Raw genomic sequence first — 72,089 nt, forward strand, 5'->3', positions numbered from 1 at the left:
GAAAGATTGAGCAGGGATTAGCCCGGTGTAAAGGGGTGGGGTGGAGTCCAGGCAGAGGAAATCTCAGTTGCAAAAGGCCAGAGTCATAAAGTTGAGGTCTTCTGAGGAACTGAAAAAGATTCATTATAGTTGAGTAATAGAATATGAATAAAGAAAGATAGAGAATAGGTATGGGCCAGTTCATAAAGGGTCTTAACTACCTTTTAAAGACTTTGTATTAAGAACAATTAAGAATTCACTGAGGGCTTTGGGAAAGAAACAGCATGACCACATTTTCATGTTCTAAAGATTGATTAACTGTACACCCAGAGGAAAACTATTGACTGTGCCCTCAGGAGTTCACATATAAACAGATAGAAACAATGTAATAAGATAAGGCCTACTGAGTTAAAAATGCTATTTACATTAGCCTAGATCACTGACCTAGAGCCAGACATCCTGGAATATGAAGTCAATGGACCTTAGAAAGCATCACTACGAACAAAGCTAGTGGAGGTGATGGAATTCCAGTTGAGCTATTCCAAATCCTGAAAGATGATGCTGTGAAAGTGCTGCACTCAATATGCCAGCAAATTTGGAAAACTCAGCAGTGGCCACAGGACTGGAAAAGGTCAGTTTTCATTCCAATCCCAAAGACAGGCAATGCCAAAGAATGCTCAAACTACCGCACAATTGCACTCATCTCACATGCTAGTAAAGTAATGCTCAAAATTCTCCAAGCCAGGCTTCAGCAGTATGTGAACTGTGAACTTCCAGATGTTCAAGCTGGTTTTAGAAAAGGCAGAGGAACCAGAGATCAAATTGCCTACATCCGCTGGATCATGGAAAAAGCAAGAGAGTTCCAGAAAAGCATCTGTTTCTGCTTTATTGACTATGCCAAAGCCTTTGACTGTGTGGATCACAATAAACTGTGGAAAATTCTGAAAGAGATGGGAATACCAGACCACCTGATCTGCCTCTTAAGAAATTTGTATGCAGGTCAGGAAGCAACAGTTAGAACTAAACATGGAACAACAGACTGGTTCCAAAAAGGAGTACATCAAAGCTGTATATTGTCACCCTGTTTATTTAACTTATATGCAGAGTATATCATGAGAAACACTGGACTGGAAGAAACACAAGCTGGAATCAAGATTGCCAGGAGAAATATCAATAACCTCATATATGCAGATGACACCACCCTTATGGCAGAAAGTGAAGAGAAACTCAAAGCCTCTTGATGAAAGTGAAAGTGGAGAGTGAAAAAGTTGGCTTAAAGCTCAACATTCAGAAAACGAAGATCATGGCATCTGGTCCCATCACTTCATGGGAAATAGATGGGGAAACAGTGGAAACAGTGTCAGACTTTATTTTTCTGGGCTCCAAAATCACTGCAGATGGTGACTGCAGCCATGAAATTAAAAGACGCTTACTCCTTGGAAGGAAAGTTATAACCAATCTAGATAGCATATTCAAAAGCAGAGACGTTACTTTGCCAACAAAGGTTCGTCTAGTAAAGGTTATGGTTTTTCCTGTGGTCATGTGTGGATGTGAGAGTTGGACTGTGAAGAAGGCTGAGCACCGAAGAATTAATGCTTTTGAACTGTGGTGTTGGAGAAGACTCTTGAGAGTCCCTTGGACTGCAAGGAGATCCAACCAGTCCATTCTGAAGGAGATCAGCCCTGGGATTTCTTTGGAAGAAATGATGCTAAAGCTGAAACTCCAGTACTGTGGCCACCTCATGCGAAGAGTTGACTCATTGGAAACGACTCTGATGCTGGGAGGGATTGGGGGCAAGAGGAGAAGGGAACGACAGAGGATGAGATGGCTGGATGGCATCACTGACTCGATGGACGTGAGTCTCAGTGAACTCTGGGAGTTGGTGATGGACAGGGAGGCCTGGCGTGCTGCGATTCATGGGGGTGCAAAGAGTCGGACACGACTGAGTGACTGATCTGATCTGATATTCATTAGACAAGTATAAAATTCTATAGGAACACAGCTAAGAGGGCAATTTATATTATCTATAGAAAAGCAAAAGACAAAGTCACTCAGTCATGTCTGACTCTTTGCGACTCCGCAGACTGTAGCCTGCCAGGCTTCTGTTCATGGAATTCTCCAGGCCAGAATACTGTAGTGGATAATCATTCCCTTCTCCAGGGGCTCTTCCCAACCCAGGGATCGAACACAGGTCTCCCACATTGCAGATGGATTCTTTACTGTCTGAGCCCTTAACTATAGCAAGGGAAGTGTTAAAAAAGACTTAAGAAAAGGCTATTTTGAACTGGGCCTGGAAAGTTAAATAGTTGAAATAAATAAATACCCAAGTACATTTTCATTTATAACTTTTAAGATCTCTCATTTGTGTCTAAATACTTTTTCTGTCACCAGTTTTCTGTCATAGTGTTCGTTTTTTAATTTGTATTTCATGTTGTAAGTTTGAAATGTAAAGGTATTTGAATATGTCTGAGAGAAGCTACCTATCCAATTACCAGCTTATTCAAGTCACAACTATTTACCAAGTAGTGAAAAAAAGTATTTCAATATGTTAACAATTGGTCCACCTTTTTCAAGAAGTATCTATTTCCTATTGTTAGTGCCAGAGGTAAACTCAGTTCTCTGTCTTGTCTTGTACCTAGGGATTTGGCTCACTCCTCTGCCCTTCCCAGATCCCTTGCAATTAGGCTATGTTACTTGAGTTCAGTAGATTACCTCAATGGAATATCCTTTACTTCCAGACTTGACCTGGTAAAGGTCCCACAAGAATGGTAACATTTTTCTATCTTCACTTATTGGTTTAGTAAATGCAGATGGTCCAACAGAGGACTCCATAGAGGTCCCAGGATATGATGGGGCTGTAAAATAGGAGGAACTTGGGTGATTGAGTCACAGCTTGGATGACAGTTGTCTGTTTGTGAGCATCACTCAGCCATCATTAGTCTATGAATTTAGAGAGAAATTATTGTATTAGATTCAAGCCCCTTAAAATTGGGCATGGTTTGGGAGTTGAAAATTGGTTTCAAGTCACTGAAATGGGAGTTAACACAAATAGTGTTAATTTCCTTGACTAATATAGTCCTAGATCACTTCTTTAGTGCTTGTAAGACTTGGAGTGCTGCTCCAGGCGTTAAGTCTCTGATATGAGACTTTACTACTAGAACTCCTTGAGATTTTCTCCCCTTATCTCCGAGGATATAATATCTATTCTTTACACAGTCAGTGAGTATAGTACCAGTGCTGATTCTTAGGAACTTTGGCTAAACCTTTGTAATGCCATTTATTAACTAGTCTCTGTGTGTGCTCAGTCCCTCAGTCATGTCCAGCTCTTTGTGACCCTGTGGACTGTACTCTGCCAGGCTCCTCTGTCCATGGAATTTTCCAGGCAAGCATACTGGAGTGTGTTGCTATTCCTTACTCCTGGGAATCTTCCCGATCCAGGATTGAACCCATGCCTCTTGCTTTTCCTCCTTTGGCAGGCAGGCGTTTTACCACTGGGAAGCCCCTAGTTGGCACCTGCTGCTAAGTCGCTTCAGTCGTGTCCGACTCTGTGCGACCCCATAGACGTCTGGCAGCCCACCAGGCTCCCCCGTCCCTGGGATTCTCCAGGCAAGAACACTGGAGTGGGTTGCCATTTCCTTCTCCAGTGCATGAAAGGGAAAAGTGAAAGTGAAGTTGCTCAGTCGTGTCCGACTCTCAGCGACCCCATGGACTGCAGCCTACCAGGCTCCTCCATCCATGGGATTTTCCAGGCAAGAGTACTGGAGTGGGGTGCCATCACCTAGTCCTCATGATTTAAAGATTCATTTTAGCTCCAAGTCCAATAACTTGACAGCTATTCTTGTTCTTGAATTTACTTCAGTTATAAAGTCCTTTACATTTTCCAAAGGAAACTACATTACTGTATTTAAGGCCTTGCACATTTTTAACTCTTCCAAATATATTCTTAGATTTTAAGTTACTTCAGTTCTTTAGGTAGCTTGTTGCTGAGATTTTTAACTGACTTCCCTTCTAGCTTCTGATTTTTCTTCTAAGTCGGTCCTAGTCTATAATAGTTTAAAAATCCCATCTTCTCATATCTAAGTTCTGCACCACCAGAGTTAAGTTGATGTGCTTTTACAATAAATTATTATTAGCTATGAATTAATTTCCTTAGTTTTGTTCCTATAGCATATCAAATTGTTTGAAATTTTCTATCTCTGTTTTGGAGGTCTGTCTTGTACACTTGCATCCAATACTTTGTTTTTCATTTTCTATCTGAAATACTCAACCATGTTGTCAGCTTTGTTTCTCTCATAATTTTGTCTACTTTTTCTTCTGCCTCCTACCTCCTAGGCTTAGATTTTCTGTCTTCTAAAACATGTATTTTTATCTTCTAGTTTTTGTATCTTCTCTAGTCTTTTCTTCACTTTCTTTTACTTCTGTCTTCACAGTTTTCTTCTTCAGATTTCTAATCTTCTTTCTCCAAATCCTGATCCTACTATTCCTAATTAATTAATTCCATCAACTTTAGCAAATAAGTCTTAAGATCCGGTAGTCTTCAAATGATGCAATTTTTACTGTGCTATGAATTTGAAGACATATTTCTTAAATTAATTAGTCTAGTTAATATTTATTGAGCAGACATTAAATCAAATGATGCATATTTTCTGCCTTGGTGTGCCAGACATTAGGTTGTGTGGTAGATAAATCACAAAAGGATTATCTCTTATAACAAGAATAGGCTTACATTGACATAAAACACAGCAAATGTTAGCTTTTTGTAGTTACAAACATTATCTGGTGAACAATGCTTATTAAAGAGATAGGTTCAGTATGACTTGGTTACACATAGATGTGGGATCAGAATTAGTATTAGCTTTCATAGATCTTTCTCAAATAACCAGGCACATTGTTAAGAAAACTAAAACTTGAAGTGTACAATAAAAATAAAAATTTTTTCTAGCCAAAAATTTTCAGCAAATATCACACTTTGCATTTAGATGGGATCAGATCAGATCAGTCTCTCAGTCGTGTCCGACTCTTTGCGACCCCATGAATCGCAGCACGCCAGGCCTCCCTGTCCATCACCAACTCCAGGAGTTCACTCAGACTCACGTCCATCGAGTCAGTGATGCCATCCAGCCATCTCATCCTCTGTCGTTCCCTTCTCCTCTTGCCCCCAATCCCTCCCAGCATCAGAGTCTTTTCCAATGAGTCAACACTTCGCATGAGGTGGCCAAAGTACTGGACCTTCAGCTTCAGCATCATTCCCTCCAAAGAAATCCCAGGGCTGATCTCCTTCAGAATGGACTGGTTGGATCTCCTTGCAGTCCAAGGGACCCTCAAGAGTCTTCTCCAACACCACAGTTCAAAAGCATCAATTCTTCGGCACTCAGCCTTCTTCACAGTCCAACTCTCACATCCATACATGACCACAGGAAAAACCATAGCCTTGACTAGACGGACCTTTGTTGGCAAAGTAATGTCTCTGCTTTTGAATATGCTATCTAGGTTGGTCATAACTTTCCTCCAAGGAGTAAGTGTCTTTTAATTTCATGGCTACAGTCACAATCTGTAGTGATTTTGGAGCCCAGAAAAATAAATCTGACACTGTTTCTACTGTTTCCCCATCTATTTCCCATGAAGTGATGGGACCGGATGCCATGATCTTTGTTTTCTGAATGTTGAGCTTTAAGCCAACTTTTTCACTCTCCACTTTCACTTTCATCAAGAGGCTTTTTAGTTCCTCTTCACTTTCTGCCATAAGGGTGGTGTCATCTGCATATCTGAGGTTATTGATATTTCTCCCAGAAGTCTTGATTCCAGCTTGTGTTTCTTCCAGTCCAGCGTTTCTCATGATGTACTCTGCATATAAGTTAAATAAACAGGGTGACAATATACAGCCTTGACGTACTCCTTTTCCTATTTGGAACCAGTATGTTGTTCCATGTCCAGTTCTAATTGTTGCTTCCTGGATAGGAAGACCTAAAAGCCTACCCAGGGTCTTCTTCATTCTCCCATTCAGTGTCGTGAATGGTTAACTCATGCAGGCCTGAATTGGAAACCCTGTTTGATGCCTACTGACTCTTTGACAGACACTGCACAATTTACATCACCTCTCTTAACCTCAAGAAATAATAGTACCTTATGCATCCGCCCTTACTCCCCTGCAGTTCTTTTTTCAATACAGCAGCCAAACTGATCCTATTAAGACACGTAAGTCAAATCAGTTTATGACTTTGCTCAAAACTCACTAATGGCCTTTCATCTCACTCAGAACAAATGTTCGTCTTTATAAGGATCTGCAAGGCTGTATGTGATTGGATAAATGCTTGACCCTCATTTTCTACCCCTCTCCGTGTTCACTCTGTTCCAGTTCACCAGCCTACTTGCTAATTTTAAAAACTGCCCAGTGGAAAACAGGGTATAAAAACATGCTTAGTTTCTGTCTCCTCAGCACCATTATTATTTCTGATAATATTCTGAGAGCTTCCATAATCTTCAGAATAAACTTTCCCCAGGTGGCACTAGTGGTAAAGAATCTGCCTGTTAATGCAGGAGATGCACAGGTGTGGGTTCAGTCCCTGGGTTGGGAAAATCCCCTGCAGAAGGAAATGTCAATGCTTTCCAGTATTCATGCCTGAAAAATTCTGTGGGCAGAGAAGCCTGGCAGGCTGCAGTCCTTGGGTCGCAGAGTCGAACATGACTGAGCACACAAAAACACAAATGCTTTTCATGTACCAACATGATGTCATTCAATCTTCATGACACCCTAAGGGGTGGTAATAATACCCAGTGGTTTTGAAGTGCAAAAATCACTGGAATCACACTGAATGATTCATACTTTCCTTCCACCAGTTATTAACTGTGACTTTGGGCAAGGTACTTAATCTGTCTTATCTCAGTTTCCTAATCTGTAAAATGAGATTAAAATAGCAGTTTCTATTAAATTGAGAGACAGTTATTAATTAATATTTGTAAAGTACCTAGAAGAAAGTTGAGCATATAGCATAAGTTTTTGCTAAACATTGAAATAAAAATGAATTCTTATTTTTTTCTTATTTTTTGTGCCTTAGTTTTATTACCTGTATAATAGGGATAGCAATATGGAATTTACTTCACAGGATTTTTGTGAGAATTAAATGAGATAGCCTGATTATAAAGCAGTGTCTGGTACATGGTAAACTTTCAATAAATGTTAGCTATTAATATTTTTATCATCATAAAAACATGGAGTTTTAGACAGATTAACTGCAGTATGCAAGGTTACATGACATGTAAACTGATGAATTGTGTCTTTTTCCAAGACTACTTCAGTGAGAGTGGCATTTTAGCCACAACCTTAAAGGCTTATAAGCATATTTTTTGGGTAAATATCCATTATTCAGTGAAGATTAAAAGCTTTCAATTTCTTTACACATGATGATGGATGTTTTTTGTTTTGTAGTAAGTTTTAAAAATTCATCTATGTTGTTCTTGTTTCCGCTTCTCAATTTGCTGATATAGCCTGATTTTCATTCTTGATTGTCACTATGTAGAAAAAGGAGAGGCAAGAACTCCCTGGAAGTTGGTGCAGGTTGGAGAGTACAAAACTGAATTTCTCCTTGCATGGAATGTTTTCCTCTCCTTACCATGACTTCATTCTCAGTTGCCAAACTGTATCACACAGTATGAGTTCTTGCTGAAATGGAGAAGGGTGGGGGTCATGAGACAGTCTTACAGACACCTGTGAATTCTGATCCAAGTGGATGTAGCTCAAGTAGTCACACTGATTTCAAAACTACAGAGACCTCCCACGCCCTCCTTTTTGTGTATTTATTTCTTTTGAATTTGGGATGCTCATTTGTGATAGACATGTAATATCAGTAAGCTAGGGTATTTCCAGATCATAAATTCTGTGCTTCTCATCCTTCATCTGCTCAACCACAAAACTCAATAATAAGCTACATCCCAAAAGAAATAGTTATTGCCAAACAACTCTAGGTAAGCAAAGACAGACAAGTGTATGTTTTAGAATGTTTTCATAGGGAAGCATCTGTAAAATGTTTGTGCACTGGGAATAACACAAGAGTTTACATAATTGTGCTGCTTATTTTCTTTTTTGGCAGCGAGGAAACACCCATGCAGCATATTTAAAAATATTTGTGTATTTCAGCTACATTTTCATTGGCAGTAGACACACAATCACAGTAACCAGGGTCAATCAAAATTCTATTTTCCAGCTGTTGCGTAAAAATGTGTAATCAAGCCACAGAAGTGTATCTGGATCCATGTATATGCATTCTTAACTTTCCCCTTTGTCTCATGAAGCATTCTACTGGAAAAACTGGACACATTTTAGATATCCAAATTAGGAATAATTTAAATGAAATGGCATCTCTATTTTATAAAATAAGTCTCATAAAAAGGAAAAGCACTATTTAATTCAGAAAAAGGAGGCTGTCCTAAGGAATACATACTTAAAGAAAGCATATGATTGATATGCTTTTTATTTATACAGTAGTACAATGTAGTAAAGAATAATGTATAATTCTGGAAGTTTTTAAATTTACAAAGTCCTTGTTAGAGAAAGAAAATGAATCAGTCTTTAGTTCAACTCTAAATTGAGTCTAATTTAAGATTCTTAACAAAGTAGGAACTGTGTGCACATGATGGTTAATCATGAGAAAAGAAGATGGAAACTTTGCTGATTCACATTATGTTTTAAAATATATAAAAATAAGGATACATGTATAGGGGGACATGGCGTTTAAAGGTAAATGATAAGCAGGCACGACTACTGAGAAGCTCATCTAACCACATATTCACAGGTAAAGTCTCTGTGGTCACATGAATGCTGTGATGAGTGAGATTTGGGGGATAGTCCAGCAGAAAACACTGTTCAGGGTTCCAGTCTCAAATATTAGTGGAGCAAATTGATGTGTTCACCATTTAATTCAGATTTTTTATATCTCATTTATTGTATGGATATCAAAATATAACTTGATCCTTCTGCCACCAAGCAGACAGGACCTGTGAGTAGAAATATGAAGACCCTGTTCATCAGCCTCTGCTTATCTCTATGGTGATAAATGCATGCTTGTTGCCTGGCAGACAATGCCCAGGCTACCAAACCAGACATTAGGCAGCTAGCACTCACCTAACAGTCACCATCGCACAGTGGAATATTGAAGCCCAAAGAGGAATAGTCGAGTGGTATTCACCAACAAAGACTGATTACTTAAATGAACTACTTTGTTATTTAATTAATTAACTGAATCTTTATCCCCAAAAGTTTTAGGCAATCTCAGAAAAATAAAAGAAAATCAAACAGAAGATATGAGTTACTGAAAAGTAGAAATCATTTTGCAAATATAAAACTAGGGAAAATGCAGACTTAAACACATTTTGAATGAGATTTTGTTATTAGATAAATGAATGTTCCCTCTATTCTTAGTGATTTAGTGCAATTGATGTTCCCTACCAATTCCAAATCAGTTAAATTTTGTTATATTCTTTGTATGTAATGAATTGTTTTCAACAGGATAATATTATTAATATAAATTAAATTCCCCACTCCCCTGTTTTTTATATTTACCCTTCTTCAGTAATTTGTTGAATAGATTTAAAGAGATTGCAACCCTGAGTGCCTATGGGGACCAGTCAGGTGATATAAGGAGTTAACCAGGCTTGACAGAGGCTTTGTTCTTCTGGACACCACATATGTAGTCAGAGTGGGCTGAGCTGATTTAGCCTAATCACCTGTTGCTTTGCAGATATTTGGGCACCTAATAAAACTTCTGAGTTTATTTTTATTAAAAGCTAGAAATTTGGATTTTTTTATTTGAACATGCATTTTAAATGTTATCAACTTATAAAAACACTTTATAAACTACTATATAGGTAGAATAGTACATGTTTTCTGGCTGATTTAGCAACTTGTGACGGTATATTTTGATTGTGATCAACTCATAAGGTCTGTATTAATCCTATGAAACCACACACACACACACACACAAACCTAATCTAATCCGGTGGTTGTTGGTAGGTATATCAGTTATGATAAGCAGAGTTATAGGCTGTGGTAGCCAAGAGCCACGAACTTAGCAGGCTTGCAAAAACAGAGGTTTATTTCTCCGTTGTGCAGTATGTTCATAATAGGTGAATAAGGAGGTTTTGTTTGTCATAGAGACCGAGACTGATGAAACAGTCCCTGTCTGAAACATTGTGCTGTGCTTAGTCTCTCAGTCATGTCAACTCTTTGCAACCCCATGGACTGTAGCCTGCCAGGCTCCTCTGACCCTGGGTTTTCTCCAGATAAGAATACCAGAGTTGGTTGCCATGCCCTCCTCCAGGGATCTGTAACATTGGGTAGAGAGAAAAAAGACAAGGAAAACCCCACAGTGACTTTTCAAATGACACGCCTCTTTTCAGCATGTATGTCATTGGCCAGAGCTAGTCACATAGAATTTGGTGAAGAGTTTGGCCTTGCTCAAAGAGAGTTTTGGCCTTCCCTTCAGCTTCTGACAGGAAAGTCTTTGTTTAGGATGAGCCCTGGCTATTTCTGACCATTTTAGCTGGGGGATGGCCATGTCAGAAATATCAACCATGTGATTTGTGTGAACATTGGGCCATGCAGTTATTAGTTGTCCTGGGGACTGAATTCAACCATTTGGCCATTCAATCTCTCATGCCTGTGTAATGAAGTTCTAATAAAAACTCTTGTGTGTTGGCACACACTGATACTGCAAGGATCATGGATACAAGGGCAATGGAAGCCTTGCATTGGAACCCTCTCAGCCTTTGCTCTATGACTTTCTTCTTTCAATTTATTTCCATCTCTATCCTTTCTCTGTAATAACTCCTAATGTGAGTACAGTAATATTCAGTGAATTCTGTCAAACTTGTAGGGAATTATCAGATCTCACAGTGGTTTTGGAAATTCAGGGAATTTGGTTTTGGTATCAGAAGTAAGGGAGTCTGCGCCCTAAAATGTCACAGTTCAATTAAATCTGGATTTCTGATCTCAACTCAGTTCTGTGGCTGGAATTTTATAAAGTCTCCTCAAGGAAGAGCAGCACAGGTAGGAAAACTGGGATATTTGTGAACTTTAATACAATATACAACAATGGACTTAAGGAGGGAAAAGTTACTTGTATTCAGCCATAAAGGATATATATGCGTCAGCCTAGTATAGAAAGTTGAGAAGTTTATGCTAGACATAGGGGCAGAGTACACATAACCATGGAGTGCTGGCACAGCATGACATGAGCAGAGAACTTACATGTAGTCTTTAGTTCCATAACCATTGGGGAGTGACAGGCCTGGGACAGGTAATAAGGGATTTTACATTGTTAGCAAGATAAAGGTGCTTAAGAATAGTCAGGACTGATTGGGAAGAGAAATCTTGGACTAGGTCAGCACTGTGAGGTCAACAGTGAAACTGGGCATTATGGGAGCCTCATCGAAGTAGGTCAGTGTGCAAAAGAACACTCAGAGCAGAGTCTTGCACAGAGAACCTCTAGGGAGGTTCTCTCTGTCCTGTGTGCTCACTGTTATTCAGTCAGATGGAACCTTATAGACTTAAGAATTTGAAAGTGCTGAGCAGAGCTAGTCATTCTTTTCTCACCAAGATCTTTAAAATGTTGACAGGTTTGGTCCCATTCCTCTGGGTAATTTAGACCTGTTTGGAGACGCCTGGTTCTCTGGGTATATGGGTTTTGAAGATGTGCCCTGAAGTCCAAGTGGTAATAACCTTTTTCTTTATGACCTAATAGCCCTGGGAAATAGAACCAGAAATGAACTGACATACTACTGTTTGAAATGAATAAAGTGAATTCTTCATAAAGCTATACTTTTGTAAAGTGTATTCCAATAACAGAATGACCCTTGTCTTAGTCCATCTGGGCCGCTGTAACAAAAATTATACAGCAGATATTTATTTATCACAGTCCTAACAACTGAGAGACAGATTCTATGTCTGGTGAGAGCTCATTTCTGGTTTATACTTGGCTGTCTTCTCATTATGTCTTCACATGATGGAAGGTGCAAAGTTGTTCTCTGGGGTCTCTTTTAAAGGGTACTAATCCCAGTCATAACTGTCTTCATGTCCTCATCACTTTCCAAAGGCCCCACCTTCAAATACCATTACATTGCAGGCAGACACTTTACTATCTGAGCCACCAGGGAAGCCCACATTGGGGATTAGATTTCACCATATGATTTGGGAGAGACACAAACATGCAGATTATGGCTGTGCTGTTCTTAAGACGGGCGCTTGAATATGAATTTGAGATAGTAGCCAGTTAATTTTTTCTTCTTCAATTACTATCTCCATTTGAGCTTCCCAGGGGGATTTACTAGGGAAAAGGAAGAAAAAAGATAAAAATGACAAATTCTTAGTTTCAAAGTTCAAAAAACACTTTCTAGCTATGAGAGAAATAGTTAATAGGTAACAAGTGGAAAATTCCATGGAAGGAGGAGCCTGGCAGGCTATAGTTTATGGGGTCACAGAGAGTCGGAGGTGACTGAACATAGCACATAGAACACATGTAATCTGGCAGAGTTTTTTTTTTTTTTTTTTAATCCAGACCATAAACCGCAAAAGGTCATAGAAACTCAAAGCTTTATCAGGAGAGTAGATTTGACAGTGTGAGTTTGGGGGATAGTAGATGAAGTGCTTAATTTTTCAGCCCCATCCTTTGTGGCTAGAAATTTATAGTAACAAGAAGGAACCCTTCCTTACATTGAAGAGCACAGAGTAGACGAGACTAGTGCTTGGCACTTACTACCAAGATCTCTGGCTCAAGTTTTTTCTACCAGAGTTGGTTAAGGCCAATAGTGATCTTACTGCTGCTGCTGCTAAGTCACTACAGTTGTGTCTGACTCTGTGCAACACCATAGACGGCAGCCCACCAGGCTCCCCCGTCCCTGGGATTCTCCAGGCAAGAACACTGGAGTGGGTTGCCATTTCCTTCTCCAATGCTTGAAAGTGAAAAGTGAAAGTGAAGTCACTCCATCATATCCGACTCTTAGTGACCCCATGGACTGCAGCCCACCAGGCTCCTCTGTCCATGGGATTTTTCAGGCAAGGGTACTGGAGTGGGGTGCCATTGCCTTCTCCAAATAGTGATCTTAAGTCAGAGTGATTCCCTGCTCCTGGCTCTCAGTCTTCCTCAGGCCTATATAGGCTTGAAAGATCAGCCAAATCTTCTAGGAGAGCCCACAAGAGCCCAGTTAGGGTGAGTGTATCCAGAGGGATCCTGATTTGCTTATGTTAATGATCTTTTTGTAGCAGTAAATTCACAGTGGACAGGTTCTGGTAGCAAAGTCTCTGTTGAGAAATTTGTTAACTCCAGTATGTTCTGGAATGGAAATGAGTTTCACTTAAAAGATCAGTTTTCATACTTCATGGTATGACAGATCAATGCCCCCAAATAGAGCTCTGTCTCACAGGTACTAATGCCTTGTGGAATTTAGCTTCTCTTCAATGGACAGATGGATAAGCAGAGCTTGTGAAAGATTTAAAATACTAGCTATACACTGATTACTTCCTCATTCTTGAATCCATCTTTGACTTTCTCCTGATCTCCAGACTTGTGTATCCAGCTGCCTGCTCAACATCTTTAAGTAGGTGCCTAATTGGAACCTCAAACTTGACATTTCCAAAACAGAAATATTTTTCATCTCTAGAACTGGCTACATAATTTGCAGGGCCCAGTGCAAAATGAAAATACAAAGCGTCTTGTGCAAAAAGTAGGAAAAAGTGCCATTAAAATATTAAAACAGAAAACTTTTTCCTTTTTTCCTATGCCCTCTCTCAACTTGTCATAGTGTTTTTTCATTTGTTGTTAATGTCATAGTTCCTCAAACATGAGGAATAATCGTCCATGAGTACAGACTATCACAGGGCCAGGAGAGATGACAGCAACAGGAACTAGAGGCAGTGCACGAGTCAGGACAGGATGGTCAAGCCAGGCATCTCTTATTCTTGTGGGTCACTACCTTTTCAAAGGGCACTGAAGCCTCCACACAGGGTGATGCTAGGTATCCAGAAGCGGGATGGCCTGGGGAAGTATGGGATGAACATACATCCTGGAGTAGAAGGTCTCAGAGGTCATGGACAAAGAAGGCAAGACTGAGCAGGACTTGGGGTATCTGCTAAGATCCCATCCTAGGGAAGAAAGGTGTCAGCAGAGGTCATAATCACATGTGATTTGCAGCCCCACTGTTCCATTGGACTTCATTTACAAAACACAAAATCAAAGATCCCTAAAATGTTCTCCACACTTTTCTTCTCAAATGTTACCTCCTTGAAGAGAGGTTCTGACTATCCTATTTGAGGTGCTTTTTTCTCTGACAAAAACTGGTGTGTCTTTTCTCACACCAATAAGCAATTCTCCAGTTCTCTGAAACCAGCTGGTATGAGTCCAACAATTCCTTTTAATTATGACACAAACTATCCAGAGTCAGCACAGAACCCACAGGTAGAAAGCTTGATTCCACAAGACTGCCTTTCACTCCAGATCCTGGTTGCAGTCCCAGGCCACCTGCAAGTCTGACTGATCAGCTATAAATTGGGGATTCTCATGACACAAAGCTAGTGGAGGTGATAGAATTCCAGTTGAGCTATTTCAAATCTTGGAAGATGATGCTGTGAAAGTGCTGCACTCAATATGCCAGCAAATTTGGAAAACTCTGCAGTGGCCACAGGACTAGAAAAGGTCAGTTTTCATTCCATTCCAAAGAAAGGCAATGCCCAAAATTGTTCAAACTAATGCACAATTGCACTCATCTCACATGCTAGCAAAGCAATGCTCAAAATTCTCCAAGCCAGGCTTCAGCAGTACATGAACCATGAACTTCCAGATGTTCAAGCTGGATTTAGACAAGGCAGAGGAACCAGAGATCAAATTGCCAACATCTGTTGGATCATCAAAATAGCAAGAGAGTTCCAGAAAAATATCTATTTCTGCTTTATTGACTATACCAAAGCCTTTGACTGTGTGGATCACAACAAACTGTGGAAAATTCTTAAAGAGATGGGAATACTAGAACTGCCTCCTGAGAAATCTGTATGCAGATCAAGATACAACAGTTAGAACTGGACATGGTACAACAGACTGGTTCCAAATTGGGAAAGTAGTACATTGATGCTGTATACTGTCACCCTGTTTATTTTTCTTATGTGCAGAGTACATCTTGCGAAATGCTGTGCTGGATGAAGTACAGGCTAGAATCAAGATTGCTGGGAGAAATATCAATAACTCCAGATATGCAGATGATACCACCCTTATGGCAGAAAGTGAAGAAGAACTAGAGCCTTTTGAAAGTGAAAGAGAAGAGTGAAAAAGTTTACTTAAAACTCAACATTCAGAAAACTAATATGGTATCAGGTTCCATCAACAATGGAAACAGTGAGAGAGTTTATTTTTTTTTAAGCTCCAACATCACTGCAGATGGTGACTGCAGCCATGAAATTAAAAGATGTTTGCTCCTTGAAAGAAAAGCTATGACCAACCTAGAGAACATATTAAAAAGCAGAGCCATTACTTTGCTGACAAAGGTCCATCTAGTCAAAGCTATGGTTTTTCCAGTGGTCATGTTAGGTTGTGAGAGTTGGACTATAAAGAAAGCTGAGCGCCAAAGAATTGATGCTTTTGAACTGTGGTGTTGGAGAAGACTCTTGAGAGGACTGCAAGGAGATCAAACAAGTCAATCCTAAAGGAAATCAGTCCTGAATATTCATTGGAAGGACTGATGCTGAAGCTGAAGCTCCAATACTTTGGCCACGTGATGCAAAGAACTAACTCATTGGAAAAGACCCTGTTGCTGGGAAAGATTGAAGACAGAAGGAGAAGGGAATAACCAAGGACATGGTTAGGTGGCATCACTGACTCGATGGACATGAGTTTGAGCAAGCTCTGGGAATTGGTGAAGGACAGGGAAGCCTGGCATGCTGCAGTCCATGGGGTCGTAAAGAGTTGGACACGACTGAACAACTGAACTGAACTGATGACTCTCCTTCTTCGATTCATAACTGCTAGAAGAGTTCACAGAGCTCAGGAAGACACTTATGTTTAGTACTTTGTTATAAAGCTGCAAATGAATAGCTAGTTGAAGATGTAAATAGAACAAGGTCCAGAAGAATCCCAAGCACAGGAGCTTCTTTTCCCATGGAGTTGGGATGTGTTATCCTCCTGGTATGTGGATTTGTTCCCCAGCCTGGAAGCTTTCTGAACCTCTTTATTCAAGAATTTTTATAGAGCCCAGTCTCCAGTTCCCCTTCCCCTTTCTGAAGCTAGGGAGTGGGTGGTTTCCAGTCACTTGGTCTTCCCAGTGACCAACGCAACCTGAGGCTACCTAAGGGTCCCATCCTCAGTTTTCTTATTGATATGAGCTCAAGTGTGTCTGAAAGTTGCTCATGGTATATAATAAAAGATACTCCTATCACTTAGGAAATTCCAAGGGTTTTATGAGCTCTGTGCCAGAAACAAAGACTAAAGCTACTTTTAATTATACAGGGAAACACATTATTCTCTTACCCATTCTCAGCTTTATTTTTCTTCCTCATATTTAGCACAACTTTTAAATTGATAATTTATCTGTTTATCAACCAGTTTCTTTTTTGTGTGTTATGACATTATTTGTAGTTAATTCATACCCAGTTACATGGAAAGAATATGTATTGCTGAACAGATATTTTATTAAAACAATTTTGCCTTTATTTACTCACTAAGAATATTTAATAGATAACTGTTTGTTGAACAAGTCCATAGCTATGTGAGGGATTATGGGGGAATATGAAGGTAAATCAGACAGAGTCCCCATCTTCACAGTACCCGTCATTAAAGGGTCACACGTTAAAATTTTAACAGAAATTATTGAACTTCATTGGGGAAAAAAAAGTTGCTTCTTTTGAGGAGATTGAGTCAATGACAAAGTATACCTAAGTTGAGCTTCAAAGAATGGATACTAAATATTCCAGTCCTTTTTTTCTTACGATTTTTTTTTTCTATATATAACTTGTAAGTTGTCTTAAGGTGCTAGGCTTATATGGACCAAGCTACATAATTGTGTCTAGATAACTTAGAATGAACACAATTTTTAAAGGGTGTACTAACAACGAAATAGGAATAACTGATCAGAAAAATTAATCTTAACCCATATTTTTCTTATGAAGCTTTAGGAATGCCTAGATGGATGGAAAATATAGTGTATTGTCTTAGTATTTGAACCAAAAGTAAAGGAATAAGTGCTGGTGTAATGAGAAATGTTAAGTGTGATGGACAAACCAGCTGAACAAACAGGCTGGGAATTTGTTTTATGAAACTCACCTTACAGAATTTCACCCAATAAAATACATGGGCATGGAGTATTAATTTTTTCTGTGTCTATGTATCATCACAAAAGGACCTTTTTAAATCATATTCTGGGTGCACACTTGGTCCCATTTGAACACAGTTTATGAACACTTACTTCCTTATTTGAATTCTACCTTTTGACAAACGGGCAAGAGTCCAAGCATGGTTAACTGTTAGTCTAATACAAGTAGACCTGAATCTTAATGCAAAACAACTCAAATTCACCAGAACTCCACATACTATGAAATTGTAACCTTGTATTTTATTTGGTTGTCCTCAGTTTAAGTCCATAAACTTTTCAAACTTAAAAATAGATACCTTTGAATACAACTGAATGGAAATACAAGTTATATGACAGCAACTACAATAAAAATCTCACTTCATTTTAATAAAAAAACAAAACAATAAAACAGAAGTTAGAAAAGCCATGTTTCTTGTAACCCATTGATTCCTCATTATGCAAGATTATCCCCAGAAGCCTGCACTCTAGCACTTTTCCCAGTTCTGACACAGATTTGGCCAGAAATGAAGGAATTCAGAGCAAAATGAATTAACTCTTTGCTGCTTTGCCAAATAAATATTTAAACTTTTTTTTTTTTTTTTACTCCTTCCTTCCTATACCTTCCAAGACATCTGTGAATGGAGTTAGACACAAATACTTTGTAGTCAAAGTCTGTAAATTTTGTCTATTGAGAGCAACACAACTAAGTTAAAATGCCCTTTGAGCAATTTAGTGTGTATCACTACTATTAGTTTTTCCAATATTTTAGAGGGGTAGTTTCCCTCTAAAATATTTTTGGATATCCTGCATCAAATCCCGAGTAGACAGTGTTTGCTCTATTTCCTACTTCCAGTTTAGTTTGCATTTTGTTACAGTTACTCCTGAACTTTCTATCCTTTAAATGTTTTGCTCTGGTAATCTTGTTAGAACTGTCTGTATTTTTAAGCTGTTAAGAATTCAAATAAAAACATCCTTATCTTACCTTTAATAATAAGTCGTACATTTGAAGCAAATGAATACTCATGTGTTACTTGTTCCTGCATTTACTGTTTTCAAAAAATAACGATAGCTGTTTGATTGGTGTTCATCAGCCCTCATCTGCTTCGTTAAAGCTGACGAGAGCTATCTGCAGATCACAGTCCTTGAGTAGATCCTGCAGAGGCAGGATTTAGCCAATTTACCAAACGGGAGTTTGCAGATTCTGCTGTTGCTTGCTAGTGTGGACAATCTCTTTGAAGTTGGAATCCCTAGGGACAAGTTTGAGAGGGTGCTGAGTTGCTTCAAATGGTATCATATTTAACACCGGAAAAAATCCATTGTGAAGGAACTGGCAGCACTGTACTGCTGTGCTGAGATGCTTTTTCTGAGAGAGTAGAATTTCGATAAAAGGACAGAATAACAATGTACTGTATTGATTTAACGTGGAAGACAACAGTGATTCTTGCTTATTTTTTTTTTTCTTTTTTTTTTTGGTATTGTTTTCTTGTCGATCCTTTTCACTTGAGCACTGTTTCCACATTTTTCCACTGTGAGCCCAGACTTGGATTAAATCACATGGGAAGCAAAGTTCCTGTATTAATTTCAGCTTGCTTTTGAAAGCATCAGCTCACAGGATAGAAGCTCATCATACTTCAGCTTGTAAATGCTCTGGCAGGCTTGGCTAGTCAACTTGCAACATTTCAGGGCTGCAAACCTCATTGCTTGTTGGTAGATACAGGAGACACAGTTCATGGGTATCAGGTTTCAATGGGGGAAAAAAAAAGTAGTAAGAAATGTTCTAACGCAGCAACACAAACACACAGATTTTTGTAAAGTGCAAGTAGATCATAAGTTGAGGCCTCAGAGAACTCAGTAATCAATTTAATATAAAATGACATGCAATTTATTTCTATCAATTTGCCTTGTTTGCTTTTTTAAAAAAATTTTTCCATCTTTTGTTTTAAAGAGCTTTTCGAAGAGGTGCTTGTTAAAGGAGTCTTTTGGCAGGTTGTTCCCCCAAACTATGGGAAGAAGTGGGAAGTAAAATGGAGATGGCAGAAGCTGAATGATGCCTTTAAATTGACTGACAACATCATTCCCTATTATTACTACCTTGTAGACTGCCAAAGAACTAATGTACTTCAGACATCTAATGTAATTAATTCAGGACCACAAGTCTGAATCACAAATCTACATGTGGATTCAGTAGGAAAAAGAAAAATATGGTCCGGAGGAGAAAAAATATCTTTTTGCACAGCTACCTCTAATTTTAAACAGGGTATAAATTAAACATTCTTTGATAATAATATGCAATGACAGCATAATCATATGCTAACATTTAATCACCTTTTATATACAATATTACCCTGATTCTTCTTTAAAATTTTATGTTGTATATTGCTGTACATTTTTCTTGCTGATTGATTCTCTTTATTACTACTGATTTTATTTATGCTGCTAATTTTTTTTTCCTAAGCATATATTTTAATGAGTAGTTTTGTTCCGCTAACGTCTACAGAATAAGAGAATTCAGCACACCTGCCTAAATAAGATGCTTGAGATCACTGAGGAAAGAAATTGACATTTTACTTTACCCTCAGCATGGAGCCGGGGGCAAAGTTTGATCTGAAAACTTGCAAATTAACCAAAACTGTCACTCAGGAGTTATGGGCCTGAATGCTGCAAAATATGTTCTTTGAAGTCCTCATTTCAGCAAAATTATTAAAAACTTTATATCTAATTAAAATTGTAACTGCATTCCCATTTTTCAAAATCTCTATATCCTCAGGGCCAATTGGGATGAGTGAATCTGCACCCTCCTCTCTGAGCAGGCTGAACTGCTCCTACAGCAATATCAGATCATTACCATCTCCCCAGCTGAGAGGGAGCAGCCATTATCATGCAGCATTATTAATCTTCTTGTCTTATCAACTTGCAAATCACAAGCCATTGAGCCTTATGGCATGGTTCTGGGTCCATAGTTATTCATTTTGTAGGTCTACCTAGCCTTTGAGTCTCCTTAATCACCTGAAGATTGTCAGTCTCTTACCTTGGCCTGCCCCTGTGGCCCTTCTCAGCTCCTGTGAAACGTCCATGATGTTCTTTCTCTCTCTCTCTTTCTCAAGAGAAAAAAAAGAAAAGACTTTTATTTAAAAGAGGGAGAGAGAGAGTGCACAAGAGAGAAAGAGAGACAGTAAGGAGGATAAATTTCATTAATGGATGTGAATTAACATCCTACTGCCAAGAGCTGACCCTTTCTCCTGACATGTACGTCTAAGTCATTCTTGTCACTCTCTCCCCCATTAATATTCTGAAAAAGACAGTACATTGAAGAGAATAGAATGAGATAGTTCCCTTAAACAGGCACTGTTGACCTTAGGTTGGGGATTTTTCTTTAATTTGCTTTTCTTAAAAATAAAATATTAATCATATTGGAAAAGGCGAGCAGAGTTCCTCTACATTTTTTCAATATATTCCGTTTTAATATTGCACTCATTAAATTAAGTCATTGAACATTTTGAACATTTTTAAGTGCCAAAAGAAGATAGAAATGTAATTTCCAAGAGAAAGTAGATGAGACAGGCTGAGGTACCCTTGTGACAACTCTTATTTCTGCCAACCTCAATGTACATGCCATAAACACTGGTCTTTGGGGATCTTAAATGCCTCCTGATCATTTTAATATTGTAAGTTTTTAATTTCATGAAAGTACAATATTCCAACATGATTTTCAGCTCTTAGCAAAATTTCAATCACAGGGTTTCTAGAGCCAGTCAGATGTTATGACTGCTATTATTAAAGATTTTAGTTTATAATATTGGTTGATGACTGAATTTGGGTGAGACACAAAATAAAGGAAAATGAATATTTGACCTAGATTTTTAGAATAATGCAGATATATTTAAGTTCACGTTATATGTAGATATTCTATTAACTATCACTATCATATGTAATAACTTTATGACTTTGTAATTAAAATCATTTTGCCCTGCAAAAATAATATTATATGCCTATAATCACCTGGAAAGAACCTTTGCCCTTTTATCATTTCGAAAAGAAGGTCATTTAGATGAGAAACTGTAATATGAATTTGGAAAGGACTGGTACAGTGGATTAATGCACTGGCTTTTTCATCTCTGGAGGCCCGTGTTAAAAATGTGACTTAGGACACTTGTGAAATGAATTTGATGGTAGTCATGAAACCCTTAAGTGTGCCTGAGTATACATAATTATCTTAAAACTTAAAGATGTAACTAATTAACAAACTGGCCGCAAAACAGCAAAAGGCTCTACTTTAGAATTAAGATATATTTATAGCTCTTTCTGAGGATTCTGATATTTTCAGGAAGCATACAGCCCTTACACATTATTTATGATTTGAGCTAAATTTGAAATGGCTAAATTAGAGAGAAGGTAAATTTAGGTCCTTAAATAAGAGTTCTTTGGTTTCTTATTTTAATTGTCTTAGATTGGACAGGAACTATTAATATTAGCTTAGCTTTCAGTTAGATAAGTATAAAGTAGAGTAATTTGCCAATACAGCCAATCAGGCAGATTCTTCTCTAATTCTATAATTTTTCTATGGATTAGGTAGTTTTATATAAGTTGGAAAATAAACACTCATATTTCATTTTATCAGGTTAAACACAATCGGGGAAAGTAGGGTAATCAGAATTTAGTGAAATATTTAACCGTATGGTTATTGGGTTGGAGCTAACTACTTTCAGTCTATTATTTGTAAATTCTAGGACAAGTATCTCCTCATAACTGTAACTGATTTTTTCATTCATACAACACTTAACATAAGCTTCTGGTATAATGAATGATATAACTTGCATTCTCAGTTGCTACTGCTGCTGCTGCTGCTGCTAAGTCATGTCAGTCGTGTCCGACTCTGTACGACCCCAGAGACTGCAGCCCACCAGGCTCCACCGTCCCTGGGATTCTCCAGGCAAGAACACTGGAGTGGGTTGCCATTTCCTTCTCCAGTGCATGAAAGTGAAAAGTGAAAGTGAAGTCGCTCAGTCATGTCCGACCCTCAGCGACACCATGGACTGCAGCCTTCCAGGCTCCTCCATCCATGGGATTTTCCAGGCAAGAGTACTGAAGTGGGGTGCCATTGCCTTCTCCACAGTTGCTACTATTTGAGCTTAATTTCTCATGTAGAGGGCTTCCCTGGTAGCTCAGCTGGTAAAGAATCCACCTGCAATGCAGGAGACCCCAGTTCAAACTCTGGGTTGGGAAGATCCCCTGGAGGAGAATATGTTCAAATCCTCAATGATACAGATTAATGTTGTGATGCTGTCTTCTGAAGGAATTATGTTAGCTTTTTTTTTCCCCTTGAGGATCAGGGATTATTTATTCAACAAACATGTATTCAATGCATACCATGTGCCAGACACTCTCCCCAGTACATAAGATACATCAAGAGAACAAAACAAAGACGTCCACCCTCATGCAGCTAATGTTGCAGTGGGCAGAGACAAACAGTAAATAATAAACATACTATGTAAATGATATTGTATTTTACAAGGTGCTAAGTGTTAGAGGAGAAGATAGAGCAAGGTTAAGGCAGTTGGGGATGCAAGAATGTGGAATGGGGGTGGTAGGGAGCAAGAGAATGATTGTTGTATTAAAATAAGAAAAATGAGGAAGTCACCCAAATGGCAATCTAGAGGAGAAACATTCCAGGAAAACGGAATAAAACCATTGCATGGTTTATGCAGAAGAGTAACATGATCGAAGTTATATTTTTAAAGGATTAGTCAGGTTACTGTGTTGAGAAAAGATTGTAGATACTAGAGTAGTGACCAAGACAAGAAAGAGCTTGACTAAACTTTCAACAGATTTCTACCTGACTATGGCTCCTCACCTTCCTTTTCTTAGAGCATTAACTTTAGAAAACTTGCAGCTGTAAACTCTTCCTCAGACCTTTTGAGATGTAAATCTTTTCCTGGCCTCTTGCCAGTTTTACAACCCGGAAATGTCTTTCTCAAGGCTCTGGGAGCCTTCTCTTTGAGATGTACTCATCAAGAAGAGGGTGTCCCTATCGCCCAGGCTCTGTGGGAGGGCAGCAGCCTAACTTGGATAAGCACCAATTAGCAAACACAGATGATCTAATCACTTGACAGCCACCCCCTGAGCTTCTGCAAGACTTTTCCACTAGCTCATTCTAGTGCTTACAAGTTCTTCTGCTTTTTGTTTCAGCAGAGTTAAAGTTGAATTCAATATGCTTCCATATGGAAATAGTCTTGAATACAAGTCTTATTTGTCTTTTTCAATGAAAAGTTTCTTTTCTAATTCAAACAGAAAGATCTATTTGGAGGCTCCTAGGTTTTCTAGGCAAGAGATGATGGTGGTATAGATGTGGGTGATAGTAGTCAAAATACACTTTAAAGCTAGTCTTTACTCATAGAATTGGCAAGAGGAAGGAATATGAAATCAGGTACATCTCCTGGGTTTTTGACCTCAATGACTGGAAGGAAGGAATTGCTGTCTGTATGAGAAGGTAGGTTATGGATTAAGCATGTCAGCATGCTTGTCTGAACTCACCTTGAGTCCTTGTACAATTGAAAGAAAGCATTTAAATCTTCATTTTCAAAGCAACAGTTTCTCATTGGAGTCACTTGTTCATGCAAACCATTCGTACTATTTTTGTTTTAAAAGAAGAAATGTATTGCTTTGAATGATTCAAAATGCTCATTTTCATTAGTACCAGGAATAATTTTATTTAGTTAATTTTTATTATGGATAAGCATCATGTATAAGGCTGGAGAACATCAGCCAGCTATGTTCCAAAGGTGAGTTTAAAGAACAACCTATTAACTAAAGCCATAAAGAATGTGCTTGTCAGAGAACTATAATCAATATCCCATGATAAACCTTAATGGAAAGTTATGAAATATATATAAGAAAAAGAATATTTATACATATAAAATTGAGTCATTTTGCTTTATTATGGTAATTAACACAACATTGTAATTCAGCTTTACCTCAGTAAAAAAAAAAAAAAAAAGAAAAGAATGTGCTTGTGACAGGAGTAGCAGAATTAAAACAGAGAGTTTTGATGAATGATCTCCGGAGGCAGGGCTGATGGTAGAGTTGATATTACAGAACTGGGCTTTCTGATAATAGTGGAGATGTTAGCATTTCATTAGCAGAAGGAAAGGTAAAAGCTGGGAGCAATTGTTGTGAGGTATAGAAAGGCTGGAGTATTAACTAGAACAATATAACCTGCAAGGAGAATGATGGTCTTAGGGGCAAGGTTTATGAACAACCAACAAGAATAATGCTCAATTTATATAACTGAGAGAAATCAAGAATAGGTGATCAGGAGACTGAAAACCTATCTCCAAATACAGGAGTTAGGACTTCAAAATATGGATTTGAGGACACAATTCATCTCACAGTAGTACCCATTTATGGTCTTCCCCAGGGCTGTATTAATGCTCTCATCCTCTGTTGTAAAATAGTCTGATGGGTTCTGAATGGTCTTCATATTCCTACAGAGAAAAATGCCAGTTCACTGTATCAAGTCCATTCTATTAATTAGACCTGATTATCAAGAAATCTTGAGTACATTGGAGGCCCATGAGTGATAAGTACATGCTCAAAAGGTTAGGAGATAAACTCAACAAAAGGATCCACACCATAGTGAGATCTTTAGGGATCCATGGTATAGGGCATAGCACCATATACCTTTTTAATAAGGTTTAATAATTTCTCTTGATAAAATTTACATTAAATAAATGTTTTAATTAACTCAATTAGCCATATTTTTAAAGAACCCTAGAAAGAAATAATACTAATTTATCTGTTAATAACTGATAATTTTGTGTAAATTTTAACCCAATATTGTTGTTAGTACATACTATACACTCCTTGGAGAAAGCAATGGCAACCCACTCCAGTACTGTTGCCTGGAAAATCCCATGGGTGGAGGAGCCTGGTAGCGTCCATGGGGTCGCACGAAGTCGGACACGACTGAAGTGACTTAGCAGCAGCAGCAGCATACACTCCTAACCCTTGGAATACAAGAAAATAAAGCTAAAAAGTTTGAGAACAATGTTGGCAGATGCCAACTGATGCCTACTGGTAGAAAAAAGAACAGACTTTTGCCAAATTCCAGAGACTTTCATAATAAACACACTTTTTAGGCATACAAATACAACCAAATGTATGGAAGAAGTTGCATGTCTCTCACAGTTTTATAAAGAGCTATTCATATCTCTATCTTCTCATACTGGCCACAGGCAAATTTCTCTGAGCCCAAACTAAAGCATTTATTATTCTGTTGGAGTCTCAGAAGGTATGTATTCTGAGATCCAAATAAGATTTAGAAAATTCCTCCTGATTTAGTCTTCAAATGTCAATTATTTGTAGTAAACCAATTTTATTTTTATTCTCAGTGGAAAAAAAGCAAATAAAACACTTTACATTTAACCAAAGAAATGTTTGTATCATAAAGTGCTAACAGCAGAGGAAGTAATAAATGGAAACTCTACTTACAAATCATATGCTTCTGCTTTCTTACATGCCCTTTAGAACAGTTGGTTTATTGGTTAACAAAAATAGTTCACTCAAACTAATGTTTTGAAATTATTTTTAAAAGAGAAACACTAACATTTTTTGATCCTTGACAATATAAATATATTGTGAAAGAATTCAGGTTAGTAGCTTACAGATAGACATTCTTAGTATGCATATGTTACTTTGCTTGTCCTTCTCTCATTATCCCTATATAAGAATGATATGTAATGAAGTTATGAAAAAGACTGGATACATGAGATACCATATTTCCTAGATTTCCAGAAGACAGCAAACTCAATGCCTATTAGAACTGGTTCTTACATTTTAAATGTGTTTTCTAGGAGAAATGGTTTTAGAAACCTTTTTTGGGTAAATTACTGAATGATTTAGTCAGATCTTATGACTAGTGAAATTGTAGCATCAAGGGACTGATAAAATGTGTATCTGTACATACATGAGAGAGAGTAATCTTTCATAAGTTTCCATTAAAGTATTTTGCAAGGGATATTTGGCAACTTAGATCAGGTTTTTTTTTTTCAGTGACTGTCCAATGTTTATTCTAAAATTTTCCTTTTTGTATATTAATTTCATAAAAGTCATTTCTAGTCTCCTGACTTACCTACCAATAATGTGGCAAAGTCCAATTTCGTATCTATTGTCAACATTCACTATTTGTATTATGAAGTATGGAGGAGTGATCAGAGTATGGGCAGTGAGAGTATGGGAGAGGATAAGGACCATAGTATGCAGTGAATTAGTAGTGAAAAGTATCATGTGTAGAAAGACATCGTTAACAAGATCCTGTTCATTCATTTGACTTATTTAGTACACTCCTGATAGAAGCCATGTATTGTCCTAGGTCTGGGGTTATTGTGATGAACTGAAGGAGGCATAACTTGGCTGTCATGTAGCTTACAGCCTAACAGAGGATCATTGCTTGAACGACCATTCAGCATTCAGAAGCAGGATACTATTAAACTTATGATGAAAGAATATGACTTGGACTGTGGGTTCAGGGAGCATTTTCATGAGAACATTAAACGAGCTAAGATTTGAATGATATATATGGATGCACAAGGGGAAATTTGTTGGATGAAAGAGAGAACTAAGAAAAGGAAAAAAACATATGGAAAGAGCCTAGGGCATGCAGGGCACTGATGGAAGGTTTAAATTTAAGGCTAGAACAGGGTGGGCAAAAAGGAGAGTGTCTTAAGATAGGGTTTGAGAAACAGGCAGGAACTACACCACACAGGGTCTTGTGTTCCAGGGAAAGATTTAACCTTTATCCTAAGACCAGTAGTAAGTCGGTGAAGACTTTCACTATATCTTCATGTAATAATTTAGTGTATATGCCATGTTGCTGTAACAACAAAACCCTAATATATTGCTTCAAGTAAGATTGAAGTGTTTTTTTTTTTTCTTTTTCTCTTGTCTATAAGAGTCCAAGGCATACAGGTAGTTCTATTCCAAGGAGCCTTCCACTGACCCAAGCTGGTGAGCCACTCTGCCAGCCCTGTATTTCTGCTTCCTTGTATCCTCCAGATTTCTATTTCTAGAGAGTAGGAAGGGAGAAGAGAAAGTTAAGGTCAAAAGTCTTTGTCTTTAACAAGCACATAATAATTCCATTATATTTGACCTGAACCAAATCACATGGTAAAATATTAATTTTCTGTAAAGATTATTTCCTTTCAGATTGTTTAATGGCCATGATATAGGCATTTACTTAAGGATGGCTAGGAGCAGGGAAGATATAGTAAACATTTTTCAAATATTCTGAAGCTCAGTTTAAAAATGGGTGACATAAATGTGAGTTAATCAGAAAACATAGGAACAGTCAAGTGTTGACAAACTCCAATAATTTGCAGTGTCTTTTCTGAATAAAGCCTTCACTGTCAAATGTGATTTGACTAAAGTTCAATTACCATCTTAGACACACAACTTAGAAAAACTGTGCATCTACAGCTGACATATCGATGAAGACTTGACATAAAGAGTTATCAACAAGACAGCTACTAAGTAGGATTTGGGATGGGACTACAGGGAAGAGTTCAATTTTTCTTATCAGTGTGACTGAAAAATATGTTGGCTCCAGTGAAAGAAGATTTGGGAGAAAAGATAATGAGTTCAGTTCAGTTACCAAATTCAACAAACAATTCCTACATCCCTTTTCTGAGTTACTGGAAGTACAATGATGAAAAACACACAATTTCTGGAAAGATAGTTGTATAATTAACTGTCATGGTAGGTAGTTATATTAAGCTATATTCATGATATGGTTGCTAAGTAAAACAGAATAATAAACTGTATTAAAGAAGGAAATTTATTGCAAGGAGGAGAATTTGAATGGTTAATTTGAATCATGAAATATGAATTACAACTTCTCCAATAGACGATGAGGAAGCATTTTATCAAAAGGGAATTACATGTGTTAAGTTGGAAAAAAATCATATGAAGTATCATTCGTTCATTTGCCAAATATCCAGGAACTCTTTTAGTTCTCTGGAGATATAAGTAATACAGTAAAAAAAAGAAAAAAAAATCCCTAACTTCGTGGAGCTTATTGTCTAGTGGGAGAGATACAGAATAAGCACATAAACTAATTAAATATGAGAAGTGCTATGGAGAAAAAGAAAACATGAAAGGGAAACAGATTACTGTGTGCTGCTTGCATGAAAAGAAAATGATGGTGTTTTGAATTAGGGCATTTGAATTGAGTAAGTATAAGTGATAAGGTGATATTAGAGTAAGATACCTGAAGGAAGGGAGGAAGCAAGCCATGCAGTTATGGAATATGTGTATGTGTGTGCACGTGTGCACATTCACAGCTGGTTGTGGGGTTCACAGGAAAAGGTAATATTAAGTGCAAAGTCTATGAACTAGGAATGGCTTTGATGACGTTTGATTCATTGGAATGGAATGAACAAGAGTGAAAATGTAAATGTTGAGAAAGGTGGATCAGAAGGGGTAATAACATGTAGGGCCTTGTAAGTAATTGTTCAAACTTTGCCTTTTGCTCTGAAGAGTGACAAGTTTATTTTAGGATTGAAAGGGTTCTCTGTGGCTGCTATGAAAAAAATTTATGCAGAAAGTAAGGATGGAAGGTTTTCAGTTAGAAGGTTGCAAGAACAATCCAATATGGCTTGATTGATAAACTTCATGCTTTTTATGTTCTTCATAAAAAGAACAGATGAGAGTTGAACTTAGAAGTGTAGCTGAGGCCAAATAACAATGTCTCTTGCATACTAGGCATAATAATTAAATCTGGTCTAGTACAGTGAAGAACTATTAAAGCATTCTAAAAAAGAAAAATCTGATCAGCTGGCACGAAACACAAATTAATCCAAGTTCTATACTATCATCCATGCTCTCAACATCTTGGTTTCTCTCTTTATGTGAACCTGTTTTTCACATATCTGCATTCGCCAAGAAACATAGCTGCCAACAGACCCTGGCCTTGTATCTCACACTTTGAAAATTAGTGTAACTAATCTCTATCTCTTCCAAATTAAAAAGAAATAATGGAGTATGTATGCATTTATCTTAGGCCATGGAGCAGAGTCTATTAATGGGAAGGTTCTACTATAACCCTGTTAGGAGTTCTGTGTCTTCTTAGGATATAATAAGCAGGAAGGAATGTCACATCTACCTCACAGTGAGAAAAAGCTGGATAAGCTACAAAGAATAACTTTTTAAAAATTCCTTAGAGATCTGAAAGACAGGGAAACTGAGTAGCCTGAAATCTGAGGATGAATATGCTCTTTTAAGAAGAGAGATGATGCACAGATGATCTTACCTTTGCTGAAATATTAGAAGAAATATAATGACTGTCATACAAATCATTAAGAAGAAATCAGTTACATTGTTGACAAATTTCTGAAGATAGAGTATGGCTAGAGTGACAACATAGAACTTATGTGAACCCCAGACACAAGGCAGGTTTTGTGCAAACTCACAGGCTCTCTTCTTTGACCCCCGATAGGTGCTGATGGGAAAGATTGGGAGCAGGCAAGACACTAGAGAAAGTTCCCTTCAGTATTATAGGCAATGAGAAAGGATAATCTATTTCTGTAGGAAAGGAACAAAACTTCACTCCTCACCTCAAAACTCCTCTTTAACAGAAACAAATAAAAAGGTTCAAGATAGAGAGAGAAAGAAGAAGGAGAAGAAGAGAAAGATTAGAAGAAGAAGAAGAAAAAAAGTCCTTGAATAGACAGTGGCTAGAATTACCCCAAATAATGAAAGATATCAAACCACATTCTCAGAAAGTTTGAGCACCTCTAGCAGGATAAATATGATCACACACACAAACACATGAACACACACACACACACACACACACACACACATCTATTAAGGCACATCCTATCCAAGCTACTAAAAATAAGGGATATTGTAGAAAGGAAATAATGAAGGCTGATAGAGTAAAAATGACCGAGCATATAAAGAGAGGATTATATTATATATTAGGATTCTTGTCAGAAAATGAAAGCCGAAAGAATAGTAGAGTGACTTTTTTTTTAAGTGTTGAAGGAATAAAGAGGGCTACCTGGAATCCTATACTAGGTAAAAATTTCTTTCAAAATAAAAACTACATAAAGAATCATATATCAAAGTTTGTCATACTGTATTAAAAGCAAGATCCAGCTGTTGGCTATATACAAAACAGTTTATTTTCAAACACAAATAGATTGAAATTGAAAATATGGAAAAATACATATGATATAAATGATAATGATAATGGCGGTGGCCATATTTATATTGGATAAAAATAGACTTTAAGAAATGTTACAGGAGACAAAGATAAGTGTTTAGTAGTGATAAAAAGGTTAATATATCAAGAAGATATAACATTCATACACACATATATATACACCTTATAAAAATATATACTTTATATGTTTTATAAAAAGCATAAAATAAAAAATGTAATTTAAGAGACAAATGATGATTATAGTTGGTGATCTTAATACTCGCTTCTCAGTAATTGACAGCATCACTAAATTGAAGACTAATAGGAATATAGAAGAATTAAACAACACTATCAACAACTTGTAGAACATTCCACCCCATGCTCCATAAAAGAAAAACTATATATACACTGTGGGTTTCATCAAAGTTTAAATCCTTTCCTTCAAAGTGGTCATTAATAAAAGGAACAGACAAGCCGCATACCAAAAAACTATTTGTAAATCATGTATCTGATAAGTACTGTATCCAAATATATACAAATTTTGTGATTTAATAAAAAGACAAACAATCCAATAAAAATTGGACAAAAGATGTGAATAAATACCAAAGATAATATATGCATGGACAATAAGACAAACGAAAAGATACTCCACATTGTTACTGAATAAGGAAATGCAAATTATGACACAGGATAGCACTACATACCCACTAGCTGCTCCAGGAGACAGGCATTATTGTTGTTGAAGATAGAGAGAAAGTGGATCCTCAAATATTATTGTCAAGAAAGTAAAAGGAGACCTAACTTTGGAAAGAGCTTGATACTGTCATACAAAGTTAAGCATGCTCTTATTATAAGAGCTAACAATTCTACTCCTATGTGTTTATCCACGAGAAATGAAACCATATGTTCACACACAGATTTGTATTTGTATATTCATAGCAGCTTTATTTTTATTAAACATAAACTGGAAAAAATCTAAATGGCCGTCAACTGGTGACTAGCTAAGCAAAATGTGATACATTCATACAATGGCACATAAGTTAATAATGACACACAAGTTAAAAAAGAAACACCTACTGATGGAAAGCAGCAACATTATATCCTCGGTAATATTATGCTAAGTGAAAAAAGCCAAAATTAGATGACTCCATATTCGTATGATTACATTTTTATGAAATTTCTTAGAAAAGGTGATGTATAGACACAGAATACAAGTTAATGGTTTACTGGGAATAGTGGTGGAATGGGGGAATTGATTGCAGTTGGTCATGGGAAGGAATGTTTTGGACAATGGAAGTGTTCTTAAGCTAGATTGTGCTTATGGTTGATGACTAAAGTTACTAACCTTAATTGAACTGAACACTTCAGATGAACTTAACAGTACATTAGTTATACCTAATGGGAAAGTGAAGAGGAACTAAACAGCCTCTATATGAAGGTGAAAGAGGAAAGTGAAAAAGCTGTGTTAAAATTCAACATTCAAAAATTTAATATCAAGACATCCAGTCCCATCACTTCATGGTGAATAAGGAAAAAATGGAAACAGTGACAGACTATATTTCCTTGGGCTCCAAAATCACTGTGGACAGTGACTGCAGCCATAAAAGTAAAAGATGCTTGCTCCTTGGAAGGAAAGCTATGACAAACTTCGTGTGTTAAAAAGCAGAGGCATCACCTTCTCAACAAAGGTCCATATAGTCAAAGCTATGGTTTTTCCAGTAGGTATGTACAGATGAGAGAGTTGGACTGTAAAGAAAGCTGAGCACCAAAGAATTGATGCTGTCAAACTCTGGTGCTGGAGAAGAGTCTTGAGAGTCCCTTGGACAGCAAGGAGATCAAACCAGTCAATCCTAAAGGAAATCAACCATGAATATTCATTGGAAGGACTGATGTTGAAGCTGAATCTCCAATACTTTGGCCTGATGCAAAGAACTGACTCATTAGAAAAGATACTGATGCTGGGAAAGATTGAAGGCAGGGGAAAAAGGGGACAACAGAGGACAAGACGGTTGGAAGGCATCACCAACTCGATGGACATGAGTTTGAGCAAACCCTGGGAGACAGTGAAGGACAAGGAAGCCTGGTGTGCTGCAGTGCACAGGGTTGCAAAGAGTTGTTCATGACTGAGCAACTGAAGAACCATAGTTATACTTGAAGAAATCATTAAAAAAAAAAAAAAAAAAGAAAGGTTTTAGTGAGAGGGCTTCTTTGGTGGCTCAGACAGGTAAAGAGTCCTCCTGCAATGCGGAGACCCAGGTTTAATCCCTGGATCAGGAAGATCCTCTGGAGAAGGGAATGAACCCACTCTAGTATTCATGCCTGGAGAATCCCATGAACAGAGGAGCTTGGTGGGCTATAGCCCATGGGGTCACAAAGAGTCAGATATGAATGAGTAACTAACACTCATTTTCACTATCTAATTCTACCCAATATCATTTTCTTGTCTTCTCTTTGGCTTGGATAACGTATCCTCTTCAATGCATTTCTCTACTGGAGAGGTATAGGATCAGCCACGTTCCCCCGCTACGTCTCTCACTTATTTAATATAAAGGGCAAATCACAATAAAATAAGCTAAAACAAAGACTGATCCAGGTATTACCTTTAGAAACTGTAGATATTAGCAAATATTTAGCCACCTTTCCATAGCCTCTATATCTTTCTTAAAATTGAACAAATAATGATGGCTTTAAGTAGTGAACTGTTGTCAGTCATTAGTGAGAAAATAATATGAATTTAAATGTGTGTTTGTGTGCTCACTTGCTCAGTTGTGTCTGACTCTTTGTGAACCCATGGATTGTAGCATGGCTCCTATGCTCCATGGGATTTCCCAGGCAAGAATACTGGAGTGGGTTGCCATGCCTTCCTCTAAGGATTCTTCTCAACCCAGGGATCAAACCTGTGTCTCATACATCTCCTGCGTATCAGGTGGATTCTTTACCGTTGTGCCACCTGGGAAGCAATGAAGTTACATAGCTGCTTTTAACAAAAATAGGGAAACATGGTTAAGTTTTCCAGAAATACATGCCTTGATAGGCATTTACATGCCTATAACATATTCAGTTCAGCTCAATTCAATTGCTTAGTAGTCTGCAAATCTTTGTGACCACATGGACTGCAGCACACCAGGCCTCCCTGTCCATCACCAACTCCTGGAGCTTGCTCAAACTCATGTCCATCTAGTTAGTGATGACATCCAACCATCTCATTCTCTGATGTCCCCTTTTCCTCCTGCCTTCAACCTTGCCCAGCATCAGGGTCTTTTCCAATGAATCCATTCTTTGCATCCGGTGGCCAAAGAACTGGAGTTTCAGCTTCAGAATCAATCCTTTCAATGAATATTCAGGACTGATTTCCTTTAGGATGGACTGGTTTGATCTTCTTGCAGTCCAAGGGACTCTCAAGAGTCTTCTCTAACACCACAGTTCAAAAGCATCAATTCTTAGGCTCTCAGCTTTCTTTATGGTCCAACTCTCTCATCTGTACATCTGACTACTGGAGAAAACATAGCTTTGATTAGATAGACCTTTGTTGGCATAGTAATATCTCTGTTTTTTAATATGCTGTCTAGGTTGGTCATAGCTTTCCTTCCAAGGAGCAAGCGCCTTTTAATTTTGTGTCTGCACTCACCATCTGCAGTGATTTTGGAGCCCACCCCGCACCACCCCCCAAATAAAGTCTCTCACTGTTTCCATTCTTTCCCCATGTATTTGCCATGAAGTGACGGGACCAGATGCCACGATCTTAGTTTTCTGAATTTTGAGTTTTAAGCCAAGTTTTTCACTCTCCTCTTTCACTTTTATCAAGAGGCTCTTTAGTTCTTCTGCGCTTTCTGCCATAAAGGTGGTATCATCTGCATATCTGAGGTTATTGATATTTTTCCCAGCAATCTTGATTTCAGCTTGTGCTTCATTCCAGCCCAGTGTTTCTCATGATGTACTCTGCATATAAGTTAAATAAGCAGGGTGACAATATACAGCCTTGATGTATTCCTTTCCCAATTTGGAACCAGTCTGTTGTTCCATGTCCAGTTCTAATTGCTGCTTCTTGACCTGCATACAGATTTCTCATGGGCCTATAACATGGGTAAAACTCAAATAGGGTTGTAAGTTAAGTCACAGTGACAAATTAAATTAATTATAATAGTTCTTATCTCCATTTGTCCAGCATTTAAGACAATAGTATGTATGTTCAGGAGGAGACCAAGAACAGGATAAACTTCTATCATGTAAACGTATTTCTATCACATGATTAATCTATTATTTCTATACAAGTGGAAGGGCACACAGTGTGAAAATGTGAGATGAAATTGATACTCAAAAGTTGATCCAGTTAGGATAGAGAACAGGTTACAGAGGGAAATGACAGAAGTTTGGCTATAAAATTTTGGAGCCAAGTAATAGAAAGTTTTGAGTTCTGGAATTTTATTTAAGAGCTTTAGTCTACTTTTAATGGGCTTTCCTGGGTGGCTCAGCAGTAAAGGATCTGCCTGCCAGTGTGGGAGATTTGGGTTAGATCTCTGGGTTGAGAAGATCCCCTGGAGGAGGAAATGGCAACCTACTCCAGTATGCTTGTCTGGAAAATCCCATGAATCAAGGAGCCCAGCAGTCTAGAGCCCATGAGGTCACAGGAGTCAGTCATGACTTAGCAACTAAACAGCAACAACAACCACTTTTAATAGGGAAGTAGCAGGGGCTTCCCTGGTGGCCCAGGGGTTAAGAATCTGCCTTATAATGCAGGGGACACAGGTTCAGTCCCTCGTGGGGGAACTAACATCCCACATGCCTCATGCCACAACTATGGAATCTGTACCACAATGAAAGGTCCTGCATGATGCAGTAAAGATAAACTTAAAAAAAAAAAAAAATAGGGAAGTAACAAGATGAAAGCAATGTTTTATAAATAGTGCTGTTGTGTAAGAGAACTGAAGTGATTAGAAAATGAAGAATGAAACATTTAGATATTTTTGTTACAATAAACAGAGCATAGTATAGTAACTAGGAGAGTGACATTGATGATGAAAAGAACATTAAACCCAGTTGTCAGTTGTTGAAAATTTCCTGTGTAGCAAGCACTGTCTTAAAGTTTTACATTAATTATTTTAATATGTATTTTACATGAATTTTTACATGAAACCACATTGCAAACAGCAGACCTATGTAGCAGGATAAGTACTGACACCCATAATGTTCAGTGTAACTCTGCAACCCATCCGATATGAATTATGTATTTCCATTTACTTTTGTATATGATGTACAAAATTATACAAAGGTAAATTGAATTTCTAGAAATGATTTTCTAATGTAGGGATATGGCTAAGGTTTTAGTTTCCATCGCATCAATAATAAAGGCTTTAATTATGGAGAATATTATGTTGAGATTAACCTTGCAAAGAGAGCTGAGATCCCAAAGCATTGAACCATTTAGTTTCCTTTAAACTAAGTTAGAATCTTGAATTGACATTATATATACCTTAAACCTCAGTGATATTTAAAATTTTGTCAGTTTTTCACATAGCAGTATTTGAAGCAAAGCAAGCCAACCATAATTCTTTGTCAGTAATTCTCAGAAACATCAAATATTAAACAAATTATTTTATAATTACAGTAATGGGAAAGTCCATGTGATATCAGAATACTTTAAAACATAAGTTAAAATTATATCCATATATTTTACTTCTTAAAAGTGATTATTCTATCAATAATAAGTCTGTGGTTTTTAAGGCACCACTGATTAATTCTCAGTTTAGTGGATTTAGAGGCATACAGAAAAAGTACATCCCAGGAACTCATCAATCATCAGCTCAGTTACATGATCAGGAGACTCATTTAATTAATAATACCACTTCATATTCATATAGCATTTTGTAAATCTGCTATCTTTAAATTTGGCAGACATGCTTTATCTGCAACAAAGAAAACAATCAGAATCAAGGATAAGATTTAATGTGTAGTGCTTTAATATATGAGATCAAAGACAGCCATCATTTTTTTTCCAGAAAAAGGGAAATTTGATTACCAAGCTTAAGTATGCTGTATATTAAATGAAGTTCTGATCATAAAGAAAGGTACTATCTACTCAAAAGTATAATTTCTGTACTTTGAAAATCATCTCAGCAAGAATTATCTCCCTCTATCAAATTGTAGCACTTGTCAAAATCAACTGTAAAGCATCTCAAGTGCTCTTCTGAATCAACAAAACAGATGTATAGCTATGTGAGGTTGCAAGGAGAAGGAAATAACAGTGAACTGGATGCCCATCAGTGCCCTTAATCTCTTGAACCCACACTTAACATGGTTGACATGGCAGGTCTTTAGGACTTTCCTCACACAAGGGAAATGCAAGGATGATTCTTAATAATACGTAAAAATATGTAAAAATCATTTTCTTTCTCCTTTGCTGCTAGACTTTCATTCTTTCTTTATATTCTTAAACAGGCCTTAGACATGTAGCATGGCATTATTTTTTCCTTTGGTCTACTAGTAATTATAAGAAATTTTTTATGATGCACTTGGAGAAACTAGAAGATCAAACTCTAGAAGTCAAAAAGGAAATAATTATTTTATCACAGGTACAATTTTTGCTTTAATCAAATTGTTTTTCTCCCTTACTGATAAGCAGATCTTTGTAGCATGTAAGACCAGAAGCTCTAGAGTGAGACTTGAGGCCAACTCTTTGTTTGAGCCCAGGAGGGTTAGTTCATTTCTTTGTGCCTTCGATGAAAAATGGATATGATAATGTACTGACCTTATGAGGTAGTTTTGAAGATTGCCTGAGATGCATCCTAGTAAGGCATTGAAAACACTGCCTGGTACTTAGCACTCAAATGTGATTCTTATATTTTTGTCTCTTATTCTTCATTTCATTAATATTCAGATGCTGTGGTTCTCTCTTTGTCAAATGGTAGTGACCAAATAATAGTGTACCCTAGTATACTGTAAGAAACTACTACAAACCAGAGTCGTAGAGATTATGTTTATGATTTATATGCATATTTTAACAGCTAACAATGGAAAAGCTCTTATTAGGCTAGCTAAATATAGATACTTTGTGGTTTTTCAGAGAGTGTCATCCAAGTACAGGACAAAGATTGCTGGTTGATAGAGACATAAACCACGTGGCTGATGTTATGATTTTGTGGTCCCATCATAGGCACATTTAGCTTATGTGTTGACTTCGGAACCTAACTGCTGTGTCGGGGCCATTATGGTGAGACAACCGTCTAATGGAATGAGAGTGGAAGGTTTTCTTGGTGCCACTACAGATAACCACCAACTTTGAAACTCAGAACACTGGCTGGATTCCCCTAGTCTTCTATACTGTTTCTCTGAGGATTTTAATGAGGGGGTGATGAGAACAGAATGGGAAATACATCCATATTTCCAGACTATGAAGACACCACTTAGAAAGTAGGTTTTGAAAAATCTGCCACTGAGAAGCGAGGAAGCAAAAACAAGACATCACCTAAGGAACTGTATCCCATTGCAACTACGGATGACTTTTCTTCTCTACATTACACTGTCCTACTCAAAATTTAAGATTCAATCAGTGTATGAATAAATGAGCATCTTTCCTGTTTTTCTTACCATCCCTAGTGTCTCTAAGAAACTACGTTATGGACTGAATGTTTGTGTCACCTCAAAATTCATATGTTGACATCTTAGCCCCCATTCCCTCAGTGTGGCTGTATTTGGATTAAGGAAGTAGTAGAAGTTAAATGAGGATCATTAGAGTGAGGCCCTGATCTAACATAATTAGTGTTTTTATAAGAAGAGACATCAGAGTGCTCTCTTTCTGTTTCTGCAAAGTCACATAGGAAAGGCTGTATGAATGTGTAGGGAGAAAGTGGCCATCTGCAACCCAAGGGAAGAGGTTGCACCAGACACTAAGCCTGCTGATAGTTTGATCTTGGACTTCTAGTCTCCAGAACTATAAGAAATTTCTCCTGTTTAAACCGCCCAGTCTATAGTATTTTGTTATGGCAGTATAAACAGATTACTACAAACTATTACATGTAACCTTGATTGCTTTTATTATAATTATCAAAGTATTTTCTGTACTCTCTCTTATAAAGCATCTTGAGATTGGGCCCTTGTTTGTTTCAGGATTAGGGTTAGCCAATGACTTGCTTAAAAAGTAGATGAATGGATGAAGCTTCTTTATTAACTGAACTTATGTAACTATTGCTATTGGGCTTTCCTGGTGGCTCAGATGGTAAAGAGTCTGCCTGCAGTGCAGGAGACCCAGATTTGATCCCTGGGTCAGTAAGATCCCCTGGAGAAGGGAATAGCTACCCATTCCAATATTCTTGCCTGGAGAATTTCATGGACAGAGAAGCCTGGTGGGCTACAGTTCATGGGATCACAAAGAGTTGGACATGACTGAGTGACTAGCACTTTCACTTTTTTTTTCTTTCAACTATTGCTAAAAACTCGCTGAATATCTTTTGATAGAAGTGAGTTAACCACATTTAACAGAATATTATATATATATTTAAGTTTATCAGAAACAGGTAAAAAAATAACACTAAAACCTGACAGCAAATAATGTAAGCAGTTTTATCACAAAAATGTAAATACAAATGGATACTGAGAAAAAGAAACCCTTTGATTTCAGTAAAACAAATAGATGAAAGTTGTAATAAGATACTCTTTTAAAAAATGAGATCAATTTCCAAAAGATCATTAACATTCAAATTTACAGAGATTGTATTTCCTATTATATTTTAGAAAATAGCCTAGCAATATACATTTAGATACTTTGTTATTTATACAAGTTTGCCTATTATTTCCAATTCTAGATTCCATCCTAAGAAAATAATCTTCAAAGCAGAAAAAGTTTTGTGCTAAAATATTTGATTTCTTCTGAATTTATGTAATTCTAGAAAAGGGCATTGTGAAACTTCGTACTTAAAGTGTGCATGACTGTCACTCATTTTAATTATAGAAATCAAACACAGTTTATCTTGAGATCTTATTCTCTTAACTCAGTTGCACTTTGAGGTGCTCATTTCCCTCTCTTGGGTAATATATATTCTTGGAAGTCTGCTGCCTAGAAAATGTGAGAAAAGCCCCCAGTCTATCTACCCCATGGTCACTCTCAGGTGTCCACTGACCTATCCATGCAGTCTGTTCCAAAGCCATCACTCTGGTGATTCTTACACACCATGACCTTTAGAAATTTTCTACTATCTCCAAGGTCTCAACGAATCATAATTCAGTGTTCAAGCAAACACGAACTTTCCCTATTTGTGGAATTTCAACCTTTCAGGCATTCCTAGGATAAAAAGAAACAGGGCACATATTTCCATTATTTCTATAATCTAACATTTCCTTTATTAGTTTCCCAACTCTCTCTGAAATTAGATCATTTTAGAAGTGACTTAGCAGCAGCAGACTCTTTCCAAACCTGTGGTTCTCTCTCCAAAAATCAGTCCAGTTCCTTGCTCTCTGGAGGAAAAGAATCAATCAATATGTCGACTTGCCAACTTATATACCTACCCATCTACCTATATCTATCTATCTACCTTCTGTCTATCTGTCTGTCTATCTGTCTCCCTTCTACTTTCATGACAGTCTCATGGGAAAATAAGAGGCTCGGTAAATAGAGTCTGTTAAAGGTGAGCAAGTGGAAACAAGTTAACAATGATGACTCCAGAATGTGGATGTGGCTTATGAGTAATTTTCTTCTGCTGAAGTTTGGCAACAAGCGCAATTTTACTTCGACTGCATATTTATTTCATTTAGTTTGCGTATTTTTATTTGGGAAAACTTGTGGGATTTAGGACTGATAGAGAGTAGAGGAGTACCTTTCTCAATTAGCCCAATCCATTCTTCAGCTCATCCACTGCTAGTATAATTACAGAATTTGAGAAATCTCGTTGGGTAAGAGCCTGAGGTATGATGCTAACAGAGAGTGGGGCTCAAAGAACTTGGCATTTGTACAGAAGGAGGAAATTTTAACAATCTTGTCTCCATCTCCCACTACTATGGCCAGTACATTTTATAGGCAATACATTTTAAAATTTATATTAAATCCAATGTATTACCTTTTCAAATAATGTATTCATTTATCAATTATCTTTAGACAAAATGACTTACAAACACATGAAATATTTCAGTCTTCTTGTTTTTGTTGTTCAGTCTCTAAGTTGTGTCCAACTGTTTGCAGTCTCATGGACTGCAGCACGCCAGGCTCCTCTGTCCTCCACTATCTCCCAGAGTTTACTCAAATTCATGTCCATTGAGTCGGTTATCCTCAGCTGCTCCCTTTTCCTTTTGCCTTTTTAGTCTTTCCCAGCCTCAGGATATTTTCCAGTGAGACAGCTCTTCACTTCAGGTGGCCAAAATGTTGGAGCTTCCACTTCAGCATCAGTCCTTCCAGTAAATATTCAGTGCTGATTTCCTTTAGAATTGACTGGTTTGATCTTGCAGTCCAAGGGACTCTCAAGAGTCTTCTCTAGCACCACAGTTTGAAAGTATCAGTTCTTTGACACTCAGTCTTCTTTATGGTCCAAATCTCACATCTGTATATGACTACTGGAAACACCATAGCTTTGACCATACAGACCTTTATCGGCAAAGTGAGGTCTCTGCTTTTTAATACGCTGTCTAGGTTTAGTAAGACAGGTTAAAAATCATAAAACTTGTTGCAAGAACTAAATAAGAACAATAAACCACATTTGGTGAGAGATGGTAACAAGTATCAATGTTCTGTTCAAGTATATTGATATCATACTTTTACCTATATTATAATTCTGCATCATTATCTCTCATAGTGCTTTTAGTTAGGTTACTGAGAATTTATGCTCACTTTTAAGTGATTAAAAATAACACAGGTATAACATAGGTATGATCAGATAAGAGAATGGGCTAAACTCAGTGGTGATTCAAACAAGAAGTAAATTTAGTATTCTCCAGTAAATCCCTATGATCATGCTGTTAAATTCCCTTTTTGCACTAATGACTTACACCTTGAACAGACATCATAGACTTCTCTTATCTATAAAGGAACAGTCTTAGCTTGGTAAATAAGCATTAGGGTCACCTCTCTAAATATGTTCAGCCCAGTCAAATGTAAAAAATGTTCAGTTTCACACACAGCTCATGTTTTTTCTCATTCTTAAGACGCAAGTCTGACTCGTCATCCCTGCCACAAGAATAGTCTTTTACTCAATTCAGTTTCCTATCTCCCTCCACTGTCTCTACCCATTCATTTCCCTTTGTTTCTTCTGAGTTTTCCAGACTCAAGGCAGGGGGCCTTTTAGACTTTAGTGCTTCTGAGTGTGTCACATGCTCAAATGCTGTTCTTTGCATGGAACACAGATGGGTTCTCAGTTCCCATCCACTGCTGTACCGTGTGGTTCTCTAGCTGACATCTCAACTCCTGCTCACATAAGTTCATCTTACTGCTTCTTAGTGCTGGTGTCCCCCTCCCATGACAAGGAGCCCTCCTACTCAGCAGCCCATCAGGATGGCTTGATCTGGTTACTTTCTTTAGTATATACTTGCCCTGTAGGAAGCAAGTACAGTTTTTCTACTACATCCAGAGGGAGAGAGCTGATGCCTGCTGTACTCTCTGTAGTCACTCTTGCCTTGAGAAGACTCTGGAACAGATCCCAAACTTTGGAGGATATAAGTTGAAGCTCTTAAGACTTTTCTTACTGTATTCCACTCATGTGTGGGTGGGCGTGTGAACAAATGCAGCTCAGTAAGCATAAAGTCAGGGTAATAATGCAAGTTTTCCTTCTTATTGTCATTATTAATTTCTAAGAGCATTTCTTTTTGGAGCAGAAAAATCACTTAAAGGAATGCCATCTCCTGCCTTTTCCCCATATATGAAATTGAGTGGAAAATATTCCAGAATGCCACTCTTTCTGCCAGCTTTCCTTTTCAACAAAATTATGATTTTTGTTTTGTAGGCTAATTAGAATGATGGGAATGATGGGGAAAGACCAATTTGACTACCTCTTAAAAACTCCAGAGTAGGGTATCTGACAGCTTTTTGGCTGTTCTTTTTGGAATATTAGAAATACTACTTGTTTTCCTCTGTATGGGGCTTTGGCCAGAATTCTAAGACAAAAGAAAAGTCTCATTCAATATACTATGACACATGGTCTTTGATTTTTTCAGAGAAGCCCAAAGAAGAAAATTAAAATCACCAGTCATTTCTCCACTGCTGAAGTTTTTGTGTCAATGCCTACTATCCTTCTTAGCTAAATGTATGCAACTATATATAGTCAGAATAATATTTTATAAATCCTTTTGATTGTTGCTTTTCTACTTAAATACATTTAAATATAATTCATTGTTCTCATAGAGCATAATTTTCATTGGTACATAGTTTTGCATTATTTTATAAAATTTGTAATCACAAGAGCACTTGCATTGTTTCTGGTAGTTCCTTCTGTATGCAATGCTTTGATGAATATTTTTGCTCATAAATTTTTCAAATATATTTTGAGTGCCCCCATGTGCTTCTCTCTGATGTATGCCTGAAATACATCAGGTGGCAAGATAAATACAGCATAAATCTTTGTAAACAAAGAGGTAAAAGGAAACTTTGGGGTATATATTATGTATGTTCACTGTCTTGATTATGGTGGTGGTTTCATAGGTATGTTTGCATGTCAAAATTGAACTAATTTTACACTTTTAGTACGTGTGATTTATTGTATTTTATTTATACCTCTATGAAAGTCAAAAAGTGAAAATATTTGTTGCTTAGTCATGTGCCACTCTTTGTGACCCCATGGACTGTAGCCCACCAGATGCCTCTGTCCATGGAATTTTCCAGGAAAGAATACTGGAGTGGATTGCCATTCCCTTTTCCAGGGGATCTTCCCAACCCAGGGACCAAACTCAGGATTCCCACACTGCAGGCAGATTCTTTACCGTCTGAGGCAGCTTACCTCTATAAAGCTGTTAAGTGACAAAAGAATCGTAAGGAGAGAAGATAATTTTCTGAAGTATATTTAAACATTATGGGAAATATCTGAAAAAGGTAGTATCTGAGAAGCCTGAGCCAAAGATCTACTAGAAACAAGTGGTATCTAAGGAGACAAGAGGTTGCTACTGAAAGGTCAAATGGAAGGAAGACTGAAAATTGTCCAGTATTTGACTTAGTGCATAGGGCTATATGTTATTATTATTATTGTCAAAAAATTACTAAACATGGTGACTTAGAGCAACACAAATTTATTCTTTTTTAATTTTAGAGATTATAGCTTTGAAATAAATTTCACTGGGTTAAAATGAAGGTGTCAGTGGGCCTGATTCTTTCTGAAGGTTTTGGAGGGGATGACTGTGTTTCCTTGCCTCTTCTGGAATCTAGAGAGGGGCTCCATTTCTTGCTCATGACAGTTTCTCAAATCACTCCAAATCTCGCATTGCTTACATCATCCTGTCTGCTGCTACTGACCTGTAGTAGTTCCTCCCTCTGCCTTGATCTTGTAAGAACACTTCTGATACAGCATTTTCCTCCCCCCCTCCCCCCCCGCCCTGCCACCGCCATTACCCCCAGATAATCTAGGTGATTCTCCAAATCTTAAATAGTTTCTGTACTCACAGTGGCCAAGTCTCTTTTGCTATTTAAGGTGATATATTCACAGAATTCTAGAATTAGGACATGAGCATCTTATGGGCAAGTGAGGGGGGATATTATTTAGCCTACCATGGAGGTAATATTGCAGAAATATTAAATAATGTCTTGCAAGTTAAAGAGAGTTGGGAAGTGAGTGTGAGGTGAGAACAATGAAGGCAGTGAGTATAAATTATTTTGTAAGAATTTTGTTGTAAATGCAGAAGAGAGAGAAATTGGACGTGAAAAGATAAATGGGTCAGGAGAAGAATTTGATTATAGTAGGAAAAATTGAACATATTTAAATGTTTATGGGAAAGTCTGAAGGGCAATAGAGGGTAAAAATGGAAGAAAGAGATAACAGGTGTTCAAGTTTTTTGAGAATGTCAAGGGGCTGCTGTGAGGAACCATGAAGGACTGGACATCTCCATTTACTCAAAAGCATTTGTGAAAAGACTTGGGGGTAGAATCCTAAAACCATGGAAGACAGTTTCTTTTTTCCCAATTATGTTTTAATTTTTAAAAGATATTACAAAACTCTTTATGGTTAGTTTAATATTCAAGTTATTATACTATTTCTGTTCTAAGAAAATATTAAAACCCCAAAACTGTGTTTCCTAGAAAATTAAAAGGAACAACAAAATTGTTGCTGAAGAAAGCTGTAGCTTTGTAGATCTGCATGAGTGCTTTCTTTCATATTTTGAATTTCAATTTTTTTCTAACTTTGCATTGGCTTGAATTTTTTGTCAGACTTTACTAAACTGCACTATCAAGCGAACTGCACTGAATGTGTTATTGTTCCCCAAGGTTTACCCTTAACATTTCACATCACTATTTTTTCTCCCTCTCTTCCCATTGTCATTTCTGTACATCCCAAATACAACAGATCATGGCTTCCACTGGGATCCCCAGGTAGAGCATTTCCAAGGTTTCCTATAATTGGTGTCTCTATGCCTGCTCACTGAACATTATGTAAATGATGGCAGGGACCAAGAACCCAAAGGTGTGTGTGTGTGTGTGATTCTGTATGAATGGGGTGTGTGAGTGAATGTGGCTGAGTGAATGATCTCTGTGTGTATGTTGATGCAAAGGGGATAACTGAAAGATTGTAGTAACAACTTTCAAATCAGTATCCTCCTTACCCTGTCTAGTGTAGTGATAAAATTTTCAGTTTGTAATACAATTTTATACATTTATTGGGCATTTATTGTTTAAAAGATGTACAGTGCTAGCAGCTGTTAAGGAAAATAGTTCTGTTCCTGAAAAGTAGAAAACCTATTGGGAGAGTGATTGAAAAAAGAAGGGGGAAGAGCTAAGTAACTGGAAATAGAAGGAAGTATGATCGTGGCCTAGGGCCTATTTTAGATTGCACAGTCAAAGATGGTCTCTCTGAGGAGGTTCCTGTTTAAGCTAAACCCTGAATATCAGTTATCCAACCAGGATGCTGAATCAAAGGTTATAAGTCATTAAGGATATTAGTATTATGTCATTTTTAGAGGAGATAGCAATCTGATTTGGTTGTGGGATCCAGAAAGTTTTCAGTTAAGAGGAGGAATTTCAGAAAGATAAAGCAGAGGAATAAACGTAGCTGTGGGAACAAACGAAATGATGGCACGCACGGAGAGAAACAGAGGGGAACAGAGGGGTGAGTTCATGAAACAGAAACTGCTTCAACTTGGTGGCAGCTGAGGGTAGAGTTTGTGAAAAGCAGTGGAAAAGGTGCTTGAGATCATATTGTGTAGGGTCTTAAATGGTTGCGTGGAGAATCTGTATTTAACAATTCCAACATAGCAGCATTAGAAGTCCAAAAGAAGGACGCAGTTGAAAGTATAATAATGAGAGCTGCTGTTTGTGAAGTTACTGTGTGCCAAGTACTTCATATATATTATCCCTTTTTCTATACTCCTCATAAAGTTGTTGAAGTTTATTATTACAGATGAGTTAATCTGATGCTCGGTGATGGGAATTAATCAGCCTGTAAGTCACCATACAAGAAAGGATTTGAACTGAGGTAGAGAAACACCTCAAATCATGAGGCCTATTGAGTCTAGTATAATGGGTGAGATGTAAGGGGACATGAATTAGGGTCATGGCCAACTGCCCAGAAAAGAGAAGATGTAGTCTTCTCTATAGGCAAAGTCTACAAGCTATAGGATCATATTTGATGTAAAGAAAAAAGAAAGGAATACATATTTTAGGTATTTCAAGAATGCTACCATGGTTGTTATTTCCAATTTTAATGCTTTTTATGTTTTTTCCTAACTATTGTTTTGGCATTTTTACCAAAATATATACTCAGTAGGTAAAATTTTAAAAATGCATAGTAATAGGAAAGAGGGAAAACTTTCCTAATCCCCTAACACCTGTTGATGGTTAACTGCTAATGCTTTGGTACCATTCTGAACTTTTGAATATACGTGCAGAAATATCTGAAGGATTCTTTTAGAAACACTTAACATGACTTATTTTACTAAAGGTGTAATTTTTCAACCTTTTACATTTAGCATCGAATTATCATTTCCTTTTTGTATTACTGTATAGGCTTCAAAAATATTTTACTATCTGTGTAATATTTCATTACCTGGCCTTCCGTTACTTTATTTAACCACTTACTGTTTTCATGTAGATTGTTTCTGATATATTTTTAAAGATAGCTGGTATATGCAATTTTTCTTTTTTTACATTCAAGATTGTATACTTAGAATGGTATCTCAGAAATGGAATTATGAAATCAAAAAATCTGGTCATTAGAAATTACATGAATCATACTGCCAACATGTTTTTCAAAGATTTTTTGCTAATTTAAATTCATGTTAGTAGTTTTTGAGAAGCACATGTCTCTACACTCTCAAAAGTAAAGACTATTATATTTACAACATTATATTAAAGAGAAAATTTAGGCCAGTGCTTTAAAATAATAAATGCCAGTGAGATATAAGTCAGATCACCCTGCAGAAGTTGCAAAAAATAGGTTGCCAAGACATGGTTAAATGACTCCTAAATCTCTTACCATACAGAAAAAAAGATAGTGAAAATGATACATGGAGAGGAGATTATTAGGATTTTGATTTGGGAAGGAGCTGCTAGTTTGCTGTATATTAGACACATTTTCCAAGTGAGGTAGGGCTAGGTTACCTGATCCTTACTTTGAAATTTATAAAATAAGTTTTCACCGTATCAATGGGAAATCCAGAATTGTGTCCTGTTCTGTTGGCGGACTTAATGGGTTAGAGTCTGCTTCCTTCCTGAGAAATCTTAAGTTTGAGAAGTCAACTGGGTATTGAAGATGTGGCTCTGCTCTCTGAGTTTGTTGTGGGAACTAGACAGGATAAGAATGAGACAAGGTGGTTTTAGGCCAGAGCCTTTGGGCAGGTGTACACACTTCATCAGAGCCAGCTCAGAGGTGAGGCTGTCTTCTTGGGCTGGTAAGTGAAGGAGGCCCTCAGATGCTGAAAGATGTATACCTGCAGGCCTTAGTTTTGCAGGAGAGAGAACCCTAGCCTGGGTGTAGGTCTTTAAAGCATTGGAAAGGGCTGCCAGAAGAAAGGTCGAGCTTGAAGGAAGATTCAGTCATTTGCTAGCACCAGAGAACCAGCCAAATAAGAGAGTATTTTGGTTACTTCTTGCATTTTTCCCCTCCTACCAATGTTTTGGGGTCTTCCCTTTTCATCTATGGGCAAAGCAGGAGCTCACTCCACTCAGCAAATTTATGGGATAATGAGAGATAAAAGAAAAGAGGAGTCTTGTAACTTTGTTTTCATTTGTATTTATCTGGTAATTTGTGAAGTTTAAGATTTTGAATTTAATTAAGCAACCATATTTCTCTATTAAAGTATCAATAAGCATAAATAATTTTTTCAGTAGTAGTCTCCTTATTTAATTTTTAAAAATAAAACATAACTATGGCTTCTCTGATATGAGTTGGATTATGCAGGAATTCATGACCTTCTGGTTCTTGAACATCCTTCATTCAATAAGCAAAACTTCTGATAAAAATAATTATACATTTGAATGTTAAATCTTTGTACTCTATAAAATATGTAAAATATTATTTCCCACACTTTCTATTTGATGACTGTGTAGTTTCTGTATGTATATCAAAGTTATGTTTCATCTCAGTTATAGCAAAAAAAGCAGATTTCTATTAGAAGGGTGGGTGGTGGTATAGGAGTCAGGCAGTGTGATGTAATGGAAAATGAACCAAAATTTAACTGCAGAAGAGCATCATTCAGTTTGGCCCCAATTTGTCTATTACTAATTATGTGACATTGGAAGAGTAATTTCATCTTTTAGGTTTCAAATATATGAAAACAGAGAGAGTTGTGGTATAGTATAAGACAAGACAGTGTGTGTGAGGCAAAATGGAGTATTTTGTCTCTTGGCCTCCTACTCCCCTCTTCCCACCACACTCCCTTCTTCACATTTATTCCTGTTTGTAGGGAGGGTATCTTTGGTAAGTCACAGACAGATAATTTGTCAGCATGAAAGCATCAAAGATATTCTAAAATAGACAGTCAATATGAGCAAGAGAAAAATCTGTTGATATTTCTTTCTGAAGCACCTTAGTAGGATCAGCTGGGGAAATCTTTCAAATTTTCAGTCCCCGCAAACTTAATACATTACCAGCAAGGAAAATAAACAATGATTTCCTAAATGTGAACACTCTCTTTCTGCTCTCCTCCACCTACCATGTGGAAAGCAATGTGGAACTAATAATTATTTCTTCAGCAGTGCAAATTACCTTTGCCTTTTATTCCCATCCTACCTTAAACACAGGGTTCCCTTTCATGTTATAGCCAGAAGGGTTAGCTTGTTAAAAACTTGTCCCACCATTCTCCAAAGTGCCATTCAGGGATCCACTCGTGCGCCTCTCATTAATTACAAAGACCTGTGTCTAAAGGAGTGTGCAAAACCCCAGAGAGTGTAAAGATTCAAAGTGTTATTGAGGCCAAACCATCTTATCTATAGGTGAGCCTTCCGGGTCATGGTAGATTCACCCTGATGAAATAAAATGTAGAATTTTCCAAGTGCCTGGGCCTCCTGTGCAATCACTGAATGCAGAGCTTAGATCACCTCCTCCATACTGAATACAAATTACCCAATAAAACAAATAACAGCTCTCCAAGGCTATATCATACATCATATAAATTGTTTAGCTTCATTCAAAAAACAAGTATTATGTGGATAAAGTAGCAAAGTTAAATATCTGCATTTATAAAATTTAGAAGTAATTGTTTAAAATCAAATTGCAAATTAATTCCTTTTCTCCTTTCAAAAGCTACTTCACAAAATTAAAAGTACACCTCAGAAAGCCAAATATGTGTCCATTTTCTGTATGTAACTTTCATGTGTATATAGCTTTTAGTAATGTAGTTATATAGGTATCAGGAAGCTAAAGAAAAAATTTCTATTAACTTAGGTATTGCAGAACTACAAGGGATGGCTTATTCAGACCCTTGATTAAAACAATGCTTCCAGGTTTGAGGATTTTTATCCTCTACTGGAGAACTGAAAAAAAACCCCTGTAATTTAGTTATGCAACATTACTCAGTTTAACTGGCACTTTATGTTCTCCATGTTCAAACACAAATGGGGAAAGAACATTCCTCATCCATCGGAGGACACGGGCTGTATTTTGTTAGGATAGTCATCTTGTTATGTCCCATTCAGCTCAGCCCCATTAAGTTTTTGGGCCTAGAATTGCTGCCTGCTGCCAGGATTAATATCTCAGTATTTTTCCCCCTTAGTTTATGGTTACTTTTCGAGAATTAAATGATCATTCAGAAAGTTGGCTTCAGTTTATGAGCTGTTAAACCTATGGTAGATATGATACAGCAAAAGGGAAAGCAGAAAAGTTATTAGTATCAACTTTGCAGTTATCTTCTGGCCCCCCCCCCTTTTTTTTTTCTTTAAGCCTGAAGATCCATATTCCTTCCTAAGCCTTCTTCCTCTGTGATTCCAGGTTTTATATCAATATGGATCAGTCCTCCCAGGTAGTAAAAGCAAGCTTATCCAATAACCATCAATATTTCTTCCTTTAAAATGGTAGTTTCCCATATATGTTAATTTTCTCTTTTCCCACTCCAATCATATTTATTCTCCAAGAAAGGTAAAATACTATATGCCATGGTGATAAATTCTAGATAAATGAACAAATGTAATGAATTTTTTTTTTGGTGCATAAGATTCTCTATATGATTGTTGATATAATGTGTCAGATTGATGGCTCTGGAAGTTAAAATCTGTTGTCTATAGAATGTATCAGCAATCAATGGGAACAGGAATCATCATCACCAGTAACTAGTATTTGTTGAACTACACCTGATGTATCAGCTAGTTCAGACATAAAGCTCTTCATTGAGTTAACTCTGCACAATCAAAGTATGGTTGCATTAGATGGAAATTTATGAGTGAATATTTGAATCACCATAGATGCCCCAAATGTGTAATTTATTTGCTTTCCTGCTGGTCATGTGCTTTGCCAGTTTCTAATTTTTAGTGGACTTAGGAAACTATTGTTTTTTTCTCAGTTCAGTTCATTTCAGTTCGGTCACTCAGTCATGTCCGACTCTTTGCGACCACATGGACTGCAGCATGCCAGGCCTTCCTGTCCATCACCAACTCCCGGAGTTCACTCAAACTCATGTCCATTGAGTTGGGCATGCCATCAGACCATCCCATCCTCTGTCATCCCCTTCTCCTCCTGCCTTCAATCTTTCCCAGCATCAGGGTCTTTTCAGATGAGTCAGTTCTTCACATCAGGTGGCCACAGTATTGGAGTTTCAGCTTCAATATCAGTCCTTCCAGTGGATATTCAGGACTGATTTCCTTTAGGATGGATTGGTTGGATCTCATTGCAGTCCAAGGGAGTCTTCTCCAACACCACATTTAAAAAGCATCAGTTCTTTGGTGCTCAGCTTTCTTTATAGTCCAACTGTCACATCCATACATGACTACTGGGAAAACTATAGCCTTAACTAGATGGACCTTTGTTGGCAAAATAATGTCTCTGCTTTTTAATATGCTGTCTAGGTTTGTCATAAGTTTTCTTCCAAGGAGCAAGCGTCTTTTAATTTCATGGCTGCAGTCACCATCTGCAGTGATTTTTGAGCCCCCCAAAATAAAGTCTGCCACTGTTTCCACTGTTTCAGGGAACTATATACTCTGATGATACTTGCCTGCTGTGTCATTCACAAATGCAAATAGATGCTTAAAAAAAAAAAGAAAGAAAGAAACAAGCCAAACCTGCTCTGTTATACCTTCATTCTGAAACAGAATAAGTGTGAAGCACACAAAATTATTTCAAAGGATAAATTTACCATGTTTACTATGTGTAAATAAGGTACATAACTGAAGACTTTTTTCACTTTTCTACATATAGTTTACACTTGGTTTCCTTAAAGACTGTCTCTTTATCTCTCTCTCTTTTTTAAAATTCAAACTGAGCTAAGACCTGCAAATTGGGGAAGAGTTTAAGAAAAAAAAAACAGTAAAAAATTAAGCATGTAATTACAAATTCTGTTAAAATCTAAGAACCTCTTTATCCATTGCCTTTTTAAAACTCACCCCTAGTTTCCAGCTCATTGATATTTCCAAACCTTCTGTCATACCCAATTCCCACACCACACTCCTGTCTCAGCACTTGCCTGCTCCTGAGCCAGTTGGCCTTCCTCCTTTTTTTTTTTTGGTACCACTCTAACATATTCATATATTCCACTGTAGGGAAATCGGTTGTTTGCATATGTTTCTCCCATTAGACTGAGAGTTTATTGAAGGAAGGGTCTCAGTTGGTGGCATCTTTGTAAACTCATCCTTGTCGCCTCACTCAGGACCTGGCACACTCTGGACCCTCAGTCAATATGCGTAGAGTAAATATATGTCTTATGACAACATCTGTTCCTTCCAGTCATTACTGCCACTCATATTTCATCCTGTGCTTACTTGCTGGACAAACTCTAAAACTTTGGATTGTTTTGAGGAATATTTTAGAAGTTTTCTCTGAACTGATATTTTCAGGTCTTGGGTGCACTGGGCCTAAATCCCTTAAATAAGCAAATAGTTTTCAGGGAAGGAGGCGACCATCCAGCCCTCACTGGCAGGATCTAAACTTCCCTACTGAGGACTGGATGCTATTCTGAGCCAAGAACCCTGTCTGTCTGTTTCTGTTTAGCAGCAAAGTCCTTAATCTTCTTCGTTCTCAAACCCCCATTTGTTTTCCAATTTTTCTCAGATTCTTGACATAAGCCAAATAAAGTAGTTCCATTTCCTGTCCATTTTAATATCATATTTTTACAGGATCCTCATGAATATCAGATTTTTCTGCACCTTTCCCACTAGCTAAACCATTCTTTCTGCCTTCAATCTGTAGAGAAAAATCTTGCCCCACTGGCTTTTGATTCTGATTAAGAGTAGCCTTCTCTGTCACAGAGAACTGATCGTTTGGGTCAGTAGAAGGATGAGTACACAAATAATCATACTACTGTTCTGATAAGTACAAGATGTGAAATACGTCCAAGGACCAAGGAATATAGCGGAAAGAGAGATAATCTCTGCTTGGAGGTGACTGACTCTAGAGTGTATCAGACAAACCACAGGGCCAAGGGCATTTCAGAAAAGTCTGCAGCACATGGAAAGGCCTAGAGGCAGGACAGAGCATGGCATGGGGGCCTGCTAGAAGTCTTGTGTCTCTGAAGCATATAGTATAACTTTGGAAGTTGTGGGAGATATGGTTACAACATTGAAAGGGGTTCAAAATGAGAGAGATATTACAATTAGATGCCCATTTTAGAAAGTTAATCCCAGTATCAAGGTAAGACCTAAATTAAAAGCGATGAGAATCATCAGTAAATCCAAGTGTTCTACAGTGAATAGTAAGGCATTTAAAGATAGAATAATAGAATCACAGGGTCAAGGGGTTAACCATTATCCTGGAAATGACCTGGAAAAAGGAAATTATTTTAAAGGGTTACTTATTGTGAGGATGGGTAAGAATTCTAAGGAATAACTGTGCATAGTAATGGAGATGTTGAAAATTTGAATATTGAGCACTGAGTTATATGTACATAATTGAGAATCCTCTGGTTGTACGTGTATAATAAAAGGCTTGCAGAATTGAATAATATACATGAGCATCTGTGACATGCTCTGAGCTGTGCTACATGTTTCTACACATGAAGAGTAGAGAAGAAAAGCTCCCTGATTTTCAGGGGTTGGGGTCTTAATATAAAACTAAAAACAAGTTTCAAGTAAGTTCTGAATTTCAGGTTTAATATTGTGGGACTTCAGAAATAAGTTAGGTCAATGTCTTCATACCAAATGTATAGAGTTGGTAGGAAGTGAGTGTATAGCATTTAAATTCAGGGAATCGTAGGAGTGAAAGTAGAAAGGATGGAGCCTAATTCACTTGTATAATTGGAGGCTGGCTGGAACATAATTAGTTGAAAATCAGCTGAACGTGTTAAGGAATAATAAGGAAAATTTTGCATAAATGCAGTGGAAACAGATTACAGAGACAAATGTCCTCAGCACTCAAACAAGGAGATTAAATGGTGGAGTTGCACATTGGGAAGCCCTAAATCTTTTGTCCGTCATGGCACAGGGGAGCGACATAATGAAGGTGTTGCAGGAACACTGGTCTGGGAGAGATGTGCACGATGGAGTCACGGAAGACCCGGGGTAGCTTCCAGAAAGAGTTCTACTGCTGCTAAGTCACTTAAGTCATTTCCAACCCTTTGCAACCGCATGGACGGTAACCCACCAGGCTCCTCTGTTCATGAGCTTCTCCAGGCAAGAATACTGGAATGGGTTGCCATCTCCTTCTCCGGGGGATCTTCCAGAAAGAGTTACCAATCACCCAATTGTCTTGGCAACAGGAGACCTCTATGTGCTTCCTTCTGTGCTCTTCCTGGGAGCATTATACATACTTTCTGCATAATATAATACAAAAAGAAAAAGGAAAAAACCTCTTGAGAGAGAAACCTCCTCATTGTGGAGGCTGTAAACCTTTTATTTGCTTGTTTTGTTTTGTTTTCTGGAAATTTGGCCAAATCTGCAGATAGGTATAGTAAATCCTTTTGTCCTTCTGGTCTAACCCATACTGTAACTACAAACAACCGAGACTGATTTCAACATTAGAAAAGTCAGGCCTGCCGTTAGTTCTACCTTTGTAATACTTGGCTTTCATATAACAGTTTTTCAAGCTTCATTTAGTTGGTACTAAAGAGCCCACTGTTGCTATAATACATATGGAAAAATGATTCTAGTCAGGCACTCTAAATCCCTTGAGTAAATATGTATAGTGGAAAGAAGAAACACATTAGGTCTGGTACTAGTTTGAGGCCTGGCAAACAAAAGGCTCTGAACTTCTAGTTTTAAAAAATGAATTGCATTCTGGAGATGCAAACTTTGTGGCGGCATCGCCTTAACTGGCTGCTGTTGGCGAGCCGACACGCAGTTCCGATAACACTGTGTTCATGTGGACCAGGTCTGTGAATTAGGAAGGAAAAAGAAGGAGCTAAGTCAAGGAGGCAATTACTGTCAATTACACCCCAAAGGCCGTATGTAGAAAACATTAATAAATCATTGTAAAGAGCTGGGAAACTGCCATTTAAGTGGAAAACTTTTATATCAGAAGCAGCACACCAGAAGCAGGTGGTCTGAATCTGGCTTGGGTGTGTGTTTTGTTTGGCCTTGGCATTTTAAAACCAACATAAACTTGTCTGCTTTATGTATGGCCTATGCTCTCTGCTTCTCCACTTTCCCATCACTCTCTCCTGTCTTATACTCATCACCCTCAATTTTTTTTATACACCTGATGTTATTCAAGTTTGTGACACCTGGAATATTTTTTGTTTGTTTTGTCCTTATAGCAGTATTGTAGTAGAACAACTTTGGCAGCAAAAGACTTGAGATGAAATTTAAATTAAATGATTTGTTAACTGTGCAAGGCACTTCTGTAAACGTCATTGTTTTCATCTTTAAAAGAAGAGGCTAAAAATCACACTATCTGCTATGCTTATCCCATAGGCTAACCCAGACTAAATGTGAAATTACAAGTAAGATACAGTAGGAGGATACTTTTCACCCTCAGTGTGGTATAGTTATCAATTATTCTATTCAAAATGAAGAACTTTGTTTCTTGAATCTTTTAATTCACATACATTTCACAATGATTATAACTAACTTTGAGAATCATTAGTCTGGGCCCTTTCAAGTTTCTGCTGTATGTATACCATTAGATCTCAAACTTGACTATACAATGGAGTAAGTAGTGCTTTATAAATACTGATGACTGTCACTTCCCCAACAATTCTGACTTAAATGATCTGGGAGTGATCTGGGCTCTGGAGTTGAGGCTGTTTTGTTTTTGTTTTTAGAATTTGATAAAATGTTTATTTTTTTTTAAATAGAGGCTGTTTTGTTTTGTTTTTTACACTCCTTAGATGATTATAATGAGCATCCAAAGCTTGAGAACGATGCCTTACACCGATTCAGTAAAACATCACTTGGAAAAAGAAAACATCACTGAATTATAAAATTTTTCCAAAACAGATTTTATCATGTTCAGACTATTTTGTAGTAAAACAGATTGCTAGTTATTCCATCTTTCAATTCAGTGATTCTCAAAGTGTGGGCAGTATTAGTACCACCTGATAACGATCAACTAATTAAAGGTCCCGCAAAGATGTCCTAATCCCCAGAACTGGTAAATGTTATTTTACATGGTTTTGAAGGTGTAATTAAGTGACATCTTCAGATAAGGACAATAGCCTGGATTATCTGGGCGAGTCCAATATAATCAAAGGAGTCCCTTCTAAGAGAAGGCAGACAAGTTCAAGTCAGAGAAAGCATGTAAGGACTGAAGTGGGAGCAGTGAGAAGTGAAGAGGTCACTGCTAGAAGTGTTGCTGGCTTTGAAGATGGAGAAAGGGGTTATAAGGCAAGGGATATAGGAGGCTTTTAGGGGCTGAAAAAGGTAAGGAAATGTATCCACTCCCTCAAGCAAATCTGTCAACACAGATTTTAGGCCTTTAAGACCCAATTTCAAATTTCTGACCTCCCAAACAGGAAGATAAAATCAGTGTTGTTTTTAAGGACTAAGTTTATGGTGATTTTTAAATAGAAGCAATAGGAAACTGATAACCTGAGAATTCATTAAAAATATGAATAATCAAAGCCTCTCCTGGACCTACCATATCAGGATGTCCAGAGGATGCATTCAGTAATTCAGGCTTTCATGAACCAAATGATTCTGATGCACAGTAAAAATTGAAAATTGTTGCTTTAGATTATGGTGTTTAATTAAGTTTTTTTTTCTTTCTAAAACATGAGGTTTGAACAGCTTTGGAGTGGAAGAGTATGTACAAACACTCGATTTGTCTGATTATAGAAAGTTTTATATTAGGAAATATATTAAAAATAATCCTTTAAAGAAGGCATTTAAAGTGAAGATAGTTTGGGGAAGACTCTCAGTGTCTGCCATGATTGCTGGGCTTATAAAAAATGTGTGTTTTAAGAGAGTTCTGATCTTTAGTACAAAAATTACAGACTTCAACTTAACACATCCTTATTTGGTGAGCACACAATTGATAATATCAGTCGGCATCCCTTCTTGTTATAGGAGGCTTTAAGGAAGAGGCAAAGTCAACCTAGGAATCCCAAATCCTCTCTTCTTTTCAGTTTCAGAGCTATTCTCACAAGAAGTTTAATTTGAACCTGAAGTGGAACAGCTAGCATATATTCACATGCTTTAAATGTTCATGCATTGTCAAAGAAAGTGAAGGAGAGGGGAAGAATTTACATTTTAACAAAATGTTTGTAATTTCAAAATACCTTGATTGACTACCGCCCAGTGAGTGAAAACCATATGCAATCGGTAAACGTGGAAATACTCAGCTGCTTTGATTCTCATAATGAAAACTTCAAGCAGTCCACATCTGTTCCCTTAGGTCTATCTAATCCCATTGTGTCTGTTTAAACTGTTGGCAAGTATGCACATGGTTTTGAAGACTAGGCGCCTCTCTGTGGGGAGCAGCATAGAGACTACTGATTTATATCCCTAAGGTTTCTGATGTATTGAAAGCCAAAAATTTCCACTTTGACATTGAATGGTGACTAGTTTAGCTACTATAATATTACCAATCTGGCAGCTCTTGAAGCTGTCTCTATGTGAACTTTTCATTTGACCCAACTGGGTACTCTACATTTGTCACTTGAACCTAAGAACAATCTTCTAAAAACATTGAAGTCACTTCTTCTGTTATTTATAGCATGGCCGGTAATTTCTTCGTCAAACTACTTAACTGTATTTTATCATACTTTAAAAAATATGGTATGAGGATCTAAAGTTCAGGGAAGTATAACAGTCGGTTGAAAAATACTCACCAGACAAGTAATCATACAGTCTGTGTCACCTGACATGCAGTGAACAAGCTGACGAATGAGTCAGGATTTAAATGGTAATTATCATTCATCATTATAATAGACTTATTAATTCATAAATTCTTGGTAAGCCAATTTTCTATAAAAAGGTTAATAATAAAAGTGGGAAAGAAAAAAAATAGCCTCAATGTGATAAAAAATGTAAGAGCTAAAATATCTTTACTGCCACATATCCCTCCTAATTATCCAGTAGTTTCATATTAAAATGTTTCTTAATACAAGACTGTATTTTCTCAGTATTTTGAAAGAACAAAAATACAATTTCTTTTATTACTCATTCCCTCATATCCCCTATAGGAACCAACATAAATATAATAATGAAACAGATAATATTTGAATACTCTAAATTAATCCCAAGTAAACTAAGATGGTTTTAAGCAGTGATTCTTATTATTAGTAAATGCCAAAGTCTCATGTTTCAAGTTGTTTACCAGACTAAATCTTATATTCTACACAACAGCAGTATACATGTATCTACTTCAGATGTATATGTATAAAAATGACAAATTGAGCCAAACATAAGATGATTAAGTCTTCTTTAGTTTGAAAATCGGAGAAGGCAATGGCACCCTACTCCAGTATTCTTGCCTGGAGAATCCCAGGGACGGGGGAGCCTGGTGGGCTGCTGTCTATGGGGTTACACAGAGTCGGACACGACTGAAGCGACTTAGCAGCAGCAGCGGTTTGAAAATACCAATCAGCCATCTTGAAACCAATCGACTGGTAAAAAAACATTTTATCAATAATTATACTCTCTATCCCTTAATAGAGCCTCAAAGGGAAAAGAAACAACTTCAGGAAAAACAAGTCAGCTTAAAAGTTTAACTCTAATAGGCCAACGATAAAAGTTCTTGAAATTATTTCTTGAAACTCTTTAAACAGTCATCTAAAATTGTTAGTATTGATTATATTCAGGGAAATAAGACTGCTATTCTATTTGCATAACTTTTGTTCTCAGTTTGGAACATGAACAACCAAATGTCATAAATAATGATTTTTATTATAATCTTGTTTTCCTGGAGATAGATGGCATAAAAATGGGGTATCAACCATGTAAAATTGAAGTAAATAAGAATAAGATAAATCAAAATCCTTAAGTTAACTAAAGAGTCAGATCCTTCAGTCAACTTAGAGAGTCAGAATATGATATTCTACTGGACAAATTTGTATCCAGTTTGGGAAGTTGTTGATCACCAAAATAGAGCATTTCCCTTTAAGTTGGCAACACAATTTGAGGAAGAAAGATCACATTGTTTCCTGTAAAACTGATAGCATAAAGATTGTATGAGGTCACATGTATAGGTACAGATATGTAAACTATAACGGGATTTCAGATAACAGAATATTTGTTCTATGAATTTAAAATTTTCCTTTATATTCAATAAAAGTTACTAATATAGTACAGATCCAAGTCTCTAGGCCATAGGCAGATAACCTGCTGCTAACATTAGTGATTGGTATTTTGTTTAAACAATAGCTGTATAATTAGGACCACATTGCCTGACATATGTTTGGCACATACAGCTTCCAAGGTTTCATACACCTTGGAAAGAAAGAAGGAAACATCGAACAAAAGTTCCTAATAGCCAAAAACAACATGGAGCAATGAGACCGTCCGCCGCCCTCCCTTCCTTTCCTCTGTTCTTTCATCTGTTTTTGTTTGTTTGTTTGATGTTGGAGAATATGTGTGTTAGGTAAGCTCTCTGATGTCTTTGCCTTGAGGCTTATTTTATGTTTCTAAAACCGAATAGTGGAATGGCATGTCAGACTGTAGTGGAGAATTTCCCTTTGTAATCAGAGTTCTGACTAGATAGGTTACACCATTGTAGTAGTATCATATTAGAAAAATTAAACAGATCATCCATATCTTTCCTGACTCTTCCATTCTTCTCCCTTAGTGGGCAAGAGTAGAATTTCCTGAAGAAGGATGTTCTCTGTCAGACAGAAAATCCAAAGCCCAACCAAAATAAATGAATAAATAGATTAGTTAATTAATTAAAAATAAGGAAATAAGTCAAATGCTCAACATTACTACTTTATCACAGACTGCCATCCAGTCTTCAACATTAGGCTGTGCCTGTGGAATCTCAAACCCCTTTTAGGCAGTTTCTGCAAGAGCTTCTTCAATAACACTCAGCCTGACTTTTAAGTGTTATGTGGCTGTTTAGAGACTGAAAGGCCATCAACCTATAAAAATTAGTGTTATTGCTGAGACTCGGGAGCACTAAGCTGTGTTTGATAATAAACTCAAGTTGTATGAGAACTGGAACATTATAGGCAGAGCAGTGTAATATGTAAGTCAATTTATTTGAATCAACACATATATGATTATTAACAACATAGCTTTCCTAGTGAGTGTTACCTTGTTCCTATAAACATTCTGTAGACCTCAGGAATCATTCTGATGTAGAAAGTACATAGATGTGATGTACGAAGATTGTTTGTGCTGGTGTTGGGACTGTTTGCCTATTACTTATTCTCGTCACATTTTCCACGTACATTTTTGTAGACATAAATATAAAGTTCATCTATTGTCAAAATGTATATATTTTTTCTTCAGTTTCCAATTTCAGGCGTTTTCAGTTTTAAAAAAAAAGGGACTTTGTTATTTATTTGCTCAACTCAGACCCTGAGAAAGATCTGAAAGTTCTGAGTGCTGGGTGTGTGTGGCTATGTGTGTAGAGTAACAGAAGTGCTGACCAAGAGAGGGAAATGCATTTGCACTGCAAGCTCAATTCCCAGGATTCTGCCTTCCATCTAGAGACCGAAGCAATCAATCATGACTGACATGATGAGATGCAAAGAATGAAGATGGCAAGACACGATCACCTACAGAAACTGTTATATTTATCCCATCTGTAACTCATTCATTGTTGCTCCAGTTTTCCTAACATTCTCCCACTCACCTCTGAGAAATTGGCAGAAGATTTGGATGGGTTTATTTTTATGACCTCGTGGTTTCATTCTATTCAATATTTTTGGGGAAATACCAACTCTCATGCTGGCTTCTTTCATTAAATATATATTTTAAAAATATACATAGTCTGAAAACTGAGAATTATATATTTATCTAAGTAGTTGATTTAGTGCATAAGATACCTAATCTCCTAGCATTTAACAGCCAGGCACTCCATCAGGTTCCTTGGAAAAGAGCGTGCTTATCATGGTAACAATGAAGCACTGTTTATAGGATAGATTTCCTCTCATCTGCCAGCATAGCACATGAAATCCCAAACTAAACTGTTGGGACACTTCTCCAAGTTCCCTCACTCTTAGTCACTGCTTTAAGGGCTGACTTTTGGGGTCCTTAAGAAAGAGTAGAACCTGAATGCCCACTCTCCAACCTAGTTTTGACTATCTTCCTGGAGGAAATCAAATTGATAATGAATTCTTCCACTACCAAAGGAATTTCAGAGTCCTGGAAGAAAGTGGAGCCTCAAGATAGCGAGAAATGGACAATCATCCCTCAGTTTTTGTTTTTTGCTCACAATGATCTCTCTTTGCCTTAATACTTAGGTAGTATGTGTTATGGAATATTGAAGTATTTATTTAAAACTTACAGCACTGCCTTTATACCTAACAGTATTTTATATATACTTTATGTTTTGGCAAACAGTATTTAAGCATTTCCCTGTAAGAAGCCATTTCTTTTTTTTTTTTTTCTCTTTGTGCCTTCACAGCATATAATGTTTCTATTTTTCTTTCTCTGTAAGACATACAAACTTACACACACATGCACATTCATGCATGGCATACTCATTGAGGCAGATTTGGCACATAAAAAACTGATATACTGAAGAACATAGTTCAGTTCAGTTCAGTCTCTCAGTCATGTCTGACTGTGACCCCATGAATCGCAGCACGCCAGGCCTCCCTGTCCATCACCAACTCCCGGAGTTCACTGAGACTCACGTCCATCAAGTCAGTGATGCCATCCAGCCATCTCATCCTCTGTCGTCCCCTTCTCCTCCTGCCCCCAATCCCTCCCAGCATCAGAGTCTTTTCCAATGAGTCAACTCTTTGCATGAGGTGGCCAAAGTACTGGAGTTTCAGCTTCAGCATCATTCCCTCCAAAGAAATCCCAGGGCTCATCTCCTTCAGAATGGACTGGTTGGATCTCCTTGTGCTCCAAGGGACTCTCAAGAGTCTTCTCAAACACCACAGTTCAAAAGCATCAATTCTTCGGTGCTCAGCTTTCTTCACAGTCCAACTCTCACATCCATACATGACCACTGGAAAAACCATAGCCTTGACTAGATGGACCTTTGTTGGCAAAGTAATGTCTCTGCTTTTCAATATGCTATCTAGATTGGTCATAACTTTCCTTCCAAGGAGTAAGCGTCTTTTAATTTCATGGCTGCAGTCACCAACTGCAGAACACGGTATGTACAATTAAATGCATATTACATGTGAATTATCTTATAATGCACAATTCTGACATGTAAAATTTTACATTAAAAACTCCTGGTTAGAGTATTGGCTCCTTGCAGGCAAGAATAGCAAGGTGAAAAGGCAGCCTTCAGAATGGGAGAAAATAATAGCAAATGAAGCAACTGACAAACAACTAATCTCAAAAATATACAAGCAACTCCTACAGCTCAACTCCAGAAAAATAAATGACCCAATCAAAAAATGGGCCAAAGAAATAAATAGACATTTCTCCAAAGAAGACATACAGATGGCTAACAAACACATGAAAAGATTCTCAACATCACTCATTATCAGAGAAATGCAAATCAAAACCACTATGAGGTACCATTTCACACCAGTCAGAATGGCTGCGATCCAAAAGTCTACAAGCAATAAATGCTGGAGAGGGTGTGGAGCTGTGCTCCCTCATGTTCTTGGAATATGGTTATAGCATTTATGGGCTTGGTGGTGAAGAACAGAAGATAACTGGTGCTGGATAGAGGAGCCTTATTTTTTATTATGGCAGCTTGCTATTTTTGTAACATGGTGATTGAGTTGAACACAATCAAAGTACAGTAAGTGATCTCCCCTTCTTCCTGGATGAGTGAGCAGATGATGAAATACTGATGTCAACATCCTTGAACATATCCAAGTGGGCAGTGTTTGGCTACTGCTTCTGTTTGAAATGATGCTGTGTTTTAGTTGTGGCCCAAAGCTTTGAAGTGCTACTTGGCATCTCCTTTCTTCCATGAAGCTCTTAACCATTCAGACATGACAGAGTTGGTCAAATACTACTTAGGTTGAGTCCTGCTTGCCTCTCCTCAGTCATCTTTGTATGAATCCAATGATTGGTTTTTGTTTATTTTTTTAAACGGTTTTTAGCTGATGTTCATGAAGAGCAGTGAGTACCTAGAACTATGCCAATAAAGAAAGGAAATCCTATCTAAGAAGGTGCATTTCTGTACCAGAGCTGTGTCATAACCACCCTTTGGGCCCTCTGCTGGAAAAGTAGAGTCAAGTCTCAAATAATGCCTTTTTAATTATATCCTCTAGTATTATAGATGTAGGACAGTACAGTATCATACCTCTGTGAATGTAAAATATCTTGTACCTGCTTTATGATATGTAGTAGTGACTGTGCTTTATCAGATCTGTTTTTAATGATGTTATTCTAGAATGTTTTCTTTCCAGATGATGATTGAGAAATGTAATTAAAAAATGGTGCCAGGTACCACAACAGTAACAGAACTTTGCTGTTTTCTGAGGTTTTGATTTTTAATTTCTTTTTTTTTTTTTTAAATGTAGTGTACTGGATGTCTCTATAATTTTGTTCAGATGACTGCAGAACTTGGAAAAGCTGTTGCTGCTATTGATGCATAACATACTGCTATTGGTCTTTTTATATAAATAAATAAATCTATATATATATACATATATATATATATATAATTTGAATTTTTGGAAACTTTAGCTGTGCTGTCAACTTTGGAAAAAGTATCCCAATTGTACCATGTTGGGTTGGCATTGTACAGAAATTAACAGCCATATTAGTCTAGAAACGTTAAACATAATTTTTTCCATTTGTACAGGGGTAACACACTGTATTAAATATGTAAGGTCTTATATACATGGGTTTGATTACAGAAACTAATAAAGTATTCCTTAATAATGAAAAAAAAAGAATTATTTGCATATTCACCACCATATTCCCAATTATTGGAACATAGTAGGCACTCATTGTTTATTGACTAAATTAGAAATATGCCTTTAACCCTAAAACTTCAGCAAACAAGAAAAAGATAATTTATAATTAGATTTGTGATCAGTCATTCATGAAGAGTAAATAATGTTGATTCAAGGGAAATACAAGTTCTCATGTGGTTTCCTGACAGTTTTTCAACCTTGACAATTTTTAAACAGATGTTTGGTTTAAAGTTGAGAAACCAGAATTCAGTGCAGCATTTCCTTTTGCAGGGAAATGGTATTCTTACAGATCTGTTATGAAGCTGGCTCACAGGTGTATCTATATCTGGTTTACAGATACTGAAAAATTTCCATGCTGGCTGATAACTGCTCAGCCCTCAAGTACCTTCTGTAGCCCCATGTGTTTCATTCTCCTCAAGAATTCCCTAGACCTTCCTGCAATCCCACAGAGAAAGGATTAGTGCCCTGCATTAGCAGGGGACCTCCCGCACTGTGGTCAGAGATCATTCAGATTGACCAGTGCCTCTGCTGTACAGCTTGCTAAGTATTTTGAATATCAATTTTGTCTTCCTGTTAGAGTTCTGATAGGAAGCCAGTCCTTGCCCTTCTCTAAAATGTTTCATGAGAAGGGAAAAGCTGTCCTACCCACTATTCATAAGGTCATTCAAAGGTTCATAGAAAATGAAGGAAAGAATATGTATAATTTTAATAGAAATCAGCAGCATAGAACAAAGAGCAATGAGATGGGTAGCATTTCTGAAAGAAACATGCAGATTTAGAGTAGAAGTCAGAATGGAAAAGAGCAATGCCTTGTCCTGGGCTCCATTGGCTAGGCACAAGGCTAGTGGAGAACAGAACAGAACAGACTGAATAATCATGGGAAGAAACTGGAGGAGGGAGGCCAGAGACTCTGTGGGCACCCAGGCAGACTAATGCTGGCATGGTGTACACACGTGTCAGTCAAAGACATAGACCTGAAATCTATCAATCTAATGGGTAAGTGGGGTAGTAGAAATCCAGGCAATATCACAAAGTAAGGCAGTCCTGGTAACCCTATTGACTAAATAAGAAATAGAAGTTGATACTGGAACCTGAGAAATGAAGGAAGCTGGGGAAGAAAGGTTCTTGTGGCTTGTTTGTATGTGTTTGTGACACATGAAGCTAGCCAGACTTAGTGAAGCACATTGTAGATTTCAACTTTTAAAGTTGTTATGTGAGGCAATCACTTGAAATTACTCCCCTTTGTAAAACCTATTTTTTATTTGATTTCTTCCATCTATCATCTTTTGACTCCATAACTTTGTCTCTTATTTTCACATATACTCCCTTCGGGTTTGTTTTTGTCTATTCCTTCCAATGCATGGATCTGGGCTTTACCAAGCTATAGTATATGCTCTTATCAAGTATATACTCTGGTTTTCTCCAGCCCCGTCTGTCACACATCCACTAGCAGTACTCTTTGCCCTACAGTTCTAGTAAGTTTCAAGTAGAGAGACCCCAGTAACCTCAGTCTTAACAAGTAGTCTTTACCTTGGCCTCAAAACCAGCAACCCAGCTGAGCACCCACCCTCCCCTTGGGTAAAGATGTAGGAATTTTTATATGAACCGATAAAGCAGCGGAGGAGGACACAGAATTAGTCCAAGTGTAAAACTTAAGTAAAAGATAAACTGAGAGAAAAGCCCAAATTTTAATAATCTAGACCAAATTAGAATGCATGCAACCAGTGCTGCCACTCAGAAGACCCCATTATCTGGTAGTGGAATTATCAGTGATAAGATAACTTATATCATGTCTACTGGTAATGCTGTGGGTTCTGGTCAGCTTCTACAAGGTCAGCTGGGCCTACAGCTGGTGGCCCCCGTCTGCTGCATGCTAAAGAATGCAGAATCAGCTGACTGCTCAGGAGAAGGAACCACACACACACACACACACACACGAAAGCATCGTGCATGAAGGGCGGAGATAGTGTAACGGAAGGAAGAGTGACATGTAAAGCAAGAAGGAGAATTCTTCAATAAATACTGACCACTGGAACAAGAAAGCCATTGCGAATGCAGGACTAAAATACTGGCTTAGTGGTTCCCGGCAAGAGAATTACTACCAACTTCTTACTGAGGAAGAATTGGTAATAAATACTAAACTCATACACCTGTAGTATAAGTTTAACTCATAATTCATACCTAACTTAATCTAGTTAATATTTTATAAGTTTATTCACACAATGATCAAATTATTAAAGAACTTTCTGGATTTAAATGCACAATTAAAACTCCACATCCAGGTGCTGAGAGCAGCTTTCAGTTATTTTATCAATAGACCAGTGCCTTTAAAAATCTGACTTACTTGTTAATTGAGCTTTTTACATTTATTCTTTCTTGAGGGGAGAAAACAGTGGAGACAGTGAGAAGAGGACTGCATGACTAGTACCCCAGAATGTTTTAATAACAAATAAAAATATGTGGAGGTCAATTTTTAGAAGTGGTGATTAACAGTTAATTCCCAATTTGACACGTGAACACCAAGAATAGGTTTTCATAGATCTACTCATAAGAATTTTTAATTTTATTTTTTGGATAGCAAGGAATGTTTTTAGTAGCAATATTATATATTTATGAAACAAATGTGGATTCAATTAATAAGCTATATTCATACTCCGTGTGTCAAATTCCTATTTTTAAACAATTGGGTTCACTGAGCAAGCTAATTTAATGCCTTACTAAAAAGAAAAAAAGAATGGTCATTCTCTTTAGTCAAAGATACATGTGGATAGATTTTAAGCAAGTACGTCTTTTCTCTGTGGAATACAAAAATAAAACTGAGGATATATTTTAAACATATACACACAATGGAAGAAATTAAACTAAATGTGTGTGTTTAACCTCTTCAACTTTCTGAATATTGGATGTGGTGAGATTGGGTATAATAATCAAGTAGCTAAGTTGAAAGTTTTCTCTTTATATATGTATACATTTTTTAACCCTTCTCTGTTCAGAATCTAAATAGAAGCAGATGATTTCTTCAGCATTTAGCCATTTTTCTTCAAAAAATTTTGTCAATTTCACAAAGATTAATAAAATGTTGATTATGCCAATAATGAATCATTTAAAAATGAGGTTGGAAAAATTAAACCATGCTTGCTACTGAATGTTCAGTTATATCTGCTTCTTACTCTTTTTTCACATATGATCATCTTTTGGAATAACAATAATCATACACCCCAAGAAATGAGGGCAAAGAAGAGTACATTATCATATTTTCTACTGAATATTTAATACATTTAGTTTTTGTACAAGAATATAACTTAAAGTTTATTCTAAGAACAGACTAGGAGAGATACTATAATTATCATCCTTTACACTGAATAGCCAAGGGAAATTAAATTTTATTCATATTACCTTGATTCTTGAGATTTTGAGAGCATGTTGTAGGAATTTGTACAATCTTTATTATTGTACTTTTATCCCTACCAGGTAGGGTGGAAACAATGGACATATCATAGGCTCTACATAACTTTCAAATCTCACCTAGCCCCTGAGCCTAATAATCACCAGTGGTACTCAGAAATCGTTTTAGGCAAAATTAAGGAGACAGCTTCGGCCTTTCTGCCTCCCGTGCCTATCCTTTTAGCATTTTTTCTTTCTTTTCATTTCTTCAGAACCCACTGTTCATAAATAGTTCCATTCTGAAGTCAGCTCAACATTAGAGATTTGATAGGCTATCTCATTCAAAAATTAATTGCATTCACACTTGTTTTGATGGGGAAAAAACTTATTTTGTGGGATAAATTATGAAAATTCAGTCACTCTGTATCATAGAAAGGGAATATTCTTGGTAAAGGGGTCTCCTTAGCATTACTGTAAAGAAAAAAAAAATTAGAACCTCTTTCTTCATCCTTAAGACATTGCTTAAAGCGGTGTCTGTGGGGGAAGAAGGAGGCGAGGGGGAGAAAGACTATATTTTCCTAGCAATAAAAATAACCAAAATCCTGTAAAAACACTCATAAATCTCTAAAGGAATTTCTTATATATGCTATAATTTTGAGTGTTGCATGAATGAAATGATCACATCCAGATTAGCAAGAAATCACAACTAATTTGTAAGGGCTGACAATAGGGACTAGGCCATGGCATTCAAGCCAGTGAGTAATCAGAATAGTTGACAGCCGTTCTTCAAGACTCAAATTTCCGATGTGGCATGACACTTGGACAAACAATTATTAGCAAACTATAGTCCTATGAAAATCAATTTATAATTACTGAAATTTTAGGACATGCCAATAGTTACCAGAATATGCTTTATGTGTTATATAACTTTCATTAGAAAAAAAAAAATCTGCAAAAAGATATCTGAAGCTATAACTGCATGATTAATTTTTGCCACAAGAAATATCAATCACTAAATACCAAACATTTTCCTCAGAGCTACTGGAGACATTAAATCAATATGTAAAATGCCAACAAGACATTGCAGAATGCGTTCCTTGTACTGTCAAAGAGCACTATCCAGAATGTTCACTGTAGAACGTTACTGTCTACCAAGAATGCCACCATCCTAGCAATCAGTGAGTCGCCATCTATTCAAATTAAGAACTTGCTTACATCTGGAAGTTTTGCAGTCTTGACAAGGAAGTTACCAGACTAGAAAAAGGCAGAGAATCTGAGGCATTCACCAAGTTGTCTCATTAATTGTCCAGTGGTCCACATCATTAAATAAGTGTTGGGGGTTGGGGAGGAAAATCAGCAAACAGGAGATATCAAATAACCAAGGCCAGTCCTTCAGAAATCCCCAAGTAAGCTAGTTTTTTTTCTCACGTCTCATGGCCAGTGTCCTGACAACCTCCTCACTGTGATACCTTCTTCCTGATTTCCTAGAATTAAAAACTATATTTTGTCCCACAGTTTTCTCTACCCTTTGCTCTTGAATTAAAGCTAACTTCTTTCCTATCCTATATTCTATAAAACTATGCTCTAGAAGATAGTTTCTTTCATTGACTTTAGTATTTTTAAATATCTCCTCCTACCAAATGATACTATAGGTGCTGGTGATACAAAGATGAAGGTGAAAATAGTTCCTTTCATCAAGGAGTTTCCCACCTAGATGAAAATACTCCTGCAAAAGGGCTAAAAATATATAATTTGTAAGGCCTGTGCAGGTTTTCATTTTAGTAGAGTGTTCCTATGTAGAATTAATAACCTTAAAAAGGCAATTTTAATGGAAATAATTTTAGATTCTGCCTGGGGAGTGAGGAGGTAGTTAAGATGTGGATAAGAAGATGAAAAGGACCTTTAAGTAATAGTCACGTTACATGTTGGCTCATTAAACATTATTTTCATGAAAAAGCAACACCATTACTAAGTAAATATAATACCTTTAAACGTTAAAATTATTTGATCAGTGTGGAATAGTAATGCATGTTTATCCTGCAAGTTCTACAGTTGTGAAGTAAAATTTTTGTTGAGAATTGAGTCTCACCTGTAAAGTGAGGTCATTCCCATTGTAAGTCACATCTGTAAGGATCAAGTGAAGGAACATCCAAAGTCCATAGTCACCTCACACAGGTGACTTTGCCCTCCAAGGGACTTTTGACAGTGTCTGGAGACATTTTTGGTTGTCAAAACTGGGAGAGGTGCTAATGGCATCCAGTGTATAGAGACCAGGGTTTGCTTCAAAGCTTTCTGCAGTGCACAGAACAGTCCCCCACAACTGAGAACTATCCAGCCCCAAATATCAATAGCTACGGTTGAGAAGCCCTCATATAGATGGTGTTGTTGCAACTCTTTTCCTGAAGTTATCATCTCTTTTCCATTGTGTAATTCTTTCTTCCTGCAACCACTGTGGACTAGGGGCAAGCTCACCATGATAGGATTAAAAATGTGATATTGTCACAACTTTGTCTAAAAGTATTCAATGCCTTCTTCAAATTGAGTGAACATTAAAATAAAATATCTGGGATACTTCTTTAAACACATATTACCGAGTCTGCGTCTAGGAATTCTTAGTCGATTTAGGAGTCAGGAATCTTAGTTTTTCAAGTAATTGTGGTATGAATAATTGGAAGGCTATACAAAAGGAAACGCTGATCTGTTGGCTAAAACCCAGGTTCTTTAGCTTTCAAACAAGCCTCCAGTATGATCCAATCCATACTGATCCATACATTATCCTTCTCCTCTAATAATCTCTGTTCCAACAATATTGATCTACTTGACATTCACAAAAACCTTGTACTGTTTCATGAATCCCCCACCATTCGTATGTTTCTTCTACCTGGATCCCCTTTCCTTCTTAGTCCTACAGGTGCTAGGAAATGTTGAGTGGCTATTCAAAGAAAAATTCTCTGATTTGTAGTATTTGCCAATTTCTGTGGTATAAATACTCCCACAATGGCAGATTTCAAGCTACCAATGTGACATCTCTGGAAACTGAACTGGAAAGAAACATGTAGGATCAGCTCTTGAGAACTGGTGTGAGCTAACTCTGATACAGTGTTGCAAATAATCATTATCTCTCATCCTTCTCTGAAGCCCTTTACAATAAGTGACTGTTTCTTGCATGTTTAATATTATAATTACTCCATTTCTTCACTCGTATTTTTCAAAGTGCACATTACTAACTAGACTGTGAATTCTTTAAGATGAAGTTCTGTTTTGATAAAGATTGTGTTTAGTTAGAATACATTTTAGCTCAAAAGTTTCTGTGTTTATGGTTTTGGGGGTATGTTTTCCTTTGTATAGCAACTTATTAAATAAAGTGTTAAAATCTTTTAAGTGTTTTAGAAGTTTCAACTTCAGTCATGTTAAAATATGTCAAGCAAAATGATTTTTGTTCATGTTTAAGCCAGTATATTAAAGGGGGAAAGTGTATCTTCTGGGAGCCAGCCTGAGCACTAATAAAAGTGAGATATGTGACCTTGGGATGTTAACTGTGGGCTACTTCTCACTAGTAGGAGATTCTCTTCTTATGAATCTAGGTTCTGAGTTGTTTCAGTCAGAGGAAGTTGTATTTGCTTAGAGAGCATCTTATCTATAGTCAACTTGGCTAGGTTGAGCTATTTCTCTTTTTAAATTATCGGGGATTACTTAGCCTGAACTGCTGCTGCTGGTAAGTCGCTTCAGTCGTGTCCGACTCTGTGCAACCCCATAGACGGCAGCCCACCAGGCTCCCCCATCCCTGGGATTCTCCAGGCAAGAACACTGGAGTGGGTTGCCATTTCCTTCTCCAAAGCATGAAAGTGAAAAGTGAAAGTGAAGTCGCTCAGTTGTGTCCTACTCTTCGCGACCCCATGGACTGCAGCCCACCAAGCTCCTCCATCCATGGGATTTTCCAGGCAAGAGTACTGGAGTGGGGTGCCATGGCCTGAACTACTCTTCCTCAAAAAGGATCCCCTTGCTGTTTCATTCCTAAGTAATTACCTTCCTGAGCTGGAACATATTTCTGAGGGCAGAAATATTTTAAACTCGAGATCAGCCCTGGGATTTCTTTGAAAGGAATGATGCTAAAGCTGAAACTCCAGTACTTTGGCCACCTCATGCGAAGAGTTGACTCATTGGAAAAGACTCTGATGCTGGGAGGGATTGGGGGCAAGAGGAGAAGGGGATGACAGAGGATGAGATGGCTGGATGGCATCACTGACTCGATGGATGTGAGTCTCAGTGAACTCCGGGAGTTGGTGATGGACAGGGAGGCCTGGCGTGCTGCGATTCATGGGGTCGCAAAGAGTCGGACACGACTGAGCGACTGATCTGATCTGATCTGACCCAGAGACAATAGAGGAAGACATTTTATTCTTCCATAAGAAAGAATCATCCTTAAATATGTGGGTACATTGTTTCATTTCATCTGAAAAGATACAGAGCTCTCTTCCTGAATCCTTAAAAAAATCACTGTATTATCCCAGTCATGTGCCTTCTCTATCTACATATTAGATAGGATATTTGTTTTACTAAAAGACCAATTCTAAAATGTTTAACACAAGTCAGTATTTTCTCTCTGTCTCATATCTTGCATGTGTATAGTGATAGATTCAGATAGATTTAACAAATCATGATACAGTATAAGCAGAGGAAATGATCTTTCTTTAAGCGCACAAGGATAAATGAAACAAACTGTAGTATTCTACAGCATAGTATATGTTTTCAATATTTTATGGAATTCTAAGTTGAAACTTGAAGAATAATGTCTCTTCTGGGAGATAATGGTAATTATAAACAAAAGATATGGGGAAGTTCTTTTTTAATTTAACCTTAGTTATAAAATTTGTTTGGTGCCCATACCAATTTTTTGTTTGTTTGCCTGTCAGTGGTTTATGGAAAGATACAAGAAAACAAGAGCTCTTCTAGATCTGAATCATAAGAGTAGAAAAAAATGATCATTGGGCCAACTAAACTAGTTCCAACTCAAAAGCAAATCCAAATAGTGTTTAATTTTTCTGACTTAAATTACTCATTTGAAAAGTAAGTTTAA

General features: G+C 37.2%; 1 long non-coding RNA gene across 1 annotated transcript; it reads right to left on the minus strand.

The window, feature by feature from the left end:
- Positions 1-17,135: 17,135 nt before the first annotated feature.
- On the minus strand, positions 17,136-28,417 carry LOC129659179 (uncharacterized). Its single transcript, XR_008717847.1, has 3 exons — positions 23,153-28,417; positions 20,330-20,395; positions 17,136-19,001 (listed from the first exon to the last, which is right to left on the minus strand). It is a non-coding gene; the product is annotated as an uncharacterized LOC129659179 (long non-coding RNA).
- Between the last annotated feature and the right edge of the window lie 43,672 nt (positions 28,418-72,089).

The sequence above is a fragment of the Bubalus kerabau genome, chromosome 8 (assembly GCF_029407905.1).
Source record: "Bubalus kerabau isolate K-KA32 ecotype Philippines breed swamp buffalo chromosome 8, PCC_UOA_SB_1v2, whole genome shotgun sequence".
NCBI classification, from domain to species: domain Eukaryota; kingdom Metazoa; phylum Chordata; class Mammalia; order Artiodactyla; family Bovidae; genus Bubalus; species Bubalus kerabau.